Source organism: Salmo trutta, chromosome 5, assembly GCF_901001165.1.
Source record: "Salmo trutta chromosome 5, fSalTru1.1, whole genome shotgun sequence".
Lineage (NCBI taxonomy): Eukaryota > Metazoa > Chordata > Actinopteri > Salmoniformes > Salmonidae > Salmo > Salmo trutta.
In genome coordinates, this window is record NC_042961.1 from 24206809 (window position 1) to 24278277 (window position 71469).

At 42.4% G+C, this 71469-nt stretch overlaps 3 protein-coding genes, 3 long non-coding RNA genes and 1 other non-coding gene across 13 annotated transcripts; 3 read left to right on the forward strand and 4 right to left on the reverse strand.

The window, feature by feature from the left end:
* Nucleotides 1-6898: 6898 nt before the first annotated feature.
* Nucleotides 6899-9085, reverse strand: hcar1-3 (hydroxycarboxylic acid receptor 1-3). Its single transcript, XM_029753075.1, has 2 exons — nt 8951-9085; nt 6899-8360 (listed from the first exon to the last, which is right to left on the reverse strand). The coding sequence occupies exon 2, from the start codon at nt 8259-8261 to the stop codon at nt 7272-7274; it is 990 nt and encodes a 329-aa protein (XP_029608935.1). The 5' UTR covers nt 8262-8360; nt 8951-9085; the 3' UTR covers nt 6899-7271.
* A 4822-nt stretch (nt 9086-13907) lies between these two features.
* Nucleotides 13908-23944, forward strand: LOC115193925 (transmembrane protein 229B). 2 transcript variants are annotated; one of them, XM_029753076.1, is made up of 3 exons: nt 13908-14198; nt 20005-20146; nt 23296-23944. In XM_029753076.1, the coding sequence occupies exons 2-3, from the start codon at nt 20026-20028 to the stop codon at nt 23778-23780; spliced, it is 606 nt and encodes a 201-aa protein (XP_029608936.1). In that variant the 5' UTR covers nt 13908-14198; nt 20005-20025; the 3' UTR covers nt 23781-23944. The 2 variants fall into 2 exon arrangements, with proteins under 2 accessions (XP_029608936.1, XP_029608937.1); XM_029753077.1 differs by lacking the exon at nt 20005-20146 and having other exon boundaries at nt 13916-14198; nt 23296-23943.
* A 2276-nt stretch (nt 23945-26220) lies between these two features.
* haao (3-hydroxyanthranilate 3,4-dioxygenase) lies at nt 26221-30381 on the reverse strand. Of its 5 annotated transcripts, XM_029753079.1 has the most exons (6): nt 30022-30381; nt 27986-28082; nt 27785-27868; nt 27339-27459; nt 27009-27077; nt 26221-26851 (listed from the first exon to the last, which is right to left on the reverse strand). In XM_029753079.1, the coding sequence occupies exons 1-6, from the start codon at nt 30074-30076 to the stop codon at nt 26744-26746; spliced, it is 534 nt and encodes a 177-aa protein (XP_029608939.1). In that variant the 5' UTR covers nt 30077-30381; the 3' UTR covers nt 26221-26743. The 5 variants fall into 5 exon arrangements, 3 of the variants coding, with proteins under 3 accessions (XP_029608939.1, XP_029608938.1, XP_029608940.1); XM_029753078.1 differs by lacking the exon at nt 30022-30381 and having other exon boundaries at nt 27986-28801; XM_029753080.1 differs by lacking the exons at nt 27339-27459; nt 27785-27868.
* A 1334-nt stretch (nt 30382-31715) lies between these two features.
* LOC115193929 (uncharacterized) lies at nt 31716-32893 on the reverse strand. Its single transcript, XR_003878261.1, has 3 exons — nt 32749-32893; nt 31964-32031; nt 31716-31842 (listed from the first exon to the last, which is right to left on the reverse strand). It is a non-coding gene; the product is annotated as an uncharacterized LOC115193929 (long non-coding RNA).
* Nucleotides 32894-34703: 1810 nt separating this feature from the next.
* Nucleotides 34704-34797, forward strand: trnai-uau (transfer RNA isoleucine (anticodon UAU)). The gene is made up of 2 exons: nt 34704-34741; nt 34762-34797. It is a non-coding gene; the product is annotated as a tRNA-Ile (tRNA).
* An 860-nt stretch (nt 34798-35657) lies between these two features.
* Nucleotides 35658-44086, reverse strand: LOC115193928 (uncharacterized). 2 transcript variants are annotated; one of them, XR_003878260.1, is made up of 6 exons: nt 43991-44086; nt 43253-43327; nt 42140-42254; nt 41958-42047; nt 36235-36348; nt 35658-36129 (listed from the first exon to the last, which is right to left on the reverse strand). It is a non-coding gene; the product is annotated as an uncharacterized LOC115193928 (long non-coding RNA). The 2 variants fall into 2 exon arrangements; XR_003878259.1 differs by having other exon boundaries at nt 43253-44064.
* A 6548-nt stretch (nt 44087-50634) lies between these two features.
* On the forward strand, nt 50635-53406 carry LOC115193391 (uncharacterized). Its single transcript, XR_003878150.1, has 3 exons — nt 50635-50719; nt 53099-53192; nt 53370-53406. It is a non-coding gene; the product is annotated as an uncharacterized LOC115193391 (long non-coding RNA).
* The last annotated feature ends 18063 nt before the right edge of the window (nt 53407-71469 follow it).

The window sequence follows — 71469 nt, forward strand, 5'->3', positions numbered from 1 at the left end:
CCAAATACAGGTGTGCCAAGCTTGTAGTGTCATACCCAAGAAGACTTGAGGCTGTAATCGTTGCCAAAGGTGATTCAACAAGGTAATGAATAAAGGGTCTGAATATTTAAGTAAATGTGATTTTTTTTATTTTTTAGTAAATGTGCAAAAACGTCTAAACCTGTTTTTGTTTGGTCATTATGGGGGTATTGTGTGTAGATTGATGAGGGAAATAAGGCTGTAACGTAACAATGTGGAAAAAGTCTATGGGTCTGAATACGTTCCGAGTGCACTGTGTCTGTGCATTTATTTTCTATGAGTGAATTCTGAAACAATTACTGTATGCAGATGTGTGAAACATTGTGATGTAGATTTGTTTTTGCCATTGCTTTTTCTATTTTAAATGTAAGAATATGTTGCAGATGAACTCTAATTGGTGACTATGGAAACAAATGGAAGATGTTTTCAATATCCAACTTTAGAAAAAAGGTACTATCTAGAACCTAAAAGGGTTATTTGGCTGTCCCCATAGGATAACACTTAGAAGAACCCTGTTTGGTTCCAGGTAGAATCCTGTTTGGTTCCAGATAAAACCCTTTTGGGTTCTATGTAGGACCCTTTCCAGAGAGGGTTCTATATTGAAACCAAAAGCCTTCTCCGAGGAACCCAAAAGGGTTACTCTATGGGGACAGCCAAATAACCCTTTTGGAACCCTTTTTTTCTAAGAGTGTAGGTAATAAATTGTTGTCAGGTGGTCATTATCGGGTTATGATGAGGCCTTAACTATGACCAGCAGGCTACATAATATAGCACATAATATAGTGGTCACAATTATGACCACTATATGGTGGTCAATTGTCACTTCCTGACCATAGTAAGATATTATTTTCTATGGTAGAGTAGGTCAGGGCGTGACAGGGGGTGTTTTGCGTTTTTCTATGTTTTCTATTTCTATGTTTAAGTTCTAGGTTTCTTATTCTATGTTGTTGTTTTTTGGGATGAACTCCAATTAGAGACAGCTGGTCCTCGTTGTCTCTAATTGGAGATCATATTTAAGATTTAAGTAGGGTTTTTTCCACCTATGTTTGTGGGCAGTTGCATTCTGTTTAGTCTCTGTACCTGACAGAACTGTGAGCTGATCGGTTTCTGTTTGTTATTTTGTCTTCAGTGTTTTTGAGTTATTAAATTTCATCATGAGCATTCAACACGCTGGGCTTTGGTCCCCTCTCTACAACAGCCGTTACATCAATAAAAATGTTAACTTCCTTTTTCAACCAGTTTGCGACCAGAATAAGATGTCATACTGACGTCTTTTCAACCAGGTTTTGCCCACTGGGATAATCCATATTAATTAATGAGAATGTTATTTTGGTCTCTGCCTCTTCCCTGGGTAAACCGTTTGACCTCCCACTAGCTATATGAACATGTATTATTTGTATGGTTAGGCTGAGCCCCATGCTCTGGTTAAAGTTAACCAGTGGGTGGTGTAGAATCGGCTACTTTTTTATTAACCTCTACTTAACCAGGTAGGCCAGTTGAGAACAAGTTCTCATTTACAACTGCGACCTGGCCAAGATAAAGCAAAGCAGTGCGACAACAACACAGAGTTACACATAAAAAAATATACAGTCAATACAATAGAAAAAATCTATGTACAGTGTGTGCAAATGTAGAAGAGTAGGGGGGTAAGGCAATAAAGGACATAGAGGCTAAATAATTACAATTTAGCATTAACACTGGAGTGATAGATGTGCAGATGATGTGCAAGTAGAGATACGGGGGTGCAAAATAGCAAGAAGATAAACAACAATTTGGGGATGAGGTAGTTGGGTGTGCTATTTACAGATTGGCTGTGTACAGGTACAGTGATCGGTAAGCTGCTCTGATAGCTGATGCTTAAAGTTAGAGAGGGAGATATGTCTCCAACTTCAGTGATTTTTGCAATTCGTTCCAGTCATTGGCAGCTGAGAACTGGAAGGGGATGACCAGTGAAATATACCTGCTGGAGCACGTGCTACGGGTGGGTGTTGCTATGGTGACCAGTGAGCTGAGATAAGGCGGGGCTACACTTATTTCCTCTACCACCTCGCAGTTAGATCATGGTATTGCTGGTGAAAGTTGAGGACTTCTCATTCTGCAGACAAACATATTCATGTTGGTGTGTTAGTAAATACAATGTTAGTAACTACTAACAGGAATCACCTCATACATAACAAACTGCTGACAATGAAATACACATAAAGCTATGAACAATTGTACAATACTTTTCATTTAGGGTGTAGATCAGCTTTAATATTGCAAATAGATTGTGGCTTCTATCAATGTAATTGTCTGCATAACTTCCAATCCCCCATCTATATTATTTTTTATAAAGATACAGTATATACAGTTGAAGTGGGAAGTTTACATACACTTAGGCTGGAGTCATTAAAACTAGTTTTTCAACCACTCCACAAATTTCTTGTTAACAAACTATAATTTTGGCAAGTCGGTTAGGACATCTACTTTGTGCATGACACAAGTAATTTTTACAACAATTGTTGACAGACAGATTATTTCACAATTCACTATATCACAATTCCAGTGGGTCAGAAGTTTACTTACACTAAGTTGACTGTGCCTTATACAGCTTGTAAAAATTCCAGAAAATTATGTAATGGCTTTAGAAGCTTCTGATAGGCTAATTTACATAATTTGAGTCAATTGGAGTACCTGTGGATGTAGTGCTTGTACCTGTGGTGTACCTGTGGATGTATTTGAAGGCCTACCTTCAAACTCAGTGCCTCTTTGCTTGACATCATGGGAAAATCAAAGGAAATAAGCCCAGACCTCAGAGAAACATTGTAGACCTCCACAAGTCTGGTTCATCCTTGGGAGCAATTACCAAATGCCTGAAGGTACCACGTTCATCTGTACAAACAATAGTACGCAAGTATAAACACCATGGGACCACACAGCCATAATACCGCTCAGGAAGGAGACGTGTTCTGTCTTTTAGAGATGAACGTACGTTGGTGCGAAAAGTGCAAATCAATCCCAGAACAACAACAACAGACCTTGTGAAGATGATGGAGGAAACAGGTACAAAAGTATCTATATCCACTGTAAAACGAGTCCTATATCGACATAACCTGAAAGGCTGCTCAGCAAGGAAGAAGCCACTGCTCCAAAACCACCATAAAAAAGCCAGACTACGGTTTGCAACTGCACATGGGGACAAAGATCGTACTGTTTGGAGAAATGTCCTCTGGTCTGATGAAACAAAAATATAACTGTTTGGCCATAATGACCATTGTTATGTTTGGTGGAAAAAGGGGGAGGCTTGCAATCCGAAGAACACCATGCCAACCGTGAAGCACGAGGGTGGCAGTATCATGTTGTGGGGGTGCTTTGCTGCAGGAGGGACTGGTGCACTTCACAAAATAGATGGCATCACATGGAAGGACAATTATGTGGATATATTGAAGCAACATCTCAAGACATCAGTCAGGAAGTTAAAGCTTGGTCACAAATGGGTCTTCCAAATGGACAATGACCCCAAGCATACTTCCAAAATTGTGGCAAAATGGCATAAGTACAATAAAGTAAAGGTATTGGAGTGGCCATCACAAAGCCCTGACCTCCATCCTGTAGAAAATATGTGGGCAGAACTGAAAAAGCGTGTGCAAGCAAGGAGTATTTTCTTCTTTTTTTAACCTTTAACTAGGCAAGTCAGTTAAGAACAAATTCTTATTTACAATGACACCTACCCCGCCCAAACCTGGACGATGCTGGGCCAATTGTTCGCCGCCCTACGGGACTCCCAATCACGGCCGGATGTGATGCAGCCTAGATTTGAACCAGCTACTGCAGTGTGTTAGACCACTGCGCCAGTCGGGAGCCCAAAGTGTATTGTATTTTGACTTTGACATGTTGTGGCTTTCGAGTGCCTTGTTTGCTATTCATACAGATATTTCATTAGGGATTATTAACTCAGCAAAAAAAGAAACGTCCCTTTTTCACGACCCTGTCTTTCAAAGATAATTCGTAAAAATCCAAATAACTTCTCAGATCTTCATTATAAAGGGTGTAAACACTGTTTCCCATGCTTGTTCAATGAACCATAAACAATTAATGAACATGCACCGGTGGAATGGTCGTTAAGACACTAACAGTTTACAGACTGTAGGCAATTAAGGTCACAGTTATGAAAACTTAGGACACTGAAGAGGCCTTTCTACTTACTCTGAAAAACACCAAAAGAAAGATTTCCAGGGTGCCTGCTCATCTGCATGAACATGCCTTAGGCATGCTGAAAAGTGAATGAGGACTGCAGATGTGGCCAGGGCAATAAATTACAATGTCCGTACTGTGAGACGCCTATGACAGCGCTACAGGGAGACAGGACAGACAGCTGATCATCCTCGCAGTGGCAGACCCTGTGTAACTACTCCTGCACAGGATCGGTATATCCGAACATCACACTTGCGGGACAGGTACAGGATGGCAATAACAAATGCCCGAGTTACACCAGGAACGCACAATCCCACCATCAGTGCTCAGACTGTCCGCAATAGGCTGAGAGAGGCTGGACTGAGGGCTTGTAGGCCTGTTGTAAGGCAGGTCCTCACCAGACATCACAGGCAACAACGTCGCCTATGGGCACAAACCCACCGTTGCTGGACCAGACAGGACTGGCAAAAAGTGGTCTTCACTGACGAGTCGCAATTTTGTCTCACCAGGTGTGATGGTCGGATTCGCGTTTATTGTCAAATGAATGAGTATTACACCGAGGCCTGTGCTCTGGAGCGGGATCGATGTGGAGGTGGAGGGTCCGTCATGGTCTGGGGCGGTATTTCACAGCATCATCGGATTGAGCTTGTTGTCATTGCAGGCAATCTCAATGCTGTGCGTTACAGAGAAGACATCCTCCTCCCTAATGTGGTACCCTTCCTGCAGGCTCATCCTGACATGACCCTCCAGCATGGCAATGCCACCAGCCATACTGCTCGTTCTGTGCGTGATTTCCTGCAAGACAGGAATGTCAGTGTTGTGCCATGGCCAGCAAAGAGCCCGGATCTCAATCCCATTGAGCACGTCTGGGACCTGTTGGATCGGAGGGTGAGGGCATGGGCCATTCCCCCACAAATGTCCGAGAACTTGCAGGTGCCTTGGTGGAAGAGTGGGGTAACGTCTCACAGCAAGAACTGGCAAATCTGGTGCAGTCCATGAGTAGAAGATGCACTGCAGTACTTAATGCAGCTGGTGGCCACACCAGATACTGACAGTTGCTTTTGATTTTGACCCCCCCCCCCCCCCCCTTTTGCTCAGGGACACATTATTCAATTTCTGTTGGTCACATGTCTGTGGAACTTGTTCAGTTCATGTCTCAGTTGTTGAATCTTATGTTCATACAAATATTTACACGTTAAGTTTGCTGAAAATAAACGCAGTTGACAGTGAGAGGACGTTTCTTTTTTTGCTGAGTTTACATACATGAATATATAGCAATCAAAGAAAATATTTCAATAATCTCTCAAATGAGTGCTATGCAACCATTCAAACTGAATTAGCTCGGATTTCAAATATAAATACAAAGACTGGTATTTCACTTAGCGTCCCCACCTTTAGCTGCTGTCTAAACTATATTCATTGGGTCCATGACACTTTCCCGGTTGATTTCTGTTAGAATATCATCCAAAATCTGTATACCTGGAATTTGATTTAGCTTTTCCAGAATTAGTAGCCACCCACCTACTCACGTAAAGCACAGGTCATTGGCTATCTAGCTAGCTAGGTTTCAAAATGATCGTTATCATTGGACAAAGATAGTCAATCAAGTGAACACCGCCCGGGTCATCAGCGCGCAATAACGCGTCGTACCTTCCTTGCTAAAATTGGCTTTCCAGTGGATATACTGAATGCAGAATGATATAGCAAAGGCTGGTCACTTTTTAGAGTGTCTGAGGAATAAATACAAGCGTAATTTGACTGGTTGAAACAACATTTAGCGTTCGAGTAGCACAGGTTTTTCTTTGCAAGTTGAACTTGTGGAAATACAAAAATCTTGCATACTAAATGGACGTTTTTAGGATATGAAAAAGGATTTGATCAAACTACACTACATTTTATCTCTGGGTTCCTTAGGATGACAAATCAGAGCAAGATGTCAGAATGTAATTAAATTATTTACCTGCAGATCTGAATGTATCAAACCTGTCGCTGTGATACAAGTGTTTTGTTGTTGTGCACTCAAAACAATAGCATGGTATTTTTGTGATGTAATAGCTACTGTAAATTGGACAATGCAATTACATTAACAAGAATTGAAGCATTATGCCCATATAAGACACTTATGTACCAAATGTTTGTAAAAAAAAAAAATGTTTGTCACATTATGCATATTGAGCAATAACTGTCCCGTTGACGGGACACCGATCCATAGCAACATTATACTTCTGAACTTATTTAGGCTTGCCATATAAAAAAGGGTTGAATACTTATTGACTCAAGACATTCAGCTTTGCATTCTTTATTCATTTGTAAAAAAAAATACAATCGCAGTGACATAAAAAATGTAAATTGCTTTAACACAAAATGTGGAAAAAGTCTAGTGGTGGGAATACTTTCTGAAGGCATTGTATAACATAATAAGCAACTAATTCTAGAACACTGATAAATATTCAAATGTAATCAATTACAAATTGCATGACCCTCCCGTGGACTTGATTTAGAAAATACTAAATCCTCCCCGACTGAAATAGAAAGCTTGTCCCTCCCCCATTCTCCTCCTGGTCCCGTTCTGTACATTTTGAAACATCCCTAAACACTGCATCTGGTAAAAATTGTGTATTTGATAGACATTACTAAATCAAGACAAAAACATAATGTCACTCTACATCATTCAGTTATATTAATAACCATTCAGTAGAATGAAGGCTTTCTTTTTCCTGTCTTTGTTTCACATACATATACACACATACACACACATACACACATACTCAGTCCTTTCAAGTATGTATCCCACATAGCTACAGAATTGGATCGGGTCCCCGAGCTGACAAGGTAAAAATCAGTCGTTCTGCCCCTGAACAAGGCAGTTAACCCACTGTTCCTAGAACGTCATTGAAAATAAGAATTTGTTCTTAACTGACTTGCCTAGTTAAATAAAGGTAAAATAAAAATAGAAAAATTATATGGCTTGTTAATTATAGCTGTAAAATTCCAATGTCTAGTCTCCATTCGATTCACAGCCATGAAATCTGCTCCTGTTCTCCTTTATAGGGCCTTCTAGAAGGTGGGTGCCTCGCTCTTCACCCATCGCTGGTCATGCTTCCCCGTCGACTCAGCCTCATCTCCACCAGGCCCAGCTTATTGATGGCACTCTTGAGGGAGTTTCGGAACATGGAACTGGAAAAACAGTAGATGACCGGGTCCAGGGCACTGTTAAGGTAGGTAAATCCAATGGACAGGCTGAAGAGCTGCGCAGCCTTGTTGTAAGACTCACAGTCGCTGGGTCTGACCTTCTTGATATAGACAGTACTCAGGCCTGTGGCGATGCTGGGAAAGAAACACAGCACAAACACAGCCACGATCAGCCCAACCACCCGGATGGCCCGCTGCACCTTCTGCCCCTTGTCCAGTTGCCGTTGGCGCAAGATGCAGGCAATCCTCGCTGAGCAGAAGAGCAAGAGCAGCAGGGGCAGGAAGAACTCCCCGACGAACACCGTGTTGTGTATCTTGATTGCCAGGGGAGTCACATTGTAGGCGCTGAAGCTGCGACACAGGGACTTGTTGCCATGCTGCTCGAGGAGGTCGGTGGTCAGCAGGGGGAGCCGCAGGGAGATCACTACCGCCCAGATGCCCCCCGCCACCCATCCTGCCTGGGTAGATGTCATGTGGTTGACACGGTGGTGTGGGTGGACCACCTTGAAGTAGCGGTCGAAGGCCACGGTAGTCATGAAGGCGATGCTGGCCGAGCGGTTGACAGCGAGCATGAAGAGGTTGCTCCGGCACCAGGCTTCGCCAAACACCCAGTGTTCCCCACGGAACAGGTTGTCAATGCGGAAGGGCAGGGAGATGAGCAGTAGGAAGTCAGCCAGGACCAAGTTAAAGAGGAACAGGGTGTTGGCCCTCCAAGTCTTCAGACGGCAGGTGAAGATCCACAGGGCCATTACGTTGCCTGGCAAGCCCACTAGGAGCTCTATAATCAGGACAGGAGGCAGTATTTTGGCCACCAGATCCTGAGGGGCCAGGCAGTGGAAGGGCTGGTTACTGTGCACTACTGTTGCTTCTTCAACCATAGTTAGATTGAGTATGTTTTTGCTTCCAGGAAACCTCAGATGTTGGTGTTTTTCACACAGTCTGCCTCTTCCTCTTTTCAGAGCATCTCAGGGGGATATCTGCACAAACAAGGCAAATGTGAGAAAATAACATCAAATTTGCCAGGGTAATGCATTCAAGACAGACGAAGAGCTGTTTTCTACAAATAGTCTGTTCATATGCCTACCTCTTTGTAAAAAAGTTAATAAAAAGGAAGCTTATTGGAGGTTCCTCTATTACAGGGCTTGGGTAAGAGCTCAGCAAAACCGAAGTGTGTTCCTTCGACCTCATGGATTGGTTGTTGCTCTGACATGCACTGTCAACAGTGGGACCTTATATAGACAGGCGTGTGCCTTTCTAAATCATGTCCAATCAATTTACCACAGGTGGACTCCAATCTAGTTGGATGCACCTGAGCTCAATTTCAAGTCTCATAGCAATACTTATGAATACTTCTGTAAAATTTGGGAATAAACTGTAATAAAACAATATATTTTCTATGCTCAAAATTGACTCCTCCTTCAGTGCATGTTCAGTGAAAATGCTTGCTATGTTCGCTTGTAAGTTAGCCTTACACAATTGATGAGAAACGTGAAACAAATATGAAAAACATTTCAAAACAACATACACACACATATATAAGATACCTTTTCACATATTCACTACTCACCAGTTGAGCGTTTGGGGTCATTGACTGCGTTTGGGGTTGAAGAGCAGTTTAGAATCCCGTAGGTGACTTTGAATGTCCTCAACAGATTTGATCTCCTCTCCTGTGTGTTTGCACTGTTCAGGCTTTTCTGTTGGTTTTTAGAGGAGTGTCTTGAGACTGTCACTTTAAGACTGACTTCCTCTGAGGGCTGGCCAGACCCAACATGACATCACTAAGTGTGATCTCTGAGCTAATTCAGGGAGATTGCAATCACAACCAAACTCTAATTTGAATGTCCTCTGGTTCAGCCACATCTGCATATACAGTGCCTTCAGAAATTATTCACACCCCTTGACTTATTCCACATTTAGTTGTTTTACAGCCTGAATTCAAAATGGATTCAATCAATTTGTTTTCTCACCCATCTACACACAATACCCCATAATGGCAAAGGGAAAACATCTTTGTCAAAATGTTTGCTAATATACAAAAAAACAAATAGAAATACCTTATTTACATAATTATTCACAATCTTTTGCTATGACACTCCAAATTGAGCTCAGGTGCATCCATTTTCCTTTGATCATCCTTGAGATGTCACTCCAACTTGATTGGAGTCCACCTGTGGCCAATTAAATTGTTTGGACATGATTTAGAAAGAAACACACCTGTCTATATAAGTCCCACAGTTGACATTACATGTCAGAGCCGAAACTATACCATGAAGTCCAAGGAACTGTCCGTAGATCTCAGAGAAAGAATTGTGATGAGGCATATGTCTGGGGAAGGGTATAAAACCATTTCTAGAGTGTTGAAAGATTCAAAAAGCACAGAGGTCTCCATCATTGGAAAATTAAAAAAAATATGGAACTACCCAGACTCTGCCTAGAGCTTACCATCCTATCAAATTGAACAACCGGGCAAGAAGGACCTTGGTCAAGGAGGTGACCAAGAACCCAATTACCACTCTGACAGATCTACAGAGTTTCTTGGCTGAGATGGGAGATCCTGCCAGAAGGACAGCAGTCTCCACAGCCCCTCACCAATCTGGGCTTTATGGGAGAGTGGCCAGACGGAAGCCATTCCTGAGAAAAAGGCACATGACAGCATGCCTGGAGTTTGCAAAAAGGCACGTGAAAGACAGAGCATAAGGTAAATGAGTCTGTGGTCTGAGACAACAATTGAACTCTTTGGCCTGAAAGCAAAGCATTATGTCTGTAGAAAACCAGGCATCACCTGTCTAATACCATCCCTACCGTAAAGCATGGTGTTTGCAGCATCATGCTATGGGGATGCTTTTCAGCGGCAGGGACTGGGAGACTGGTAAGGATAGTGGGAACAATGAATACAGACAAATAAAGGCAAATCATTTGTGAGAACCTGCATCAGAGTGCAAATGACCTTAGACTGGGGTGAAGATTTATGTTCCAACACGACAATGACCCCAAGCATACAGCCAAATCAACGCTAGAATGGCTTCAGTACAAGAATGTGAAAGTCCTTGAGTGGCCCAGCCAAAGCCCAGACTTGAATCCCATTGAAAGTCTGTGCAAACACTTGAAGATTGCTGTTAACCACCGCTCCCCATCTAACTTAACAGCGCTTGAGAAAATCTGCAAGGAAGAATGGGAGAAAATCCCCGAATCCAGATGTGCAAAGCTGATACTGACACACCCAAGACAACTCAAAGCTGTAATCGGCACCAAAGGTGCTTCTACAAAGTATTGACTTAGCACCTATTTTTCTAAGTGTGTATCTAGAACCTAATATTCGGATTTCCCCATAGGCGCTGCTGCTCCTTCTTCACCACGCTGTCTGTGTGGGTGGACCATTTCAGTTTCTTTAAGTTCCTCGCGTACACATCACGGACAAACTGAAACGGTCCACCCACACAGACAGCGTGGTGAAGAAGGCGCAGCAGCGCCTCTTCTACCTCAGGAAGCTGAAGAATTTCGGCTTGTCACCAAAAACACTCACAAACTTTTACAGATGCACAATTGAGAGCATCCTGTCGGGCTGTATCACCGCCTGGTACGGCAGCTGCTCCGCCCACAACCGGAAGGCTCTCTAGAGGGTAGTGAGGTCTGCACAACGCATCACCAGGTGCAAACTACCTGCCCTCCAGGATACCTACACCACCCGATGTCACAGGAAGGCCAAAAAGATCAAGGACAACAACCACCCAAGCCACTGCCTGTTCACCCCGCTATCATCCAGAAGGTGAGGTCAGTACAGGTGCATCAAAGCTGGGACCGAGAGACTGAAAAACAGCTTCTATCTCAAGGCCATCAGACTGTTAAACAGCCATCACTAACATTGAGTGGCTGCTGCCAACATACTGACTCAACTCAAGCCACTTTAATAATGGGAAAATTGATGTAATCAATTTATCACTTGCCACTTTATATTATTTATATTAGATAATGTTTACATAACCTACATTTTTCATCTCATATGTATATACTGTACGCCATACCATCTACTGCATCTTGCCATCTTGATGTAATTAGATTTATCACTAGCCACTTTAAACAATGCCACTTTATATAATGTTTTCATAACCTACATTACTCATCTCATATGTATATACTGTACTCTATACCATCTGCTGCATCTTGCCATCCTGATGTAATGTATCACTAGCCACCTTAAACAATGCTGCTTTATATGTTTTCATACCCTACAATACTCATCTCATATGTATATACTGTACTCTATACCATCTACTGCATCTTGCCTATGCCGTTCGGCCATCACTCATTTATATATTTTTATGTACATATTCGTATTCATTCCTTTACACTTGTGTGTATAAGGTAGTTATTGTGGAATTGGTAGATTACTTGTTAGATATTACTGCATGGTCGGAACTAGAAGCACAAGCATTTCGCTACACTTGCATTAACACCTGCTAACCATGTGTATGTGACAAATAAATTTGATTTGATTTGGGGTATGAATACTTTCTGAAGGCACTGTACTTCTATATGACTGGGGGACTTTGCTTTATCTGAGGTATCATTGTGGATATTTTAACATGCAACTGCTTGTTCACAGCGATAGGGGATGTTGGTCAAAATACCAGTGAGTCAAGAAATAGATGTAATATGAGGAATAAGAGAAGGTGAAATGTGCTGTCCTCATAAGGAGAAAACCAGGCATACAACTGGGGGAAGACCTTTTCCTGAAGCATACAGTTCCACTATTACCCATGAGTCATGACATATGAGCAACATATACTGTATCAACCCAGAAGCTCCTTTTCAACCTAATTCCCCCTGGATCCCGCTATACTGTAGTCTATGAATCAGTCCATGGATTGCAGCTGGCTGAGAACAGTGATGAAGCTCATAGCAGCGATAGGGAACTACTTCAATTTTTCAAGAATGAGTTTGGGTGTCTTAAAGGGGCATTCTGGGATTGCTACATCTGTTTTAAGACTTGTAAAGGAATGATATATAGCCATAGATTCTTGAAGGAAAAAAAAGAAAAATTGTCTGATCTATGAATAATGTTTATAGCATTAATGTCATAATATAACCATATACATCAAGGTAAAAATCCCCTAGTATGTGACAACAGACGGTGTTACTCTGAACAAAGTTCAGTACTCTGATCAAAGTCCATAGGAAATGATTTAGAAATGTTCAGATGACAGCATTATCTGTCAGCGATGTCGCAAGTCCTCTGTTGTGTCATTTTGAGGTTGCCAGTCTCACTAACTCTATTTCGCAGAACATAGAAGTAGCACATGTTGTGAAAAATAAATAGGGACACACGACCACACCCACCGACATTCACACTCTCAAAACAACTTTCCTGCATGCACAAATACTCTGCAATAAATGAGTGTATCTGTGTTGATAGGCAAATGTTAACCCTATGGTGGTGCCACTTTTACGGCCTCTATTTGTTTTGTGTGCGGTGTAATAAAGTAGGAAAATAAGAGACCAGAGTCCAGCTTACACACACACACACACACACACGCGCGCACGCACGCAGCAGCAGGCAGCAAACACTGTGGTAGGCCTAGGAGGGAGTGGGAGTCAATTACCACTAAGTCATTCCCCTCTGTCTGTCTGTAAATGACTGTAAAAGTAGTTGAATCGCAATGTTTTGAGAGCCTTTTGAGGGGAAGCGATGTAGCTTGTGAAAAGGAGCTGTGCTAGATAACCTATGACATTTCTGGCACAGAACTGAAAGATATTATGCAAGCTGTCTCAAAAGCGTTCTTCCACTAGCTTTTAAAAATTCACAAATGTAAATTGTTAGATATTGGACAGATCAGCTTTGTACCAATATCTTGGTCACTGTGTAAACAGGGTACAGTGTACTACACTCTTAGAAAAAAGGGTTCCAAAAGGGTTCTTCAGCCGTCCCCATAGGAGAACCCTTTTGGGTTCCAGGTAGAAAGAACCCTTTTGGGTTCCAGGTAGAACCCTCGGTGGAAAAGGGTTCTACATGGAACCCAAAAGGGTTCTTCAAAGGCTTATCCTATGGGGACAGCCAACAAACACTTTTAGGTTCTAGAAGATAGCACCTTTTTTTGCTAAGAGTGTAGGCCCTACTTGCATGTTAGACATCCCACATTAACACATACCCACAATTCTCCCATCCCATGTAAAGGTACACATCACACATTAAACCAGCCTGGGAGGCAGACAATGGTGATCCTCTCTGTAACTCCAGAGGACCTAGATGTAATGTCAGGGCTAGCCCATCCTTATCAGTCTCCCATAAGGTCATGTCCCTCACTCCCTTCGCCTGTCCTCAACTGATAAGCCTCACGCAGCCTGCTCTGAAACAGTAGAGAAAGGACCCCCAAAGCCTTAGTAAAGTTTACTTTGGTGATAGTGACACGCAGGCACGCACGCACACACACACACACACACACACACACACACACACACACACACACACACACACACACACACACACACACACACACACACACACACACACACACACACACACACACACTGTTTGTCACTGATGGCCCAGATGAGTGGTAAACCTGGTTGGCTCTCCTCCCCACCGCCTCCGCACTCCACCCTGACCTTAGACTGGAGAAGAGATGTCGCTCTGTACCTCTGATAGCATCGACTGGCTTAATGTTTAGCCTAGGGTCTTAACACACACACACACACATAGACACAAAGAGGCAGACCGGGAAGCAGTATAAACGGCAAAGTAACCACAGAGACACACGGCTCAGGGATGGAGTCGGGAACACTACACGTAAGGAGGGTACTAGGCGGTAAAACTTTGGGTGAGTATTTGAGTCATTTTTTGGGGAGTTGGATTTATAGGATTGCATTTTTATCACAATTAATTTCAAATAACAACCATGACTATCAGCTAATCAATTTGTTACAGTGAACCTACAGCCATAAATGTTTCTATGCTGAAATAAAACTTGTTCAGTTCTTTCCTAAGTTGAGTCGTTTACAGTAACTGCCTGATCCATAACAATTACAGATAAAGTCAATTGTTTGTCTGTTAAATGAAGAACAATAGGCTCTATAGACCATAACAATGCTGACATAGTATAAGCACATTTCTTAAACTTTGCATGGAATATCATAGAGACTTTTAATAGGAAAGCATGTAGTGAAATCGTCTGTTTCCCCCGTGAGTCAATAGAAGACAAAGGTTATTGACTTGCACCCCCCCTCCCCAACGTCAAAAATATTTTAACATGACACTCCCCTTGTACTGTAAAAAATCTAAAAAATGCAAACAAGGTAAAGACAGTTTCAAGTTGGATATTACACGGATATTCGCGCTTTCAAACCACTTGAGCCACAGACTCCAAATAATTGTCATGATGTTGGAAAAATTGCACACAACATTGCACAGGTCTTATTTTCACGATTTGGACATTAATTCATTTTCCAAAGCTAATAAACATGTGGAAATGTGAGCAGCATTTTGAATTCCTAGTTGAATTATTTAGGGAGCGAAAAACAAAGTACAATTTCAATAGCTCCTTGGTCATGTGACCTACTGACTTCAAACAAGGTTCAGAATGTCCACTGACTACCCTTCTATATTGCACACCCTTTAGTTTGTTTATTTTCAGCTCACAAGATTTCACATGAATTGTTTTATTTTTTAAATTTCAATAGCTCCTTGGTCATGTGACCTACTGACTTCAAACAAGGTGCAGAATGTCCACTCAGTGGGCCCACACATTGCACACCCTTTAGTTTGTCCATTTTCATCTCACATGATTTTACATGAATTTTGAAACGTTCAAATTTCAATAGCTCCTTGGTCATTTGACCTACTTACTTCAAACAAGGTGCAGAATGTACACTGACTACCCTTCTATATTGCACACTCTTGTTTGTGTACTGTACAATCATGCGGTGTAACGTACATTTTTCATAGTTTTAGATTGCAATAGCTCCTTGATCATGTCAATTACACCTAAGAAGCATGCAGTGGATATACACCCATATTGCATAACCTCTAGTCATGTATCTTCTATATTGTTGTACATTAATATTAGTTTGACAATTAGGGGGTTCCGTGTACCGTAGAGTTGGCGTGAGTGACTCGAGGCGTACTCGCAGACGGCCCAGGCTGTGGAGGTCAACTTCCTCTTGTTGGGTTTACCTTTTGGTCTACAATCATGAGAGAATTGTGTTGTGTTTACCCTTTTCTTTAATATTCATCTAGAATAATTGGTAGTTCTAAGTATTTATTTTCCCAGTTTTTTATTTTTCCACAGTATTTAACAGCGGTACACAATAGGAGAGAGACAGATAATATCTTCTTTCATTGTTAATATCAACCATAAAGGAAAATGGCAAAGTATGAAAGTCATGTTATTAATTGTCCAAAGCAGGGATGGAAAGTGAGCTGGTGAGTTAGGCTGCAGTGGCTGGTCATTACATATACTGAACATGTAACCACAGTAATGGTGGCCAGTAAATCAATGAATAAAAAATGTATATTGACAAATTAAACAGAATTTGTAGACCTTTAATCTTTTCCAACATGTCAACAGACACTTTACTTCAAATAAGTACGAAACATTTCAGTGTTAACTTTCTCTTTATCCCTGGTTGATGTACATTTCAGAGCCTCTCCAGTGTGGATGGGGTATAGCATACATTTTCAACAACAAAGACTGCACTTCCAGTTTGTGTTCTTCACTCTGAACTCTTGTCTTCATTCCTAGGCACAGCACATGGAACCACCGTTGGCATGCAACACAACACGTTATCAGTAATATCAATTATCAATGCCGTATGACGAATGACGAATTAGCCATCCATTGTGTTATAGGTTCTTTATCAGTGGCACACATGAAGCAGTTGTTGAACTCTGAAATCATAGGCACGACTTGAACATATGGCTGTCCCACACAACAACATAAAAATATACATAACATAAAACAATATTTACATTTACTTTGAATTAAATGTCATTACATAGCAGACATATTTTGTATATCCTCAGCCATTTCTTTTCACAGTTGCTCCGTGTGTTTTTGTGAAGGTTCTATATCAATTTGGGAGGGGATGTTGGGGAACTTTTGTGCAACTTCCTTGGCCATCTACACCAAAAAAATAAAATAGAGTTTTTGACCTAATTGCCACATAACAGCTAACCAACCATTCATTATTGAAAATATAACTATCAAACCCGCATTACAAAGACCCCACAGCTGAAGGTGTCCTGCTGCATGGTGTGAGTTATTTCCCCTCCTTTCCACTTTATGTCCAACCAGTCGTCTTTTCCATGGCAGGATCTTCTCATTTTGAAGTATTCTCTTTTTTATTTAAATATAATGGAATTCTGATTAGTTATAGGCAAATTAATACACATGTATGCTGTTTTCCTTATCACTGTAATTTAGTAGAGGTATATTCCTTTATGCCCCATTCTACACACAGCCTAAATTACAGGCACTGAACCATTTACAGGACAATAATAAAAGTAGCATATAGGATCCAACCCTATCACAGAGTGAATAAATGTAGAGCGTTTGTAGACTTTAAGAAAAAAATATTAAGGGACAGTTTCATCAGTACGTGCTTAAAGAAAGTCATATCACAAAGATCACAGATGACAGTGCCCACCAAATCTATGACAATAGAGAATGAATTGTTGCACCAAAGTGTGTTAAAGTGTGTTTGTCAAAATAATATCTGAAAATGTCAGTTGTTGAACATAATACTTCTATTTGCAATAGCAGTTTATGATATATGCAGTTGAGGAATATTCCATGTACCAACACTACATGTAGGACGGACATAAGACATTCCCACTTACAGTTTACACATACATAGAGGCATTTTTCAGCTATGATTTTCCCACTCAGAATCCAGAATGGATATGACAATGGGGCTAGCACAGGACGTAATACACCCTTACAACAATCTACTTTTGATCTTCTTGACTTCTTATCTGGTAAACCGCTACTGTGCGTCAAGAAAAGAGCTCCAATTAGGGGTTAGTGTACTCCAGTAAAAAAGGACTGGTTTAGATGAAAAACTATTGGCCTATATTCCCATTCATAGGGGCATGAGAGACTAGTCAGTGGTAGATCTGAGTTGGCACTTTATTGGCCCAAACATCCACAGACCCACAAGGTTCAGGTTACTCATGGACTGTAATTAGTAAAAAAAAAAGTTTTGCATTGATGCAGTGTGTCTTCTACCTGTCCAAGAATAGGATCCAAAGCGATAGAAAATATTTGTTCCCATAAATACAACGGAGGATGTCTCTCCTCATACCTCTGGCACTTTAGTCAGATTGTCAGACTGTGTAAAAACTTTATGATGGGGCCAGCAACAGAGTTCCCATTGACTAAGCACCACAGAGCCAATCAGGAGAGAATACACAGGTCAAGGGTGCCAATCGAAAGTCAAGGGGTGTGTCTGTGCCTTTTGGTTTACTCTCTCTTTACAGAGAATCCCTGTGGTTCAAGTCAAGAGCTACCCTTCCCCTTTCAGTCTGCTCTGCGCATGTCTGAAAGTGACAGAGCCAGCAGCCAAGAGAGTTTTTCACAGTGTCATGAAAAATGAGGGCCATAAATATTCAAGTGTACGTCATCAGAAACATTCAGCTCCAATTCCAGTTAACTACATAATGATATTACATGTCCTTATACTTGGTTAGGTGCACATCTAATTTTTTTCAATGTTCATCCCTCATACTGTATGAAGTTTTTTACACAATATGTTTAGAATTGTGATTAAAAAAATGCTTAGTCATGTTATGACTAGTATTTATTACCTCACCCACAAGCATTTGTGGGGCTGCAGAGTTTTAAACTGAATGATGGAGAAGGAAAGAGGACTTTTTGTCTGTAGACCTCACAACAGCAACCACCACCTCGCAATTGTTTCTTCGCCACAGAGCTGTGACCCGCAATATGCAAATGAAACACATTTAGAAGAGTTATTGTCCTCTTAAACATGAACTGAAAACAAACTATCACAATCCTTGAACATTTGAAGAAGAAAAAAAAACACATTGTCACTTTGTGATTGTTTGTCATCTTTCTTGCCCTCTAGAGTCTCTGCCTCACCTTCTGTCCCTCTGTCTCTGGAGTAAGGATCTAGATGGTGTTGACTGAATTTCTGGCCATCATCAATATTTCCCTTTCCATTGCCATCTTTATTTGCCAGTTTCACGACACGCTCCGTTTCTAATGTGTTGTTAACTATATCATTTTGTTGCTGCTGTATGTTTTCTGTAATGACATTAAAAGTTGAATTAATCCCTACGTCGATACCTTTAAGTCCCTCAGAAACACAAAAAGCTAGCGAAATGTAAGTTGATCACTTCACAGGAAAATAACTGTAGTTTCAACGTGTAGTGGTGTGAATGTTATACATTTTGGTGTTACACAAAAAACATAGGAATTTATTTTCCCAGTTAGAAATAGTAGGCCATGCATGAAATAACTATTTTCATCAGAAAAAGGAACCTTCAAATGCATTATAGCATTTTGTAAGTTGTCTGCAGGTTGCTTGTTGTGAATGCACTCCAATATCAAGTCATTATCAGGTTATGTAAACTGCGTATGCATATGAAACATTGTTTTTCATGAGGCCTACCTGTGCGCCTTCCTTTAAGCACCTCTGTTCGAACACCTCTCCTGTCCTTGATCCATACCACATACAGCCATTTGAGGATCTTCTCAGTGTCCATGTGAAAGATAGTTATTGCGAGGCTGGAACATTTGTTAACTTCCCCAAAAAATGTTGAACACCCATGTAAAATGAACGCCTGCAAAGCTTACAGATTTAAATCTAATAGCATGAGATGAAAGTAGACAAACTAAAGGGTGTGCAATGTGTAGGCCCACTGAGTGGACATTCTGAACCTTGTTTGAAGTCAGTAGGTCACATGACCAAGGAGCTATTGAAATGTACATTTTGAAAAATTAATGTAAAATCTTGTGAGATGAAAATGGACAAACTTAAGGGTGTGCAATGTGTAGGCCCACTGAGTGGACATTCTGAACCTTGTTTGAAGTCATTAGGTCACATGACCAAGGAGCTATTGAAATTGTACATTTTGAAAAATTCATGTAAAATCATGTGAGATGAAAATGGACAAACTAAAGGGTGTGCAATATAGTAGGGTAGTCAGTGGACATTCTGAACCTTGTTTGAAGTCAGTAGGTCACATGACCAAGGAGCTATTGAAATTCAAAAATGTAAATAAATCATTTTAAATAGTGTGAGATGTAAATCAAAGAGAAAACAATGTGTCTGCAATGTGTGTCTATGCCATCGGGTTAGCTACAACCAGTTTTGAAAGCTTTAGGTGTAATGGTTAAAGAGCTATTGAAATTTGAAAAATGCGATTTGTCACTATGTTGACGGTCACTATGTTGACGGTCCCTAACTGCTGTTGGTGGTCGTAAGGAAAACTACAGGTAAATATCCATTGAATATCCAACCTGAAATTGTCTTTACCTTGGTAAAAATGCACACCCTCCCCCTTATACTTATAGAATTAACCCAAAACAATGTTTACGACCACAAATAACGATAACTGTAGCGACCCTGTGTTTTTAAACGTGGATATCGTCTTTCCCACTTCAGCATGCTTTTGTGGCACAGCCGATGCCATGCAGGGCTACGGGCCAGAAGGTTGAGGGTTCGCAGACCACCACCGACAAGTTAACTCTCCCTACCTGTTTCATTACGCTACGATCAGAGCCGGCTGCAGACAATGATCAGCTTGGTAGGAATCCGGTTTTCAAAATGTTGATGCAATATTTATAATTATATCAAATATATGCAATTCATTTTCCACCAACAGGTTTCTGTGCCAATGCACCACAGAACCAATAAGCCAAGCATATCGACTTTGGGCGCTTCAACATCATGGTTTGCGTTTTCAACACCACAATCAAATAGACTTGTCAATCTCGACAAACAGAATATAAGGTCTACATCCCTTCCTACTTTGTAGGCCTACCCAGTATCGAAGGCTTGGCTTGACAATCTCTGAATGTCATTACACTTTTTGGTGTTTTGTAACAGATGTCTCTTTCCATTCATCAAATAGCAGCTGCACAGTTTGGATGCTGGAATTATATTTTGGACGAATGTGCTCAGGTAGCCCACAGGAGACTGTTGAATTAGCCTAATCAGATTAAAACATTGTGACTGTTTGTGTTTATGCCACACATGAAAGGTAATACATTTAAAAAGTGAAATTACAAATACAGGCTATATTAAAGCGTACGTTTGCAGAGAGGAAGCAGAGCAATTTAAGCTTTCCTTTTTTAGCTGGGCCTGCTGGGAGCATACAGTACTAGTCAAAAGTTTGGACACACCTACTCATTAAAGGGTTTTTCTTTATTTTTTACTCTTTTCTACATTGCAGAATAATAGTGAAAACTATGAAATAACACATCAAAACTATGAAATAACACATATGTAACCAAAAAAGTGTTAAATAAATGTAAATATATTTTATATTTGAGATTCTTCAAAGTAGCCACCCTTTGCCTTGATGACAACTTTGCACACTCTTGGCATTCTCTCAACCAGCTTCACCTGGAACGCTTTTCCAACAGTCTTGAAGGAGATTCCACATATGCTGAGCAATTGTTGGCTGCTTTTCCTTCACTCTGCGGTCCAACTCATCCCAAACCATCTGAATTGAGTTGAGGTCAGGTGACTGTGGAGGCCAGGTCATCTGATGCAGCACTCCATCACTCTCCTTCTTGGTCAAATAGCCTTTACACAGCCTGGAGGTGTGTTGGGTCATTGTTCTGTTGAAAAACAAATGATAGTCCTACTGAGCGCAAACCAGATGAGATGGCGTATTGCTGCAGAATGCTGTGGTAGCCATGCTGGTTAAGTGTGCCTTGAATTCTAAATAAATCACAGACAATGTCACCAGCAAAGCACCCCCACACCATAACACCTCCTCCTCCATGCTTCACGTGTGAACCACACATGCGAAGATCATCCGTTCACCTACTCTGCGTCTCACAATGACACGGCGGTTGGAACCAAAAATTGCAAATTTGGACTGATCAGACCAAAGGACAGATTTCCACCATTTCTTGTGTTTCTTGGCCCAATCAAGTCTCTTCTTCTTTTGGTGCTCTTTAGTAGTGGTTTCTTTGCAACAATTCGACCATCAAGGCCTGATTCACACAGTCTCCTCTGAACAGTTGATTTTAAGATGTGTCTGTTACTTTAACTCTGTGAAGCATTTATTTGGGCTGCAAATTCTGATGCTGGTAACTTTCATGAACTTATCCTCTGCAGCAGAGGTAATTGGGTCTTCCTTTCCAGTGGAGGTCCTCATGAGAGCCAGTTTCATCATAGCGCTTGTTTTCTGCGACTGCATTTTAAGAAACTTTCCAAGTTCTTGAAATTTTCCGGATTGACTGACCTTCATGTCTTAAAGTAATGATGGACTGTCATTTCTCTTTGCTTATTTGAGCTGTTCTTGACATAATATGGACTTGGTCTTTTACCAAATAGAGCTATCTTCTGTATACCACCCCTACCATGTCACAACACAACTGATTGGCTCAAATGCATTAAGAAGGAAAGAAATTCCACTAATTCACTTTTAATAAGGCACACCTGTTAATTGAAATGCATTCCAGGTCTCATGAAGCTGGTTGAAAGAATGCCAAGAGTGTGCAAAGCTGTCATCAAGGCAAAGGGTGGCTGGCTACCTTGAAGAATCTCAAATCTATTTTGATTTGTTTTACGTTTTTTTTTACTACATGATTCCATGTGTTATTTCATAGTTTTCGCTATTCATAGTCTTCGCTATTATTAGACAGACTTGTAGACTATATTGACCTGTGGTGTAGTTAGCTCCCGGAAAAACATAGTGCATAAGGGAAGTAACAAAACATTTTGACATAGGGGAGGCGTATGAAAGCCGATGAGAAAATTTGTCTAAGATGGACTCAATGATATAGTAAAACCTGCAAAAGGACGAATGCAAACCAGGGAAGAAAAATTCTCTTAAACATTCACACTCATCATAGCATCTTCAGTGGTGGTTTTCTTCTTCTTTAGCTGACTGTACCAAGTGAGAAAGTTCATCAAAATAGCTTCCCTTATCTCAGTAGCCCACCACATGGCTGGGTTTGCAGGATCATTCATGGGTGGAGCTACAAATACAGTAATAAGCATATATGTATTATGTATCACTATATCATTTTAGTGGTATAATATTTGTATTCTTAAAACCATTTAGTAAAGAGCAAACTTTACTGGGTGTAAGGGTCACACTGGGTGTAAGGGTCACACTGGGTGTAAGGGTCACACTGGGTGTAAGGGTCACACTGGGTGTAAGGGTTACACTGGGTGTAAGGGTCACACTGGGTGTAAGGGTCACACTGGGTGTAAGGGTCACACTGGGTGTAAGGGTCACACTAGGTGTAAGGGTCATACTGGGTGTAAGGGTTACACACAAGTTGATGCTGTAACTAGTGGAAATGATTGTCTTTCTCGATCTGACAACTGAGTTTTGTGCATTTGCCTGGTGAACCTGCTGTCAAAATGACATTTCTAATATTGCATAACTAAATAGTTATCATACTGTAGGTATCACAGAGCTGTAACTGAACATGGAAACATACAGAGTGAACCATCTCAAACCATTCCATTCCAGTAGAGTTGTCTCCTGATATGCACTGGCATGGGTCTATGGCTATGTGCATTAAACCAGAGCATGCAGATATGTGGAGCAAGTATTTTGTGAGACTGAATAACTGCTCTGTGTTGCATAATACTGTAACTTTATGTGTGACGCTGTGCACTCATCACTCGTCATCGACTGTACTGTCTGGACAGGTGAGAAATACTTTATGGCGTGCGACAAGTCTTGATCTTCTCTTCCTGTGACAGAGGCTGGTGATGACGAGGAGGCCCCACCAGAGCCACCAGAGCGGGTGACCCATCGTCCCCTGTCCCCTCTGGCCCGCCTCTATGTCTACGCCCTGCACGGCTGCCTGTGTGAGGTGGGCTTCACCGCTGTATGGGACTGGTGGGAGACCAAGGACAGGAGGCTGGCAGGACACACCAGTCTTTGGGCCCTCCCCATGTACGCCTTGGCCATCTTCCTCATAGAGGGCCTGCGTGGCAGGCTGTTAGCCCAACGCTGCCCCCTGCTCCTGCGCATGCTGGTCTATACCCTGTTCATCTACCTGTGGGAGTTTAGCTGGGGCGTGGTGCTGAGGTTTCTAGGAGCCTGTCCATGGGACTACTCTGGGTTTAGCTATAACCTGGCAGGGCTGGTGACTCTGGAGTACGCCCTGCCCTGGGCCCTGGCCTCACTAATAGCAGAGCAGCATGTCATCAGAAAAACTCTGAGAGTACGACTGACTAACTGATGACTCTTTATAGAGGATTACCAAGTCATACAGTCTCACCTACGTCCTATTATATACACAGCATACTTAAGCAATAAGGCCCGAGGGGGTGTGGTATATGGCCGTTCTTAGAAAATAAGGGAAAGCCGCACACTCTAAGAGCTCAGATGCAAAAATGTAATAACCAACGTTTCGACAGCAAAGCTGTCTTCATCAGGGTATCATCACAAACACTGTGAGATGAGTCATTTATATAGTGTCAAGAGACACACAGGTGTTTGTAATCATGGCCAAGTGTGGCCTAATATCATTGGTTAACTCAAATATTTAAAAAAATGGCATACAAAGAACATACAAAAAGACAAACAAATGGATAGCATACGATCATAGCATTTGTAGTCTAAAATGTATCTAACAAACAATTACAATGGCAAAATCACAATAATCACAAGAATGGCTTCAGATCAAAGTCTTATGTTGAGACCGAAGGGAGCAAGGGTCTTTAAATTAAAGATCCAGGCTGCCTCTCGTTTTAACAATAAATTATCAAGGTCACCCCCTCTCCTCGGGAGGGTGACATGTTCGATGCCAATATAACGCAGAGACGAAATCGAATGGTTTGCTTCCAAAAAGTGGGCCGCAACTGGGTAAGTCAAGTTTTTGCACCTAATGGTGCTACGATGCTCTGAGATACGTACTTTTAATTCACGCTTTGTTTTACCCACATAATTTTTACCACAAGGACAAGTTATAAGATAAATAACTGCCTTAGTGGAACACGTAATAACACCTTTAATTGGGATAGATTTCCCTGTTTGGGGGTGTTTGAAGGATCTACATTTATAAGTGCCATTGCATTGAGCACAGCCATTACACTTGTAATTTCCATCCAGTATGGGCGCAAATAGACGTTGTTCAGGAATATCTTGGGGTGGTAAATCAGAGTGTACCAATTGGTCTCTGAGATTTCTGCCCCGCGAGAATACGACCAGGGGAAGGTCAGAAAACACATTACCGAGACTATCATCATATTTCAGAATGTGCCAATGTTTGTGAACGATTCCTTTAATTTCTTCAGAGCACTTTGAATAGCGGGTAGTGAGAACGCAAGAATGCGTCTTTTTGCGAGACTGACCTTGAAAAAGGTCATGTCTCGTTTTGTTTTGAATTTTCTCAATGGCAATATTAATCTGATCATTGTTGTACCCCCTCTCCTTGAACTTATCCTGCGTCTCAGCCATATTTCTGTCGAAATCTGATTGTTTTATACAAATTCTTTTGATTGGACAGAATTGGCTGTAGGGCAACTATTTTTCAAGGGAAGTGGGTGACAACTATCAGCCCTCAACAAACTGTTACGATCAGTAGGTTTCCTGTAAAGATCAGAAGATCAAAAAAACTGATTTGACGTATATCCGATTGCATAGTAAATCTCAAATGTTCAGAACAGGATATATGGCCGTTCTTAAGCACAGCCCTTAGCCGTGGTATGCATATTGGCCATATATCACAAACCCCCGAGGTGCCTTATTGCTATTATAAACTGGTTAACAATGTAATTAGAGCATTAAAAATAAATGTTTTGTCATACCCGTGGTACACAGTCTGATATACCACAGCTGTCAGCCAATCAGCATTCAGGACCTGAACCACCCAGTTTATAAATAGAAACACACCACCATGTCATTGACAGTGTCTTCACAAACCCTTAATTCCATCGTTTTAAGTAAGCATGGTAATAAACTGTCAACACGGTAATACCGGCAAGCATTCTTACTGAGAGATCACTAGTCGGTTGCCATGGCAGCGAATAACAAGTGCACTATCAAGCGTCAAATGAGGCAAGCTGGAACATGACAGAATGTATCAGTCATCTGCTCTGTGGGCAGTACACTGTGCTGGGAAGAGAATCTACTGTAGGGCCACTGTCACAAACCCACACACCACATTCAGTTGAACAACCGAAGTACTGTTCAAACATCCTAAGGATCAAAGGCTTCGTATTAACAAAAAGGTTTTTAATTAGTAGGTCCATCGAATATCTAGACGAACGTTTAGTGAATTGCTGATTTCTATTTTGTTCTGCTATCTTACATACATCAGGTTTGGACTACAGAGAAATTAAAGGAGTTATTCTGAACTCTGGGTTTAACTTGGTTAAATGTATGTTGTTAAATGAATCTAATGCAGCATTGCATCAATGGAAGATAAAAGTTATGCTTCAGTGGGTTGTTTACATGAAGGGAAGTATTACGTGTGAACTTCCTCATTCAACCATCCTGACTGCTGGGAAGTGCTAACGAAACCATTTGGTGTGTTAACAAATAAGAGATCACATACCATATTTGCATTTATTTATGAACACTTGTACAAATTGTACAAATGTACAATTCAGTTTGAATACATATCAACAATGATTTAGGTGTTCATGAAATGGTTTAATTCCGAAAGCATGAAAATATATTGTTGCGTTAATCATGTTTATTTGTCAAGATGGTCTATTACAGTTATTTTGACTTCCTGTTTTACTCAATGCCTACCCAAATCTTATCTTTGAGTGCATTACAGAGTGTTAATCTTTAACATAATTTATGACTCAGGGTTACAATCATGCTCTCTGTAGCAAAAGAACATGCAATCTCTTTCGCTGACCCTTCTTTTTCCTTGTGCGTCACAGCAGAGAGTGGGCTCGTCAGAGGTCATGCGCATTTCCTCCCTGGGTTTTGAGTGACAAAACAGGGACATTCTCCCCTCCACTGGTACCGGCCGCATCGGAATCATACAAACAGATATTCAAACAGATTCCTCTAGCAACACCACAAAATAATAGCATCTACTGTATGAGTGACAGCCTCTTTCTTCTTGTGTTACTTGAATTCAACATTCTTTCTCTAAAGCCATTATTTATTGGGGCAATTCACAAACGTGCACATATCCACTCTATCTTCCGTTTCCTTTTCTTATTGCCACAGTCATCATCCCCCTCACTGGCTATGTCCCGGAATGAGTAGACTGTCTCCTGTGGACTGAGGGAACTCTTGGCCATCCAGAGTCACATGGGGGGGGGGGGGGGGGGGGGGGGGGAATCCCTCCTGAGAGAGGAAGAGAGGGTGAGAGAGAAAGTGCAAATAGACAGATGGGAGCAGAGTGAGTGAAATGAAGAGAGAAATACCGCACATTTAAATAAATAGTGAAGGCATGATGACGTGACAGAAGTGCAAATTCTCGAATAGATTAGTGATACTGTACCTGCTGCCATAACCAGACATCAGTTACTCGTTTACAAACCTCTGACTGCCCGAGCCCATACAGCATGGTCTGTCAAAGAGTAGTACAAGTAACATCAGCACCACCATCATCATCATCTTTACACTCACTAGTCTGGTAAACCAGACTTATAGCTCACTTCCCTCCTACTACACTAGTGAGCAACTTACTGTAACTTTCAATATTAGCAAGTCATGAGTTTAAATCAGTGGGGAGCTCAGTCTAGACTGGTTGTTGGTCGCTTTGAAAGGTTTCCATGAACGTAAAAGGTCAACAAATAGCTAAGTCATCATTGGGATATTCCAGGGTCACCTCCGTCTCAAACTGGGCCCCCGAACATGTAGATGGGGTGTCAGCTGGACCAGGGAGGGACGCTGTTTTTCCACTCAGTCTCTGAAGTGGAAGGCTGTCTGAGGCTGTCTGAAGTCCTCCTCTAGACAGACAGAAAATGATAGCACATGGGCCAACAGGGTTCTCGTGTAGTGGGATACACTTGCACAGCAAAATATCCACAAACCAGATGTAAAACCACACAAAAATAAAAGTAGTGTGCAACACCTATTGAAGCCCACCTTTCCCTTTGTCACTTTGTTAGAGGGGGAGTCACCTGGGTTTAACTTGCCTGATCTGTGCTGCTCTGACGCAAAAAAAAAACTGCGAACCACATCATCCGCTGAGTATTCCCTGCTGAGCGCTAATGTTCACAAAAAAAAGTGTTCTGTTTAATGCCGGACTAAAATCAATGACATGCGTCTCACTTTTGAATCACTGGCACCAGCTGGGTCCTCAGGTTTTCACAGTAAACCCCTCTCAAAATGTCTGTGGTGTCATCCACACAGTACCTGAAACCACGAAGAGGCATGATTTACTACACTCTCTCTCTCTCTCTCTCTATCTCTCTCGTAGGGGGTCAAGGGGATGTGAGGTGTGATGTGTGTAAGAAGAAGACATGCTGGAACCTTAAACAGTCTGTCTTTGAATGAAGCCTCCTTCTCTCCAACACCAGCCCCACAGTCTCTGGGGGGAGTGGGGGATCCGAGCTGGGAGCAGAAATGTCTGAGGACCAGATATGGACACAGGAGAACATGGGGTGTGTGTGACACAAATGCAAACCTAAAAAAATCTGCATAGTTTTTATGGCACGATCACTTATGTTAAACAGTAGGCTTGGCAAGAGAAGCTTGAAATAAATGTTGTTTCTCTCAAACGGTGCCTTGTGGATATGCACAAGCTCCTGAGTGGTGCAGCGGTCTAATGCACTGCATCTCAGTGCAAGAGGTGTCACTAAACTCCCTGGTTTGAATCCTGGCTGTATCACATCCGGCTGTGATTGGGAGTCCCACACAATTGGCCCAGCGTTTTCTAGATTTGGCCGGAGTAGGCTGTCATTGTAAATAAGAATCTGTTCTTAACTGACTTGCCAAGTTACATTTATGTTTATAATTCTCTACCACCTTCAGACATATGTCCCCTTTCGCCTAGTAGAGCTGCACAAAACAATACAGGAAGAGGACATGACAGTGAAAGGCAATGACAACAGACTAGAAAAAACACAGATACATCATATGGAGGATATCTTCGGCTTCGCATCACATTCAAGTGCTCACTAAGCTATGAATGTGATTATGCTGACCTCCAGTGGCTAGATGATGGTCTTGAAAATGCAAGTACAATCCTCTCTGCTTTGTAAATACACTGAGTAGACAAAACATTAAGAACACCTGCTCTTTCCATAACATAGACTGACCAGGTGAATCCAGGTGAAAGCTATGATCCCTTATTGATGTTACCTGTTAAATCCACTTCAAATCAGAGTAGATGAAGGGGAGGAGACGGGTTATAGAAGGATTTTTAAGCATTGAAACAGTTGAGACATGGATTGTGTATGTGTGCCATTCAGAGGGTGAATGGACTAGACAAAAGATTTAAGTGCCTTTGAACGGGTTATGGTAGAAGGTGCCAGGCGCATCGGTTTGAGTGTGTCAAGAACTGCAACGCTGCTGGGTTTTTCACACTCAACAGTTTCACGTGTGTATCAAGAATGGTTCAGCACCCAAAGGACATCCAGCCAACTTGACACAACTATGAGAAGAATTGGGGTCAACAGCCAGCATCCCTGTGGAATGCTTTTGACACCTTGTAGTCCATACCCCAATGAATTGAGGCTATTCTAAGTCAATATTAGGAAGATGTTCCTAATGTTTTGTACACTCATTGTATAAAGTCTTTACATAGCACAAATAAGTCTTATAAGTCTTATATCGCATACATAATATCTCTTTGTCGTTTGAATGCCCATTGTCTGCAAGTGCTTGAGATATCATTCCTGTGCAATGTCCCTATCTGAAAGTAAGCAACTGATGCAAGGACATTACCACGCTAGTTAGTTAGCAATCAGTCAGCCACAGTAGTATCTTTCCAGACCCACGTGCCTAACCTTCTTACATCAACTCAAGTCAGAAGTTTAGCCAATGGGCACACAAAAATCAAGAACATCCCTCAATCCTTTGCCACAGTATTTGGTCAATGTCATAGGTGAATGCTGGCCTTTTCTCTTACCTCCTCCCTTTCCTCTACATGCTAATCATTTCTGGTGTTGGGACCTCCAACAAACATGACGTTCAGCTGACAAAAATGCCCAGCGGAGAAAGGAAATATGAAAGCATTCACTTTGCTCACATTCATTACCTTTGTCAATCTTTGCCAGTGTAGCATGAATCATTACTATTTGACTACTAAAGATAGTCAGGGGGGGTAAACAGTACTTTTTTGTACAGCTCAACATGATAACAGCATGGTCCCATTTTAAAATAACAACAGATGCTTTATATACATCTTATAGATGATTTGTGAAGCAGCTATGCTGTGCTTATGAACACTTTATATGAAGACTTTAGAAGTTATAGTTTGTTTAATCTAGTGACACCACAGCGTGCAACTAAAACTGAAACTATAACTATGTCCATAAACGAAACTAGCCCAGGCTGCTACTCACATGAGTTTGTTGCACACCGGTGGTAGAAAGGCCTTTTCCATTCTCTGCAATCCATTTGTCTACGTTCACAAGAAGTGGTTTCCCACTCATTATTGCAAAGTGATGTGAAAATTGTAACTGAAAAAAATAACTCTTTGTGTATTGAATCACTTAGTTCTGTGTGTTTTCTGGGGGGGTTTCAGAGAGACTGAGAGTCCAAAATACAGAAGTGGGATAACGAGGGGAGGAGTCCGGTGTGAAAGGTGAAAGGTTGCTTACATTCCCACAATAAGAAAACTAGTGACAGCGGTGTGGGCGGTCATATAAAACCAAAGCGGAAACACTTGTCAGTAAAGTGATGGAGTAAAGTGATGAGGGGACGAGGGGTGCACATGTTAATGAGTAGGAGGGAAGCAGGAATCACATTCAAATTAGCACTGCAGTCTCTGCAGTCTGATAGAAGGTACATGAATAAGCAATGTATATTATAAAAGGTACAGTTAAATGAGTTGCATGTTTTTTTATGTTTTAATAAACATTTTAAATAGACTGTACTCTATGTTTGAACCAATAGCCTACTGTTTTATTGGCTGAGTTCATCACCTTAAAATCCCCTTCTTTTACCACTTACCACTTATCGCAACATCAGCAAGACAAAGGAGCTGATCGTGGACTACAGTAAACAGAGGGCCGAGCACACCCCCATTCACATTGACGGGGCTGTAGTGGACCGGGTCGAGAGTTCCTCTGTGTCTACATCGCTAAGGAATTAGCATGGTCCACACACACCAAAACAGTTGTGAAAAAGGCACGACAACGCCTCTTCCCCCTCAGGAGGCTGAAAAGATTTGTCATGGGCCCTCAGATACTCAAAAAGGTCTACAGCTGCACCATTGAGAGCATCTTGACTGGCTGCATCCCCACTTGGTATGGCAACTGCTTGGCATCCAACCGCACGACGCTACAGAGGATAGTGTGTACGGTCCAGTACATCACTGGAGCCAAGGTCCCTGCCATCCAGGACTGGTATACCAGGCGGTGTCAGAGGAAGGCCCTTATAATTGTCAAAGACTCACGCCACCCATAGACTGTTCTCTCTGCTACTTTACGACAAGCAGTACTGATGCACCAAGTCTGGAACTCTGAACGGCATCTTCCCCCAAGCCATAAGACTGCTAAATAGTTAAGCAAATAGCTACCAGGACTATCTGCATTGACCCCCTTTTGCACTAACTCTTTTGACTCATCACATACGCTGCTGCTACTTCTCATTATCTATCCTGTTGCCTAGTCGCTTTACCCTTACCTATCTGTACATATCTACCTCAATTACCTTGTATCCCTGCACATCGACTCTGTACTGGTACCCTGTGTATATAGCCAAGTTATCTTTACTCATTGTGTATTTATTTGTGTTATGTTTCAATTTTTCTCTCTGCATTGTTGTGAATGGCCCTTAAGTAAGCATTACACTGTTAGTATACACCTGTTGTTTTTGAAGCATGTGACAAATACAATTTGATTTGATTTTGATTTGATCTAAAAGGTGCATAGGACTTACTACTATCAGCTCTTACTGTCTGGGTCTAGATTGACGACACACAACCAGGGTGATGACATCAGAGGTCAGGGCTCTGTAAGATGAATAGGGCAACCCCCACAGCCCACCTCCACTGTTAACTAAGAAATAAACAATATACTTGATTATTTCTCTCTTTTACTTTCTCATACACTAGCTAATTCCTGTATTCTAAAGAAAACTGACTCACTGGCTGTGTCCACGAATGATCAGACTCTCCTGTAGACAGAGGGAATCTTGGCTAAAGTCATAGAAGACCTCTCCTGAGGGAGGAGGAAAGGGTGAGAGGTAGAAAGAGAGAGAAAAATGTGAGCAAAGTAGCATTAACGGCTAAGTAGCTGAAAAATGGTGATCGGGTCATTCATGCGCGGGGAAGACACATACCAGTTGCATATCCACAAATCAGTTTCTCTTCTCATCCCCCCAGTCTCTCGTGGCCAATAGAGAAGGGTCTGTCATGGGAAGAGCAGGGCAATATGACATCATCGTCATCATCATCTTCACACTCTCTAATCAAGCCCCAGGTGGACTAAAGAGCAGTTTCTCACATTTTCCTTTCCCATCAATTTGTTAAGGATCGGCCCCTTTCCCTCTTAAGGATCGGCCCCCTTTTTAAAATTTTGGCCTAAAATGACATACCCAAATCTAACTGCCTGTAGCTCAGGCCCTGAAGCAAGGATATGCATTTTCTTGGTACCATTTGAAAGGAAACACTTTGAAGTTTGTGGAAATGTGAAAGGAATGTAGGAGAATATAACACATTAGATCTGGTAAAAGATAATACAAAGAAAAAAACAACCGTTTTTTGTATTTTTTTGTACCATCATCTTTGAAATGCAAGAGAAAGGCCATAATGTATTATTCCAGCCCAGGTGCAATTTATATATTGGCCACTAGATGACAGCATTGTATGTGCAAAGTTTTAGACTGATCCAATGAACCATTGCATTTCTATTCAAAATGTTGTCTCAAGATTGCCCAAATGTGCCTAATATGTTTATTAATAACTTTTCATGTTCAAAACTGTGCACTGCCCTCAAACAATAGCATGGGATTCTTTCACTGTAATAGCTACTGTAAATTGGACAGTGCAGTTAGAAAAACAAGAATTTTATCTTTCTGCCAATATCAGATATGTCTATGTTCTGGGAAATGTTCTTGTTACTTACAACCTCATGCTAATCGCATTAGCCTACGTTAGCTCAACCGTCCCACCGATCCTGAAGAAGTTAATGAGCTCCATCTCTCCACACTACATCCCCTCTCTGTCGATATCCTGGAGCTTGGCAGGAGCCACAGTCTGCTGGGAGCTCAGTCTAGACATGCATTTGTGAAATCAGATTAGTTTTAGCTTAACTGCCTCCTTGGAGAGGAAGGTCATGTGACAGATTTATCTCCCAAGCATATGTTAAAGATGGCTGTTACATATGTTACGTTTCCATTCCTCCCTCCCTCTCTCCCTCCATCTATTCATCCATGATTCTTCCATTCAATCCATCCAGATACAAGACAGATGATTGCTAAAGTTAGTGGATAGATGATAATGATCTGAATTCATGTTGTCAAGTACGGTTGTTGACATGTTGAATTGTGATCCTCCAATACACTAGCCCTACCATACATGTCTAGACTAGCAGTATTTTTCATTCAGTTTACAATGTTAACATAACCATACTACAATAAAACAATGAACTCTTTGCGAAAATAGATTATTATACACAGGCAAAACTGCATCATGTTATAGAGGGTAGCCTGAAGAGAAAGAACATGTTTAGTCAACATAGAAGTAGTTTTGGGGTGGGGGTGCTGCAGGAAAAAAAAGTTAAACTAAATGTATTTGAGTGTTTACCAGCATGTGTAACTTCAGTCTGATAATTATCTGTGCAAACCAGTTAATCTGTTAATACTTGTGGAATATAAAAATACTGGCTTGATATTTATTTTCCAGTTTCTTGAAATACTTTGCAAATACAACTTATTTCTATGTGAAAACTGAAGTAGTCTACTCAGTCATTTTACAATTTAGTAGACACCCTTATCCAAAGCAACTTACAGTAGTGAGTGCAAGCATTGCATACTGGTCCCCCATGGGAATTGAACCCCCAACCCAAGAGTTGAAGTCATCATTCTCTACTACCAACTGATCCACATCATCACATCACAAACCAGTTGATGTGTCAATGTACTCAATCAATTACTGTATTGTGCATTGTCTTTATGGTGATCAAAAGTCCACAGGTACAAATCTAAATGACCAGCCTATGTACAATACAGTAATGTACATTTACATTAAGTGGTTTGTAAGGATGGCAAATTAATACTGCACAAAAAGTGCTTGTTTTATTTGATCAAGAGAAATATTTAATTTGATATGGATCTTTTGGGTCTTTGTCCTTAACTTTGCACATTTTGATGTATATATTTAATGAAAGGGTTTTGTTCTTTCTGGATTCAAGTAGAATGACGATCACAGAGAAAGGGACAGGGCAACAACTCTTACAATTCCAACTGTTGAATCCTGCAAGATACTGTTTTATACACCTACCTTTTTTTGCCAAACCAGCAATGCTGACATTGTTCCTTAATTTAAGGTTAGGGCTAGAATTCATGTTAGCAGGGTTACGGTTAGGAACATAAACTGTAGAACTATGTGGGGTTTAGCCATAACTTTGTGGCTGTGGTAACTAGTAACGACCATGTAGCGGCCAGGATTTCACAGAAAGCATTAGCAACTTGTTATGAAATGAATATTCATACTACAACCACACAGTATAATATGACTTTCCAGATTAACTGTCAAATACACACGGCCAATATAGGAAAATACAATTTAGTCACAATAGACTCGACAACGGACAGCTCTCTATCCATCCAGTGAGCAATTCAGGCGAACTAACGTTAGCAAGCTAGTTAGCTATGTTCAAACAACGCAAACGACTGATTCGGCAAATCAGTAATTTATTAAAGCTTAGTCGGGTCTTGATCGGTTTCTATGGGTGTTGCTGTATAGTTCTGGTTGTGTTGTAACACATAAAAGACAATATAATTACCGATTTAAAAAAAAGAGACGATAGCATCCGGTTTAGACTGCTCATAATCTCTATTGCTGAGCCGTAATAGTGGAGCTCCAGTGGCGCAATCGGTTAGCGCGCGGTACTTATATGACAGTACATTGTAGAGCTATGCCGAGGTTGTGAGTTCGAGCCTCACCTGGAGCAGTATTTTTACTGCTGCAGAAGAGTGATAGGTATTAGCCGTTGAACTTGAGATAACATTGAATACGTGAACCAGCCGCTCAGTACCTACCTAAACTGTCAGTGACTGACAAAGATGATATCAGGTAGGGACTTTTTTCGCTAACATATTTTCTAGCCTAAACCTAGTAGATATAAAAATGTAGGTAGAGTAGCCTAGATATTACTTGTTAGATATTGCTGCACTGTGGGATCTAGAAGCACAAGCATTTCGCTACACTTGCAATAACATCAGCTAACCACGTATATGTTACCAATACAATTTGATTCGATTTAATCACGATTTGTCATGTCTTAGCTATATGCTATTTCTTAGCTACATGTTATCATTAACATATATTCCTGCTGTTTTATGTTGCGCTGATCAAGGCACGTACACAGGGGTATTTGGGTGAGTGATGATCACATTCACATCCATGCGTGCTTCGAAATGAAGACATAAAACAAAATAGCTATTGTCCACACTCCCATCGCGGGGGCCAGTCGTGTATAGCCGTAACGGACATTTTGGTGACCTTATTTGACTTTTTCTGCTGCTTTTGAGACACGGTTCGATCCCCCCTTGGGACACTACTTGATTGAGTAAATAAAACAATCAATCACAATACAGTAACTATTGGTCACTCTACTATGTATTATTATTCTAATATGTATTCATTATAGAATTGTGTCAGTTATTAATGATAAACCTTTAAACTGCACTCTTCCTCTCCTCCCTATTTTTCAGCTCCAGATGACAACCTACACAAGGGTTGCAGGTCTGCCAACTTCCTTCTGGTCACACATTGTATTCAGAGAAATATCCAATAAACCAAAGACATTGCTTTAACTGATTGTAGTTTATTGCAGATATTTTACTCAAATAAAATGTAGCATACATAAAATAAACAAGTTATTACAATGTATTTACACTGGGTCTAATGTGTGCGTGTGATAGGGAGACATGTATATCAACTCAGAAAAAAAAGCACACAGAATTTCCTCAAACTGTAAACATTAAGCCATAGTCTTTTACAATATTATCAATCACACTTTGATTTGATAGATATTTAGAGTAATTATGTAGATATTGAGAATGGATATGAAAGAGTAGATATCTCCAATCCTAAAATAAAATGGACCAAACATTAAATAAACAAGTAATTCCAACTTATTTACATTGTGGATAATATGTGTGAGTGCATGTTGTTTTATTTTCCCTTGTCAGCCACCCATCTCTGCTTTGTCAGTCTTGATAGGCCCAGTGTATGCACTTCTAGGTGAGGCTGTCGGGCAGTGGTGGAGTGCATGGCAGATCTGAAAGAGAGATGCACAAAGTGACAGTAAGTATATAGCTCAACAACATGTCTGCGTGTACATCTGTTGGTGTGACTGAGCATATACAATCGAATTCTGAATGACCTGTATCCATCTGGGTATCGTACAAAAAGGTTTCTCCCTTCACGGCCAGTGTAGTAGGAACTGGTGCAGCAGAGGACTGCTGTGACTGCAGCTGAACTGCTTGGGGTGGCAGATCTAAAAGAGAGAGGCACAATTTTCTTAACTGACAATACAGTGCCTTGCAAAAGTATTCATCCCCCTTGGCGTTTTTTCTATTGTGTTGCATTACAACCTGTAATTTAAATGGATTTTATTTGGATTTCATGTGATGGACATAAACAAAATAGTCCAAATTGGTAAAGTGAAATGAAAAAAATAACCTGTTTAAAAAAAACGAAAGAAAAACGGAAAAGTGGCGCATGCTTTTTTTTCACCCCCTAAATAAGATCTGGTGCAACCAATCACCTTCAGAAGTCATATAATTAGTTAAATAAAGTCCACCTGTGTGCAATCTAAGTGTCACATGATTTCAGTATATATGCACCTGTTCCGAAAGGCCCCAGAGTCTGCAACACCACTAAGCAAGGGGCACCATGAAGACCAAGGAGCTCTCCAAACAGGTCAGGGACAAAGTAGTGGAGAAGTACAGATCAGGGTTGGGTTATAAATAAATATCCTAAACTTTGAACATCCCACTGAGCACCATTAAATCCATGATATATATTTTTTTAAGAATATGGCACCAAAACAAACCTGCCAAGAGAGGGCCGCCCACCAAAACTCACGGACCAGGCAAGAAGGGCATTAATCAGAGAGGCAACAAAGAGACCAAAGATAACCCCCGAAGGAGCTGCAAAGCTCCACAGCGGAGATTGGAGTATCTGTCCATAGGACCACTTTAAGCCGTACACTCCACAGAGCTAGGCTTTATGGAAGAGTGGCCAGAAAAAAAAACATTGCTTAAAGAAAAAAATAAGCAAACACGTTTGGTGTTCGCCAAAAGGCATGTGGGAGACTCCCCAAACATATGGAAGAAGGTACTCTAGTCAGATGAGACTAAAATGTAGCTTTTTGGCAATCAAGGAAAATGCTGTCTGGCGCAAACCCAACAACTCTCATCACCCCGAGAACCTGGGGATGTTTTTCATCGGCATGGACTGAGAAACTGGTCAGAATTGAAGGATGGCGCTTAATACAGAGAAATTCTTGAGGGGAACCTGTTTCAGTCTTCCAGAGATTTGAGACTGGGACGGAGGTTCACCTTCCAGCAGGACTATGACCCTAAGCATACTGCTAAAGCAACACTCAAGTGGTTTAAGGGGAAACATTTAAATGTCTTGGAATGTCTAAGTCAAAGCCCAGACCTCAATCCAAGTGAGAATCTGTGGTATGACTTAAAGATTGCTGTACACCAGCGGAACCCATCCAACTTGATGGAGCTGGAGCAGTTTTGCCTTGAAGAATGGGCAAAAATCCTAGTGGCTAGATGTGCCAAGAGACATATCCCAAGAGAATTGCAGTTGTAGTTGCTGCAAAAGGTGGCTCTACAAAGTATTCACTTTGCGGGGGTGATTAGTTATGCACGCTCAAGTTTTGGTATTTTTGTGTTATTTCTTGTTTGTTTCACAATAACAAATATTTAGCATGTTGTGTAAATGATTTTTTAAAATGTTATTTCACCTTTATTTAACCAGGTAGGCAAGTTGAGAACAAGTTCTCATTTACAATTGCGACCTGGTCAAGATAAAGCAAAGCAGTTCGACACATACAACAACACAGAGTTACACATGGAGTAAAACAAACATACAGTCAATAATACAGTAGAAAAATAAGTCTATATACAATGTGAGCAAATGAGGTGAAATAAGGGAGGTAAAGGCAAAAAAAGACCATGGTGGCGAAGTAAATACAATATAGCAAGTAAAACACTGGAATGGTAGATTTGCAGTGGAAGAAAGTGCAAAGTAGAAATAGAAATAATGGGGTGCAAAGGAGCAAAATAAATAAATACAGTAGGGGAAGAGGTAGTTGTTTGGGCTATGTACAGGTGCAGTAATCTGTGAGCCGCTCTGACAGCTGGTGCTTAAAGCTAGTGAGGGAGATAAGTGTTTCCAGTTTCAGAGATTTTTGTAGTTCGTTCCAGTCATTGGAAGCAGAGAACTGGAAGGAGAGGTGGCCGAAGGAGGAATTGGCTTTGGGGGTGACCAGAGAGATATACCTGCTGGAGCGCGTGCTACAGGTGGGTGCTGCTATGGTGACCAGCGAGCTGAGATAAGGGGAGACTTCACCTAGCAGGGTCTTGTAGATGACCTGGAGCCAGTGGGTTTGGCGACGAGTATGAAGCGAGGGCCAGCCAATGAGAGCGTACAGGTCGCAGTGGTGGGTAGTATATGGGGCTTTGGTGACAAAAACGGATGGCATTGTGATAGACTGCATCCAATTTATTGAGTAGGGTATTGGAGGCTATTTTGTAAATGACATCGCCGAAGTCGAGGATAGGTAGGATGGTCAGTTTTACAAGGGTATGTTTGGCAGCATGAGTGAAGGATGCTTTGTTGCGAAATAGGAAGCCAATTCTAGATTTAACTTTGGATTGGAGATGTTTGATGTGAGTCTGGAAGGAGAGTTTACAGTCTAACCAGACACCTAGGTATTTGTAGTTATCCACATATTCTAAGTCAGAACTGTCCAGAGTAGTGATGCTGGACGAGTGGGCAGGTGCAGGCAGTGATCAGTTGAAGATCATGCATTTAGTTTTACTTGTATTTAAGAGCAGTTGGAGGCCACAGAAGGAGAGTTGTATGGCATTGAAGCTCATCTGGAGGGTTGTTAACACAGCGTCCAAAGAAGGGCCAGAAGTATACAGAATGGTGTCGTCTGCGTAGAGGTGGATCAGAGACTCACCAGCAGCAAGAGCGACATCATTGATGTATACAGAGAAGAGAGTCGGCCCAGGAATTGAACCCTGTGGCACCCCCATAGAGACTGCCAGAGGTCTGGACAACATGCCCTCTGATTTGAAATACTGAACTCTATCAGAGAAGTAGTTGGTGAACCAGGCGAGGCAATCATTTGAGAAACCAAGGCTATTGAGTGCCAATGAGGATGTGGTAATTGACAGAGTCAAAAGCCTTGGCCAGGTCAATGAATACGGCTGCACAGTATTGTTTCTTATCGACGGCGGTTAAGATATCGTTTAGGACCTTGAGCGTGGCTGAGGTGCACCCATGACCAGCTCTGAAACCAGATTGCATAGCGGAGAAGGTGCGGTGGGATTCGAAATGATCGGTAATCTGTTTGTTGACTTGGCTTTCGAAGACCTTAGAAAGGCAGGGTAGGATAGATATAGGTCTGTAGCAGTTTGGGTCAAGAGTGTCTCCCCCTTTGAAGAGGGGGATGGTCGCAGCTGCTTTCCAATCTTTGGGAATCTCAGATGACACGAAAGAGAGGTTGAACAGGCTAGTAATAGGGGTTGCAACAATTACGGCAGATCATTTTAGAAAGGGTCCAGATTGTCTAGCCCGGCTGATTTGTAGGGGTCCAGATTTTGCAGCTCTTTCAGAACATCAGCTGACTGGATTTGGGAGAAGGAGAAATGGGGAAGGCTTGGGCGAGTTGCTGTGGGGGGTGCAGTGCTGTTGACCGGGCTAGGGGTAGCCAGGTGGAAAGCATGGCCAGCCGTAGAAAAATGCTTATTGAAATCCTCAATTATAGTAGATTTATCAGTGGTGACAGTTTCCTATCCTCAGTGCAGTGGGCAGCTGGGAGGAGGTGCTCTTATTCTCCATGGACTTTACAGTGTCCCAGAACTTTTTTGAGTTTGTGTTGCAGGAAGCAAATTTCTGCTTGAAAAAGCTAGCCTTGGCTTTTCTAACTGCCTGTGTATATTGGTTTCTAACTTCCCTGAAAAATTGCATAACACGGGGGCTGTTCAATGCTAATGCAGAACGCCACAGAATCTTTTTGTGTTGGTTAAGGGCAGTCAGGTCTGGAGAGAACCAAGGGCTATATCTGTTCCTGGTTCTAAATTTCTTGAACGGGGCATGCTTATTTAAGATGGTGAGGAAGGCATTTAAAAAAAAATAACCAGGCATCCTCTACTGACGGGATGAGGTCAATATCCTTCCAGGATACCTGGGCCAGGTCGATTAGAAAGGCCTGCTCACTGAAGTGTTTCAGGGAGCGTTTGACAGTGATGAGTGGAGGTCGTTTGACCGCTGACCCATTACGGATGCAGGCAATGAGGCAGTGATCGCTGAGATCTTGGTTGAAAACAGCAGAGGTGTATTTAGACGGCAAGTTGGTTAGGATGATATCTATGAGGGTGCCCGTGTTTACGGCTTTGGGGTGGTACCTGGTAGGTTCATTGATAATTTGTGTGAGATTGAGGGCATCAAGCTTAGATTGTAGGATGGCTGGGTTGTTAAGCATGTCCCAGTTTAGGTCACTTAGCAGCATGAGCTCTGATGATAGATGGGGGCAATCAGTTCACATATGGTGTCCAGAGCACAGCTGGGGGCAGAGGGTGGTCTATAGCAGGCAGTAACGGTGAGAGACTTGTTTTTAGAGAGGTGGATTTTTAAAAGTAGAAGTTCAAACCTGGATAGTAGGACAGAACTCTGCAGGCTATCTCTGGAGTAGATTGCAACACCGCCCCCTTTGGCCATTCTATCTTGTCTGAAAATGTTGTAGTTAGGGATGGAGATTTCAGAGCTTTTGGTGGTCTTCCTAAGCCAGGATTCAGACACGGCTAGGACATCCGGGTTGGCAGAGTGTGCTAAATCAGTGAATAAAACAAACTTAGGGAGGAGGCTTCTAATGTTAACATGCATGAAACCAAGGCTATTACGGTTACAGAAGTCATCAAAAGAGAGCGCCTGGGGAATAGGAGTGGAGCTAGGCACTGCAGGGCCTGCCTTCACCTCTACATTGCCAGAGGAACAGAGGAGGAGTAGGATAAGGGTACGGCTAAAAGCTTTGAGAATTGGTCGTCTAGGACGTCCGGAAAAGAGACTAAAAGGAGCAGGTTTCTGGGGGCGATAAAATAGCTTCAAGGTATAATGTACAGACAAAGGTATGGTAGGATGTGAATACAGTGGAGGTAAACCTAGACATTGAGTGATGATGAGAGAGATATTGATCAAAAATGATCAACCCCCGCCCAAAATCTATTTTAATTCCAGGTTGTAAGGCAACAAAACAGGAAAAATGCCAAGGGGGGTGAATACTTTCGCAAGCCACTGTAATCATACAACTAAACAGACTGAATGAGTGTAAGGCCTAGATTCAATCAGATCAAGTGTTAACCGGCAATAGCTGACACCCACATAGCTGATGTTTTGGTGGTGTCTGAGGTGTAACTGTGTTGGATCTGTCAAATCAGTGAGCAGCTGATCTTAATCACTGTCACAAAACCACACCCGCCCTACTCATGTTACAAGTTCAGAACGAGAAAGTGTAGGTTATATAGAAATAATGACGCTCAAATTCAAAATCATTAAACTAAATAATGAGGATTTCTATCAGCCTAAGCGCGATGTAGATTACATCTCAAATTGCAATGTTCTAACTTGTAAACAGGGCTGCATGAGATTTCCATTAATGCGACTCCGTGCAGCCAATGGCAATGTCTGCTTTAGGTATAATGCCAGGAGCCGCTTGTGAATTTGACAGCTCTAACACAGTTCCACCTCAGACACCGCCAAAACAACCGCTATGTGGATGTCGGCTAAAGCGGATCTGAATGAATAGAGCCCCAAGTGAGGGACAGTGTGCATGTGTGTATACATGTATGTGATAATTACCTGTATCACCTGTCGTGGCCGGTGTAGCAGGTGCAGGGGCAGACGACTGCAGCTGTGAGGACTGTGGTTGAGCTAATAGATCTTTTAGATCTAAAAGAGAGAGGAACAATTTTTTAAGTTATAATTATACAACAAAACAGAGTGAGTGAATGTATATACGTGTGTTTGATAATTACACGGACCACATCACACTGCTTCAGGTCTACAAGCCTCTGGAAGTTCCAGCCAGCCACTCCAGGCCTGGAACAGCTTGGTGGAAAGACGGTTACCTGTCACCCACCGAGCAGGTTGGCAGATCTGAAAAATAGGCACAATATAATTTTAATGACAAAGCCTTGACTACACACTAACCTCAACAGAACAGACTATGGGAGGCGCACAGTAGTACACAGAGCCATGACTACATGGAACTCTATTCCACATCAAGTAACTCATGGAAGCAGCAAAATTAGATAAAAAAAAAAACAGGTAGAACAAAAAAAACACCTTATGGAACAGCGGGGACTGTGAAGAGACACATGCATACACACAATAACATACTGTACACAAGGATTTTGTGTTGTTGATATGTGGTAGTAGAGTAGTGGCCTGAGGGCACACACTTAATGTGTTGTGAATGTATTGTAATGTTTTTAAAATTGTATAACTGCTGGACCCAAAGAAGAGCTCTAGGACCATGCCTCAGGACTACCTGGCCTGACGACTCCTGGCTGTCCCTGTCTCCAGTCCACCAAGTCGTGCTGCTCATCCAGTCTCTGCTGTTTCTGTCTGCAGCTATGGAACCCTGACCTGCTCAAGGCTCATCCGAGGTACTAACTTGTCCCAGACCCGCTGTTTGATCCTGTCTCTCTCTACCGGACCTACTGTCTCAACATCTAAATGCTCCGCTATGAAGAGCCAACTGGCATTTACTCCTGAGGTGCTGAATTATTGCACCCTCTATAACCCTCTATTATTTGACACTGCTGGTCATAATCTGGCTAAATAGCTGTACTCTTTTATAATCTCCACCAGCACAGCCAGAAGAGGACTGGCCACCCTTCAGAGCCTTCTTCCAAGGTTCCTGCCTTTCTGGGGAGTTTTTCCTAGCCACTGCGCTTCTACGTCTGCATTGCTTGCTCTTTGGGGTTATAGGCTGGGTATCTGTATAAGCACGTTGTGACAATTGCTGATGTAAAATGGGTTTTATAAAATACATTTGATAGATTGCTTGTGTATGCTTCTATTCATGTCAGTAACTCTAAATCTAAATGTCACATTGAGTTGTCTTATATTTCCTCAATAGGAAGTTGTACCTTAAGCACTTTTAAACACTTTTTCCTGGTCTTTCCTGCTCGGGACAGGGGGCTTCAGGTTTGGGAATGGAGGGCCTAGAGAATTGGAATATTAACAATAATTAGTGTCCACATGTATGAATGAACTTCAATATGGGTTCGCTGTGTATCTCATCTGATTGAAAATTGCTGATTATATACTGTATATGTCTATTTTCTTTAGAAAACATGCCACCAAACCACACAATTCTATCCAGTGAGAGTGCACACAACCATTAGCTTATTTTACCAAGTCAAAAAGAACATAACGACGCTAGCCTACTACACCCCATATCGACCAACTAGTTGTAACAAGGCTATATTATACTGTAACGTTACTGTAGCCAACTGTACATTACATTATTATCCACCTAGCTAGATAGTGATAGCTTAGCTAGCTCCAAAGAAACAACCAATGAATGACATCAGGCTTTTTAACAAAATATTGATCTATCTAGCTTGTATGGTTGCATGTAAAACAACTTTACAGATGATTACAAAGTTTGAAAGCAAAGTTGACTTATCAGTATGCTGCTCTCTCGGGAACTAGAGTGAGGCATCCAGATATGAGATTAGCTAGCGCCGTTAGCATTAGCTAGCATCGCCAGCATGTTAGATATGAAAGTATCTATCCAGCAACAATCTCGAGGTCAAAAACGCAATGAACTATGTGAAGCCATGCTGACTTCGTAAGATAAATAATTAACAGGCTGAAAGTACATTTCTGTGAGTAACTTTAGCTTGCCAGCTCAGTGACCGGTGATGCACCTATTCCTGTTTACAGAATGTGCGTACCTCCCCCTCCCACGTCCTGCGTGGAGAAGCGTCACTGAGTCAACGTGTGGCCAGAATTATATTACATCCGGGTTGGTTTACAAACCCCATTGACAATGCATGGGAAACTGTTTAGGGCCGTTTAGCCGCGCGGGGGGCAGGGGCGGGTACCAGTTATCTTATAGCACACCTCAATGTGTAGGCCTAGCAATTTTCTAGTTATTCTGTTTTTGTGACATTATTTTGTGGGAGGACTTTTCTAAGGCCTAATATAAATTGCAAATATATTACTCGTTTTTAGCTGTAAATGTAAAAAGTGTGTTTCTAACTCACACAGTATTTCATCAACTGAGCTGAAGTAGTTCCCTCATTATATATAGGAGGCAGCATGACTGAATTTCTACACAAATCCATTGAGCTGTAATAAGACTTGCAGTTTAACTTCACTAGAGGGGATGGTATTTGATAATTAACTGCATTTGAACTTGGACAAGGTGAGAGTGACTGTTGTTGAGGTAATTTACCAGTATTACATTAGAATGGTGTATTTAGTATACTTCTCTGGCCAGCTTGTAATGACCTGTATCAAGTTCCACTCGGGGGCGCTGTTGTCCATGCTATGAGTGGGGTGTACCATCTCTAGTTAAGTACATCAATGAGGCTTGGTGGCTGGTAGTGACTGGCAACGCCTCTCTTTAGTTGAATGATTTAGACACATTTGATTGATGCATCATTCGCAACCTTTCTGTTGACATGAATACAGTTTCTTTTAAATGTCAGAATGTTGTCCTATACCGATTTGTCTGTGTGCGCATGTTTGAGAATGCTCCCTGAACTTTATCAGAACGTTCTCCTATACTGATTCAATGTTGAAAACATCCTACAGTATACATTACACTATAGAAAACATGGTAAAATGTAAATGTTGCTGGGAAGAACGTGTAAAACAAATAGACATGTTAAAAAGTTGATAAGATATCTCTTTAGGAATAGGCTATAAGCTGTTATTTAGGTAGCACCTAATTCATTTAGACAACCATGTGTGAGTGGAAGGATCCATTATGAAGACAAGTAACACATGATAGAGGAGAGAGATTTTACGGTAGAGAAAACTGAGCGCTGAGCAGAGAGAGCTTTGGCAGCTGGCCTCCCCCTCCACTCCCCTCCCCTCTCCCCCTCCTCCTCTTCCCGACCCCAATACACACACTCAGGATTTGACATCATCTCAAATTAAATGACTCCAAGTTTCATTTAATTGACTCTTAGACGGAAAGAACACAGCTGATTTAAAAAACATTCGGTGTCGAGGGATTTAACCTTTGTCCATTTAGTGCACTCCCAGGAACACTTGAACGCTAAATGAAATTAGCATGAGATCAATGGAAACAAGGTCACAGCAGGCGATGAACGTGTCCATCTTGTACTGCAAAAATTAAAAGTCTTCTCCCAACCAGTACCCTCAAGACTCTCACAAGCTCTGTAGCTGTATGGAGGAGTTTTTCAATTTAACATCAGGCCCGAGGACCCCAGAAAAAAAATAGCATATTTTTTCACTGCTTATATTTAGCATCCCATTTAAGTATTTTACTTTCAGGAAAACCAGGCCTACAAGTACTACACAAAACAATTTGACATAAACACTTGCATTCATGAGTTTATTGACAAATGTCAACAACAAAAAAATAAGGTTCGCCAAGCAAAAACCTGATAAGAATTAATTTAGGAGAACAGAAATGGTTTGCTCGGTAGGAAATTAATATCCAACTAGTCAGTGACAACTGTGTGTAGTTTGGAGTTTGTGACAGCAACTATGTGAGCTTATTACAGTATTATAGACACTATGTCCTGGGATTTCCTATGACCTATGTAGAAGATCGCTTTATCTTTTAACTACTCTGAGCATCATAGAGCAAGACAGATCACATTTACATGTTTGTGAGCGCCTCAGTTTTTCATAGTTCGGTCATAATATAGCACAAACCGTTTGGGACTTTACAGACGTTTTTGTGAGAAGACACACTCATCCCAAATTGAATGACTAAGAACTATATAATTGACTGCCCTTGTCTCACAAAAACCACTCCAGCTTAGCCCCAGTTGATCACACAGACTAACGGCTGGTATCTATGGATGCAAAATAAATAGACAAATTCAATGGTACAACCCCAAAGTCTGTAGCGCAAATGTTTAAAAGGGGTTAGAAGTCCAAAACACGCCGGCGATACGGTGGGACTCAAGGAGTTTAAAATATTAGCCTAAACAATATATGCTGACAAAAGCACATATCACAGCATACTACAGGTGACAAATGAATCTACACTTTTTTTGGGGGGGGCGAATGACTGTGAGATGGTCTAAAATATAATTTCCACCACCAGAATTGAGCCCAATAACTTTTTGGTCCATGTTATCAGGGAGGTGTGCTAATCAACAATAAACATTACCACCTGCTGTAGCCCAACTGATGAGGAATATTGGCTATAAATAAATAGGCTGAGGGTTGCCCATCTGCATTTAGCTAGATCAAACTCTAAGCATTATCTTGTTGCTAGTTAGCAACATACTGAAGGCTTGAATGTCCCCCCCAAAACAAAAAGTTCTACTGGCACTTAGCCAAGGATCATGTACTGTGAATATAATGTAGGTCTCCATGTTACACCTGACCCGTGTGACATTTAGTAACACGCTACGTGCGCATAAACCATGCTGCTGCTAAAAACTCAGGTTCTAAAATGGTTCCCAAATTTGGGGGATTTGTGAAATAAGTGTACACTAGAAAGTTCTGTGATCCTCTTCTTTTAACAGTGGCCATCAAAACTGCTTTCAAATGTGTTTTTCCGCGACTGCATTAAGAATGTTGTAGGCTGCAATGCATGCATGTTTCTCTTCCTGTGCGGCACTCGAAATTAATATCATTTTCTCACATACAGTAGAATGTGATAATCTGACCAATTGAATAGGTAAACGATTCTACTATGGGGTTGTCTGATTTTGCTGTTGCTTACTTGTGTTGTTGGGTGAATAAAACAAACAACAATTTTTCATGAGATAATTCAAATTTTGTATAACCAAAGGAAATGGGTCTCAGCTCCATCTGGCTCTCATTTGGATCATAGGTGCCAGGACCCGGACCCAGCGGGACCCGGCCCAATTTAACACCTGGTTATCGAGGTAATTTCCTTAGTAGGTGACGTTAGAGTTCAGCATGTGGGAGAAGTCGGAGCTCAGGGATGATAGACAAGTTTCCTACTAGTAGGCTAGTTACCAGTTGGGGGGTGTTGAAATTGATTTTTTCAGTCATATGTAGTTTTGTTTGATAATCACTTGATTATGAATGCAGGGTAACCCCATTAAGACACGTTCTTGTACTGTACTCTGGGAGTCGTAGGCCGATCTGCTGCTCTCTACCCATATAGGCCTTCTCCTAAGTCACACACTCACACACACACACACACACTCCATTTGTGGAGACAGTGTATTGTATGAAAGCTTGTCGGTTTAGCATAGACAGGTTTTGATGGAGACATGCCAAACACACCATCATCACCACAACACACTTGCTTGTCTATCCAAACATTTCCAGGAATGTTTTTTCTTTTTTTCTTCTAAGATTTTTCTTTTTTCTCTCCTCACTCCACGCTCAACTCAAATGTGCCCTTGGGGTAAATTAGGCCTGAGTTTCTTCTCTGACATATTTGGTGTGGATTGTGTTGGCTAAATGATGAACAGGACTGTAGTGAAACACTGGATGTGTTTGTGTTGTTCATGTAGTTGCTTGTGTGCACATCTTTTGTGACACAGGTATGTGTTCCAGTGAAATGGCACGCATGGTTTTCCCTTTCCAGTTGTATCATGTTGGAACAGTACTTGTTGGATGATGTTCTGTCGCATTGATTTCACAAGGTCGCCCATATATCAAAGCTAAATTCCTCTCAAAATCTCCTTCCTCAGTCTGACGACAAAATGGGGCATGATGTAGGCCTAGCAGCGCATGTACGGGTTTGGTTCGTCATCATATCGGTATAGAATTTTATTTTACGAAGTTAATCTCTTTGAGATTAAAAATCTATTTTTTTAAGAGCGACCTGGCCAAAATAGCAGCACATAATGTTTTATACAAAGACACATTTACAACATCAAAGAGAAAGCACAGTTGGAAAACAGACATTTACCACTTGATCAGGCATGATGCTTTGGAGAAGTGTGGTGCATCTAGGGGGTCAAACAGAAGCTCTATCTTTTTCGGTGAAAAAAGACCTGTGAAAGGGTGAGATAGTGGTGAGACTTGGGAATGAACAGCAGGTGAAGGGCTTTTGAGCGTGGTGGTGGGGCCTGTTCCTTTATCTCCTCCTTTATCTGCCCTGGGGTGACCAAACTGTCATTCATTGGAAAATAAATCACTTTCTCGGCTCTGACTCATCTTTAACCCTAACAACACTGAGAATACTATAGTGAAGTAACATAGTCATGGGCAGGGCTCTAAAGTGCGGCCATTTTTTATCACATATGCTCATTGTTATTTTGCTGTGTGACTTGGAATTTGAATTTGGGAGCACCAGTGCATGTAGTAAAATAATCTGCCAGAATAACTAGGCTTCGCTGTAGGGGAGAGTGGGGTAAATTGAGACATTTGTTTACTTTCAGAAATACAGTATTCTTTCTAACAAAGTTACCTACATGCAGTACCTTCAGAAAGTATTCGTACCCCTTGACTTATTCCACATTTTGTGTTACAGCTTAAATTCAAAATGGATGAAATTCATTTTTTTCTCTCACCCATCTACACACAATACCCCATAATGACAGTGTTTCTAGAAGTTCTTGCAAACTTATTGAAAATGAAAAACAGATATTAAATTTACATGAGTATTTAATACTTTGTAGAACTACCTTTGGCGGCGATTACAGCTTTGAGTCATATGTCTGTATCAGCTTTGCACATCTGGATTCGGGGATTTTCTCCTATTCTTCCTTGGAGATTTTCTCAAGCTCTGTTAAGTTAGATGGTAGCGGTGGTGAACAACAATCTTCAAGTTTTTCCACAGATGTTCAATGGGATTAAAGTTTGGGCTTCGGCTGGGCCACTCAAGGAATTTCACATTCTTGTTCTAAAGCCATTCCAGCATTGCTTTGGCTGTATGCTTGGGTTCATTGTCCTGTTGGAACGTAAATCTTCGCCCCAGTCTAAGGTCGTTTGCATTCAGTTCTCATCAAGGATTTTCCTGTATTTGGCTCCATGTCTCCATTTATTGTCCCCTCTATCCTTACCAGTCTCCCAGTCACTGCCACTGAAAAGCATCTCCATAGCATGATGCTGCCACCACAATGCTTCACAGTAGGGATGGTGTTAGACGAATGGTGAGCTGTGCCAGATTTTCTCCAGACATAGCGCTTTGCACTCAGGCCAAAGAGTAAAATATTTGCCTCATCAGACCATAGAATCTTTTGCCTTATGATCTCAGGGTCTTTCACGTGCCTTTTTTGCAAACTCCAGGCATGCTGTCATGAGCTTTTTTTTCTCAGGAATGGCTTCCGTCTTGCCACTCTCCAACAAAGTCCAGATTGGTGAAATGCTGTAGAGACTGTTGTCCTTCTGGCAGGTTCTCACATCTCAGCCAAGGAACTATGTAATCCTGTCAGAGTGGTCATTGGGCTCTTGGTTACCTCCCTGACCAAGATCCTTCTTGCCCAGTTGCTCAGTTTGGTCGGACAGCCAGCTCTGATCTGGGTAGTTCCATATTTTGAGACCACTGTGCTCTTGGAAACTTTCAATACTCTAGAAATTATTTTATACCCTTCCCCAGATATATGCCTCATCGCAATTCTATCTTGGAGATCTATGGACAGTTCCTTGTACTTCATGGTATAGTTTCTGCTCTGACACGTTCTGTCAACTGTGGGACCTTAAATAGTCAGGCGTGCTTCTTTTTAAATCATGTCCAAACAATTGAATAGGTCACAGGTGGACTCCAATCAAGTTGTAGTGACATCTCAAGGATGATCAAAAGGAAATTGGATGCACCTGAGCTGAATTTGGAGTGTCATAGCAAAGGGGTGTTAATACTTATGTAAATTAGATATTTATGCATTTCATTGTCAATACATCTGCAAAAATCTGTGAAAACACATTTTCACTTTGTCGTTATAGCGTATCGTGTGTAGATGAGTGAGAAAAAGGCTACATTTGTGTAGCAATTGTGCACGGGTGTTCGCCCTGTGCACGCCTAAATACAAGCTTTGAACAACTGCTTTTTGGGGGTCACAGGTCAAAAAGTTTGACAACCACTGAGCTAGCAAACATTGCTGATGTGCTGTACATCTATAGGATCAGCCGTGTTACATCATTAACTAGTTAAAGAGCTTCTCCAGTACTTTTATATACTTTTTAGACAGTAGTTCTGAAAGGAGGGCTCATGAGCCAAAAGTGGTCACTGAAAATTGCATACTACGTCACATATGTGCAGATATGTGCACCACATCATTGCTTTCTCTCTCGCTCTGCTGAGTGTGAATCTTGCTAGCTGTCACTCAAATGGTGAGGGGCTGAAGCTCATTGGCTCAAACTCGAATTGCTAGGGGGCTGGCCCACGTGGGGGAAAATGTAGGTAAAATGGCGCAGCACAGCTTCCAGAGAAAACAGTCACTTTCAAACTGGGGATTTCATGGCGAATTGAGGTAAAACAGTAATTCTGCTCATAGATTATGCATGTATGAACAACACATTAACACATCCAGTCCAAAAATGCTTACTAGTTGCCAAAGTTCTGTAGCATGTCTCTACAAACCTGGTAACTTTACTAGTATCCTAACATTTTGAGGCACAGAAAGAATGGAAAAGGGATAGCTTCTTCAGGAGATCAATGATCATAGCAATGAATGAATGACAGATTTGCACATCATCGTCCTTAAAGAGACAGTGTACAATTTTCAATGTAATGCATCTCAATGGACGGGTTAGCTGACAACTTCACGAAAACTATGCGCACTCTTCAATGGGGCAGAAGTCCATGTGTTGTTGTGATTCTAGATGGCCAGATAGCTAGCAACAATGTCAAGAAGCTGCCATGTTGGGAATTGTAGATGGCTCATTTCAACTATACTGAACAAAAATAGAAACGCAGCATGCAACAAATTTCAACAATTTTACGGAGTTACAGTTCATATAAGGAAATCAGTGAATTGAAATAAATTCATTAGGCCCTAATCTATGGATTTCACATGACTGGGCAGGGGCGCAGCCATGGGCGGGCCTGGGAGGACATAGGCCCACCCACTGGGGAGCCAATCAGAATGAGTTTTTCCCCACAAATGGCTTTATTACAGACAGAAATACTTCTCAATTTCATCAGCTGTCCGGGTGGCTGGTCTCCGACAATCCCGCAGGTGAAGAAGCTGGATGTGGAGGTGCTGGGCTGGCATGGCTACACGTGGTCTGCGGTTCATTGTCCCAAGCACAAGGTGCACCTGTGTAATGTTCATGCTGTTTAATCAGCTTCTTGATATGCCACACCTGTCAGGTGGATGGATTATCTTGGCAAAGGAGAAATGCTCACTAACAGGGATGTAAACAAATTTGTGCACAACATTTGAGAGAAATAAGCATTTGTGCGTATGGAACATTTCTGGGATATTTTATTTCAGAAGAAAAGTTTGTGGTCATACGCACATCCTTAAAAACATAGGGGCTGGGCTAATAAAGAATACTTGTATAGACAAGAAGGCCCGCACACTGTTTAAAGCTCCCAATTCACTGCTTTATTGGGAACGTTTCAATATTTTATTTCAGCTCATGAAACACTGGACCAACACCTTGCATGTTGCGTTTATATTTTTGTTTAGTATAGTTTTATCCTGTTTTTGATGCCATGTCTTGTTTTGAGGTGTTTTGACTAATGTCACGTCTATGCTAATATGGCAAAATTTTGCTAGCTAGCTTACCAACAACTATCACAATTCTATTTGAGAGACAAAATGTGCTCATTGTGCAAATGTATTTATGTTTTCAATAAACACCAGAAACAAACTATAATTTATATTTTGTCAACAATCTAAGTCAACCCTGTCTGTTTTGCCCCATAGTTGCACACACACACACACACGTCGGTTTTGTTGCTAAACAGCCAACCTGTCTATTGGAAACCTAATATTCCACAAATTACTTTGTAATTTCAATGACAGGTGTTTGTATCAACATTTTAGCTTTTATAATAAACAAATGTCTTTACAGGGTTACATATTAGTTTCTAGGGCACAACAAGTAGGCCCAATAAAGGCTGTATCTCAATCAATTAAAACATATTTTCTAGTGCTCCTAAAGTTTATGTGGTGCTCCTAACCTTTTTAGGAACATTTTAATTTAGAGCCCTGGTCACGGGGAAGTCTGTATGCTGTATGACGGAACAGTCAATATGAGTAGCAATGTAGTGAAGCTTTGCACAAAGAGGAAATCCTATAAGGATTTAGTTGTAGATAACGTTGCTGGAAAACCTTTAGTTGTAGTTGTTAAGTTTAGTTGTCACGATCACTCCTTTATTCAAAGAACAGATGGTTAAAATATGAATTTCCCAATTTGATCTGAGCCCACACTGGATTCAAAACAGCTATTTTCACCATGCATAGTATTTTTTTCTAAGAGTAGTGAACTAGCTGTATAAAATGGATGTGGGAAATACATCCACTCTAGAAAACAGAACCATTATCACATGTTTTACAGTCAAATGAAAAACAAAACCCTTCGCCATACAACAATGTCTGTCAGTTTCCCTAATTGTCGAGAGAAGATGTCCCGCAACTCCGTGGGACATAATCCAGGCATTTCAATGTTTTGAAAGGCCTCCTGCAACTGTACTCCAAAAATCTTTAGATCTCTGTCCCTTCGTGATTAACGACAGAACTATGTGTCATGAGCTATAATTCACGTGTCTTTGGTTAGCGCTGAGTGCTAGCCGTCTGGGAGCAGTGACAGCTCATATAGCCCTGCTGTTATGTATAGTGGCCCGTGGGGCTGTACTCATTATGTGTCAAGGTATAATTATTATGATTTCTTTCCCACAGGTTGGTGATGAGGCTTCTGTCAGAGCACCAAGGGGAAGTTGTCACACCCAGATCTGTTTCACCTGTCTTTGTGATTGTCTCCACCTCCTTCCAGGTGTCGCCCATCTTCACCATTATCCCCTGTGTATTTATACCTGTGTTCTCTGTTTGTCTGTTGCCAGTTAATTTTGTTTCTTCAAGCCTACCAGCGTTTTTGTTCTCAGCGCCTGCTTTTCCCAGTCTCTCTTTTCTCGCCCTCATGGTTTTGACCCTTGCCTGTCTTGACTCATAGCCCGCCTTCCTGACCACTCTGCCTCCCCCTGAGCCTGCCTGCCGTCTGGTACCGTTGCCCCACCTCTGGTTTACTGACCCCTGCCCACCTTGACCTGTCTATTGCCTGCCCCTGTTGGAATATTAAAACATTGTCAATTCGACGTGTCTGCATCTGGGTCTTACCTTGATTCCTGATAGAAATAATACATTTGGAATCAAGTTGTAACCAAAAAAGTGTTACTCAAATCAAAATATTTTTTATATTTGAGATTCTTCAAAGTAGCCACCCTTTGCCTTGATGACAGCTTTGCACACTCTTGGCATTCTCTCAACCAGCTTCATGAGGTAGTCACCTGGAATGCATTTCTATTAACAGGTGTGCCTTGTTGAAAGTTAATTTGTGGAATTTCTTTCCTTCTTAATGCATTTGAACCAATCAGTTGTGTTGTGACATGGTAGGGGTGGTATACAGAAGATAGCCCTATTTGGTAAAAGACCAAGTCCATATTATGTCAAGAACAGCTCAAATAAGCAAAGAGAAACGACAGTCCATCATTACTTCAAGACATGAAGGTCAGTCAATACGGAAAATTTCAAGAACTTAAAAAGTTTCTTCAAGCGCACTTGCAAAAACCATCAAGCGCTATGATGAAACTGTCTCTCATGAGGACCGCCACAGGAAGACCCAGAGTTACCTCTGCTACAGAGGATAAGTTCATTAGAGTTAACTGCACCTCAGAATAAAGCCCAAATAAATGCTTCACAGAGTTCAAGTAAAATACACATCTCAACATCAACTGTTCAGAGGAGACTGCGTGAATCAGGCCTTCATGGTTGAATTGCTGCAAAGAAACCACTACTAAAGGACACCAATAATAAGAAGAGACTTGCTTGGGCCAAGAAACACGAGCAATGGACATTTGACCGGTGGAAATCTGTCCTGTGGTCTGATGAGTCCAAATTTGAGATTTTTGGATCCAACCGCCATGTCATTGTGAGACAGAGTAGGTAAATGGATGATCTCTGCATGTGTGGTTCCCACCTGAAGCATGGAGGAGGTGGTGTGATGGTGTGGGGGTGCTTTGCTTAGAATTCAAGGCACACTTAACAAGCATGGCTACCACAGCATTCTGCAGCGATACGCTGCAGAGGGACTATAATTTGTTTTTCAACAGGACAATGACCCCAAATACACCTCCAGGTGGTGTTAGGGCTATTTGACCAAGAAGGAGAGTGATGGAGTGCTGCATCAGTTGACCTGGCCTTCACAATCACCCAACCTCAACCAAATTGAGATGGTTAGGGATGAGTTGGATGGCAGAGTGAAGGAAAAGCAGCCAACAAGTGCTCAGCATATGTGGGAACTCCTTCAATACTGTTGGAAAAGCATTCCTCATGAATCAAATCAAAGTTTGTCACGTGCGCCGAATACAACAGGTGTTGACCTTACAGTGAAATGCTTACTTACAGGCTCTAACCAATAGTGCGAAAAAAAGGTATGTGTGTGTGTGTAGGTCAGTAAAGAAATAGAACAACAGTAAAAAGGCATTTGAAAATAAGAGTAGCAAGGACATATACAGACACCAGTTAGTCAGGCTTATTGAGGTAGTATGTACATGTAGGTATGGTTAAAGTGACTATGCATATATGATGAACAGAGAGTAGCAGTAGCGTAAAAAGAGGGGTTGGCGGGTGGTGGGACACAAAGCAGATAGCCCGGTTAGCCAACGTGCGGGAGCACTGGTTGGTCGGGCCAATTGAGGTAGTATGTACATGAATGTATAGTTAAAGTGACTATGCATATAAGATTAACAGAGAGTAGCAGCAGCGTAAAAGAGGGGTTGGGGTGGGGCACACAATGCAAATAGTCTGGGTAACCATTTGGTTACCTGTTCAGGAGTCTTATGGCTTGGGGATAAAAACTGTTGAGAATACTTTTTGTCCTAGACTTGGCACTCCGGTACCGCTTGCCATGCGGTAGTAGAGAGAACAGTCTATGACTGGGGTGGCTAGGGTCTTCCTCTAACACCGCCTGTTGTAGAGGTCCTGGATGGCAGGCAGCTTGGCGCCAGTGATGTACTGGGCCGTACGCACTATCCTCTGAAGTGCCTTGCGGTCGGAGGCCGAGCAATTGCCGCACCAGGCAGTGATGCAACCGATCAGGATGCTCTCGATGTTGCAGCTGTAGAACCTTTTGAGGATCTCAGGACCCATGCCAAATCTTTTTAGTTTCCTGAGGGGGAATAGGCCTTGTCGTGCCCTCTTCACGACTGTCTTGGTGTGTTTGGACCATTCTAGTTTGTTGTTGATGTGGACACCAAGGAATTTGAAGCTCTCAACCTGCTCCACTACAGCCCCGTCGATGAGAATGGGGACGTGCTCGGTGCTCCTTTTCCTGTAGTCCACAATCATCTCCTTAGTCTTGGGGGATAGGTTGTTATTCTGGCACCACCCGGCCAGGTCTCTGACCTCCTCCCTATAGGCTGTCTCGTCGTTGTCGGTGATCAGGCCTACCACTGTTGTGTCATCTGCAAACTGATGGTGTTGGAGTCGTGCCTGGCCATGCAGTCATGGGTGAACAGGGAGTATAGGAGGGGACTGAGCACGCACCCCTGGGGAGCTCCAGTGTTGAGGATCAGCGTGGCAGATGTTTTGCTACATACCCTCATCACCTGGGAGCGGCCCGTCAGGAAGTCCAGGATCCAGTTGCAGAGGGAGGTGTTTAGTCCCAGGTTCCTTAGCTTAGTGATGAGCTTTGAAGGTACTATGGTGTTGAACGCTGAGCTGTAGTCAATGAATAGCATTCTCACATAGGTGTTCCTTTTGTCCAGGTGGGAAAGGGCAGTGTGGAGTGCAATAGAGATTGCATCATTTGTGGATCTGTTAGGGCGGTATGCAAATTGGAGTGGGTCTAGGGTTTCTGGGATAAATGTGTCGATGGCTATGGACGTGAGTGCTAAGGGTCTGTAGGCATTTAGGCAGGTTGCCTTTGTGTTCTTGGGCACAGGGACTATGGTGGTCTGCTTGAAGCATGTTGGATGTACAGACTCAATCAGGGACATGTTGAAAATGTCAGTGAAGACACCTGCCAGCTGGTCAGCACATGCCCGGAGCACACGTCCTGGTAATCCGTCTGGCCCCACAGCCTTGTGTATGTTGACCTGTTTAAAGGTCTTACTCACGTTGGCTACGGAGAGCGTGATCACACAGTCGTCCGGAACAGCTGATGCTCTCATGCATGCCTCAGTGTTGCTTGCCTCAAAGCGAGCATAGAAGTGATTTAGCTCGTCTGGTAGGCTCGTGTCACTGGGCAGCTCGCGGCTGTGCTTCCCTTTGTAGTCTGTAATAGTTTGCAAGCACTGCCACATCCGACGAGCATCGGAGCCGGTGTAGTATGATTCAATCTTAGCCCTGTATTGACGCTTTGCCTGTTTTATGGTTCATCGCAGGGCATAGCGGGATTTCTTGTAAGCTTCCGGGTTAGAGTCCTTCACCTTGAAAGCGGCAGCTCTACCCTTTAGCTCAGTGCGAATGTTGCCTGTAATCCATGGCTTCTGGTTGGGGTATGTACGTATAGTCACTGTGGGGACGACGTCCTCAATGCACTTATTGATAAAGCCAGTGACTGTGAATATGTGGTGTATTCCTCAATGTCATCGGAAGAATCCCGGAACATGTTCCAGTCTGTGATAGCAAAACAGTCCTGTAGTTTAGCATCTGCTTCATCTGACCATTTTTTTATAGACCGAGTCACTGGTGCTTCCTGCTTTAATTTTTGCTTGTAAGCAGGAATCAGGAGGATAGAGTTGTGGTCGGATTTACCAAATGGAGGGCGAGGGAGAGCTTTGTACGCGTCTTGGTGTGGAGTACAGGTGATCTAGAATTTTTTTCCCTCTGGTTGCACATTTAACATGTTGATAGAGATTTGGTAGAACTCATTTAAGTTTTCCTGCTTTAAAGTCTCCGGCCACTAGGAGCGCCGCCTCTGGGTGAGTGGTTTCCTGTTTGCTTATTTCCTTATACAGCTGACTGAGTGCGGTCTTAGTGCCAGCATCTGTTTGTGGTGGTAAATAAAGAGCCACGAAAAGTATAGCTGAGAACTCTCTAGGCAAGTAGTGTGGCCTGCAATTTATCACAATATACTCTACTTCAGGCGAGCAAAATCTAGAGACTTCCTTAAATTTCGTGCACCAGCTGTTGTTTACAAATATGCACAGACCCCCCCCCCCCCCCCCGTCTTACCGGAGTGTGCTGTTCTATCTGCGTCGCTTCCTTTTGCAAATAATTGGGATGTCTGCCCTGTGGGCTGTTTGGAGAATATCGTGTGAGTAATGTTTGTTGTTGTTGTTGAAAAAATCTTTGTCTAATTCGAGCTGAGTCATCACTGTCCTGATATCCAGAAGCTCTTTTCTGCCGTAAGATACGGTTGCAGAAACATTATGTACAAAATAATTTACAAATATCGCGAAACAAACCACATAACAGCACAATTGGTTAGGAGACTGTAAAACGGCGGCCACCTCCTCCGGCGCCATCTTGTACATGCTGGTTGAGAGAATGCAAAGAGTGTGCACAGCTGTCATCAAGGCAAAGGGTGGCTACTTTGAAGAATCTCAAAAAGCTATTTTTTGGTTACTACATGATTCCATGTGTTATTTCATAGTTTTGATGTATTCACTATTATTCTACAATGTAGAAAATAGTAAAAATGTCACGGTAGTCGAAGAGATTAGACCAAGGCGCAGCGGGTTGCGTGCTCATCATGATTTATTTATAAGTGAACACGAAAACAATAAACAAGGAACGACAGTTTTGCAGGCTAAACAAACAGCAGTGCAAAGACAACTACCCACAAAGGGACAGGTGAAAAACAAGCTCCTTAAGTATGACTCTCAATCAGAAACAACAATGTACAGCTGTTCCTGATTGAGAGCCACACCAGGCCAACAAAGAAATACACAACATAGACAACCTAGAATACAAAAACAAGAACATAAACCAAAACGAGAACAAGAACATAAACCACGTCCTGACCAAACTAAAATAACAAATAACCCCTTATACTGGTCAGGACGTGACAAAAAAAATTAAGAAAAATGCTTGAATGAGTTGGTATCTCCAAACTTTTGACTGGTACTGTATATGTTTATTTTCTTTTGAAAATCTGCCACTAAACCACACAATTAAAAAAAAATTAAAATCAAGGGAGACCTGGCAAACAGGTTAGAGCACTCAAGTAAAAGGCAAATCCATAACATCAGCTATGGTATGGATAAAGACAATGCGACACCACCACAGCTGCATGAATGTGTTGTCTCTCTATAATGTTGGCTAATTCAACAATTTCCAGACCCAACGAATAACAGAACAGTCTGAAGGATGCTGTTGCTGTATTGTAGCCTACTCTACTGTATTGTAGCCTCTACATTTAGTAATGTTGTACTGTAGCCTACTGTACCCCATATCAACCAACTTGCCGTTTGAAAGCAAAGTTGACTTACCGGTCTGCTGTTCTTGGGAACTACTAGATGGAGGCATCCACATGAGGTTAGCTAGCTAGCGCCTTGGCTTAGGAAGCTAACAGCGCTAACGTTAGCATGTTAGCTATCAAACTATCCTTCAAAAATGTTGAGGTCAAAAACAAAAGAAACTATGTTAAGCCATGCTGATATAGTAAGATAAGTCCAATCGGTCTGAAATAATTAACAGGCTGAACGTACATTTGTGACTCACTAGGTAACTTCAACTTGCTAGCAAAGTGACTGCTGCTGGTGGAAGAAATATCACGTCTTAATTTGAATAGTTTTTTGGCAGTTAATATCCCCTCTTACTGTTTACAGTGTTATAGACAGAGTTGCAAAGAAAAAGCCATATCTCAGACTGGCCAATACAAAGAAAAGATTAAGATGGGCAAAAGAACACAGACACTGGACAGAGGAACTCTGCTAAGAAGGCCAGCATCCCAGAGTCGCCTCTTCACTGTTGACATTGAGACTGGGGTTTTGTGGGTACTATTTAATGAAGCTGCCAGTTGAGGACTTGTGAGGCATCTGTTTCTCTAGACACTTTAAGGTACTTGTCCTCTTGCTCAGTTGAGCACCGGGGCCTCCCACTCCTCTTTCTATTCTGGTTAGAGACAGTTTGCGCTGTTCTGTGAATGGGAGTAGTACACAGCGTTGTACGAGATCTTCAGTTTCTTGGCAATTTCTCACATGGAATAGCCTTCATTTCTCAGAACTATAATAGACTGACGAGTTTCAGAAGAAAGTGCTTTGTTTCTGGCCATTTTGAGCTTGCAATCAAAATCACAAATGCTGTTGCTCCAGATACTCAATTAGTCTAAAGACTGCCAGTTGTATTGCTTCTTTAATCAGTACAACAGTTTTCAGCTGTGCTAACATAATTGCAAAAGGGTTTTCTAATGATCAATTAGCCTTTTAAAATTATAAACTTGGATTAGCCAACACAACGTGCAATTGGAACACAGGAGTGATGGTTGCTGATAATGGGCCTCTGTACGCCTATGTATATATTCCATAAAAAATCAGCCGTTTCCAGCTGCAATAGTAATTTATAACATTAACAATGTCTGCACTGTATTTCTGATCAATTTGATGATATTTTAATGGACAAAAAAATGTGTTTTTCTTTCAAAACCATGGACATTTCTAATTGACTCCAACTTGTGAACGGTAGTGTGTATATATACATTTTTATGAATTATGAACTATATTAATATTCACATTTCACATTCCATGGAATATTAACATTCCACCCGTGAGGTCACTAGATGGCGATTTGGCCATTTGATTGCAGGAAAGGGCTACAACAAAATAATAATATTACCATCAAGTATCATCATCAATAATTCTCACAGCTTGCTAAAGCATTGTGAACTGCGCTGGCAAAGAGTTCTGAGTAGCGTAGTTTGGCTACGAGCATCACGAGTTTGCGCCCAGTGCTGAGCAATTGTTTTTTTGTTTTTTTTGTGCACTACAAAGAAGGCATATATTGATGTTCTCCGGACCTTTTCTAAGGTCCAAAATCAAAGTCTATTTCTAGTGATTAGTCTGAGCTAGATACCTACAATTTTGCTGCGAAACTTCAAGTTCGCTCCACTGTAACCCTCCAATTGCAGCTCTATACATAACTCTCTGCGGCAGTGCTGTTGCTATGCTTACTACTGGCTTTAAGGGGCCCAAATTTCCAGGCCATTTATCAATAAAAGATTGTTTTGGAATGCTGTCTGGCCAGTGAGTTTGAACTAGACTGCAGACCACATCCTCTGGCCGCGGCTGCCCATCCAGATACATGTCATGAATAATGGGTTGCTCATTGGAAGTAGCTGCTTGTGATTTATGTGCGTGCAGGGTCTCTGGCAGAGGATGTGTGTGTCCTGATGCAAGTCCAGGATCCCCCAGAGCATTTTTTCTCCTGCTTTCCCAGAGTCTGTCGCTGCCAGCGCCCCTAGACGGACCTGAGATCATCTGAGCGAGGCCCCTGTTAAATCGTGTTAATACCTGGATGGCAGGGTGACAGTCGGAGCTACCTCACACACACACAAAGGCACACATACACACACACACACACACACACACACATAGACATAAAGTATACTCATACCACACACACGCACACAGATGAGCTTGTATAAACACACATACACTCACAGACATTTGCTCATGCACACACACAAACACACACACATAAACAACACACACATACACACACTTGAGTTTGATTTTCAACATCTGTTTTGACCACATCTGATAGACAGACTCCCCTCTGGTCAGTATGAGTTGTGGGCTTGTGGCTGTATTCTTTGTGTTTGGTGTTTGTAACTTTGTTACTATGACAAACTTCATCAACATCATTATGACTTGTGCAGGTGTATTTCGTAAATGTATCAAATGGTTAAAGGGATAGTGCGATATTTTGGCAATTAAGCCATGCATACCATTTTTATGTCTCTGCGTGCAGTTTGAAGGAAGTTGAAGGTAGCGCTATTGGAAGTTACCAGAACAGCTCGCACTATCCCTTTGATATGGTATCAATTTATCATAATGTATCCACTGTATGTCCACAATGAAGTGAACCAGATTGAGATGGTCTCATAGAATAGGCTACAGTGGTTGATGGCCCTGGCGATGAATCGGAGAATATACAGTATCCAGTGTCTGTGTGTGTGTGTTGGGGGGGGGGGGGGGGGGGTCGTAGAAAGCAAACAGACTGGTACGGGTAGAAGGTAGGCAGATCTTTCGGCGTCCAGGTTGTCGCTCCCCATGGGCACATCAAGGCCGGTATGGCGGCTGGGCCAGGAGCTGCTGACATCGCCGCCAGATTCAAAGAGATCCTCCAGTAAGATCCTGGCAGAGCAGGGCCGGCCTAGCACAGGGAACAACGCTTCCCATTCAGAGCTGGGCCTGGGAAAACACAGGGTTAAAGCCCTGCACGGACTTCCCCTGCTCTCTGGGCTCTCAGGCAAGTGGACTTACAGGTGCTGCACACACATCTTCTCCTCTCCTTTCCCTCCTCTTCTCCTCCTGTTGGATTCCTTCAGAGTTGGCAGGACTGGTGGCTAAGTGCTGTTGCTTTTTCAATTGACTGCGTCCTGTAATAGCCAGAGCGTTGCTGTAACATTGTTATTCCATTGGCTGGTCTAGTGGAACTCTGCTGCGCCCGACTAGACCTGTCCCCCCCCCCCCGTGGTGTGATGTTCTGTGTTATTAGCGTGAACTCGCAATTTTTTAAAGTTTCAATTTGCTAGTAAGAAAAGTCCGTAGGCCTATAACCTTCTGCTAGAATGAACAATATGCATCTTCTAGTGATTGGACACAAAGTGATCGATGACAGGGAAACAGTGCTGGTTTGTCAATCTGCTGTCTGTCCCACCTCTCGGTACCTGTGTTACTTTTGTGTGCTCTGATTGGCTACAATCATAATGTAAGTGGTAACTTACATTATGGATTACCTTTGCTGTTCTTCGTCAGAATGCACTCCCAGGACTTCTACTTCAACAACAAATGTTGTTTTGGTTCCAAATAATCCATAGTTATATTCAAATAGCTCCGTTTTGTTCGTGCGTTCAGGTCACTATCCGAAGGGCGAGCGCATTTCGTGACAAAAAATTTCAAAATATTCCATTACCGTACTTAGAAGCATGTCAAACGCTGTTTAAAATCAATTGTTATGCTATTTTTCTCGTAAAATAGTGATAATATTCCAACCGGGCGACGTTGTATTCATTCAAAGGCTGAAAGAAAGAAATTGAGAATTCTCATGAACGCGCATCTCCAGTGTCACTGTCCCCAGGCTGACCACTCACAAATTCTCCTGCTGTTCTTCGCCCAGAGAGAGCAGACACCCCATTACACTTTCTGGTGGCTTTAGAGAGCCAATGGGAGCCTTAGAAAGTGTCACGTTACAGTACAGATGCTGTATTTTTGATAGAGATGCAACAGAAGGACAACAAATTGTCAGACAGGGCACTTCCTGTATGGAATCTTCTCAGGTTTTGGCTTGCCATATGAGTTCTGTTATACTCACAGACACCATTCACACAGTTTTAGAAACTTTAGAGTGTTTTCTATCCAAATCTACTAATTATATGCATATTCTAGTTTCTGGGCAAAACATGCCTGTGTGCATTAATTAATCACACACACACAGACACAAATAAGCACTTGCACACACTGTACCCAGGCACATGTGCAAGGAGAGCCAAAAGCTTTCTAAGCTGTCAGGTTGTCATGGATATGCTTTCATGATAATTAAGTGTACCAAGGCCTTGCTCTCCTGGTACAGAATGTGTCGTCAAATTGAACCTTTATTCAAATCCATGGTCACCCACCATGGATTTGAATAAAGGTTCAATTTAAGCGCTCTACATGAAAGATGAGAGTTAAGATGAGAGCAATAGAGCAGGTACCTGTTTAGCTGGGCTGAAATAGGAGATGTGTCCCGCTATGGAGGGAAACTAACTGTCTAACTGTGTCATGCGAGGCATGCACATCACTCAGTGATGCATGAGAGCTGTTCCACTGTGATCAGCTCCCCTCCTTTGACCTTGGCCCTCTGTCTCTCTCTCCCTCTGTGTTCTCAGCGATCACGGACGGAGATTACCCTGGCTTTAATGGAATGAATCAAACCCCTTCTCACCACCACACACACAGTCCTTGCCTCTACCCTCTGGGCATCAGAGTGGGCCCCACCAACATATCCCTCAGACCTGTTAGACCAACAAGCTCCCAGGCCCATTGTGCTCTGCTACAGGCCAGAGGTTGGCTGTTGGTTTGGTCCCGCCGCTTGGTTAGGACAACGTTTGGACAGCGTTTGATCCGACTTAATCCCAGAGAGCGAGAGCCATGCTGGAGTGCTGTGTCCCCAGGCAGGAGTTCTGGCCCCTGTAACATGGCCCTACACCTGCACAGCCTCCATCACACAATTCCATTCAGTTCAACAGGACTTTAGTCTAGACCAGGTTTTCCCAAACTGGGGAACACTCAATGCCGTTGGGGGTACGCCAAATAAAAAGGTGATTCACAATTTTTTTTTACAAAAAAACAAACATATTTTTGATTTCTTTAATCACATTTTCAAACAGTCCATTTATATTTTCCAACGGGGCTATACATTTGGGTAAGTTTTTTTTCACGCCTGAGTAGCCTCATTTCACTGCCAAAAATAAAATTCAACCATCTAGTGTTCAGCGAAATAACAACACAATGTGAAATACAGGTAGCCTAGTCAAATAATTAACATCCAATCACATTAACCGTTACTCTCTTGTGGGAATTCCACTAATGGTCTGTGTGTAGCCAAACGTAGCTGCTGCTCATTCCGTTTGCTCGAAAATTGATAAATGGTTAAAAAATGTAAGGCCTGCATCCAGAGACACATACCAGCTCTACCAGCAGTACTACACCTGGACCTGTCGACGACACAAGTTGTTCTGCTTCCACGAGCACATCCAATGCTAGCATCAGTAATTCTACATTTGTTGTTAGCCCAGCTAGCATGGACACTGACAGTTGTGAATCTGATGCAGCCGAAGAGCTACTGCCCCCTTACCCGGGAAAGCAACAACAACAGACAGGGATGTTGGACCATCGAAGAGGCACAAATATGATGAGAACTACATTGATTTGGGGTTCACTTATATTGGGAGTAGTGCCTTTCCTCAGCCACAGTGTGTTGTATGTGCAAAAGTACTTTCTCACAACTCGATGAAACCTTCAGTCTTGCGCAGACATTTAGAAACAAAACATGCCAGTTTGAAAAAAATGCCACAGGAGATTTTTTGAGCGAGAATTAAGACGACTTTCAAGTATGTATAAAAGCAAGTATGTATAAAAGCAACAGATAGCATTAATAAGAAGGGTCTAGAAGAGTCTTATATGGTGAACTACCGAGTGGCTTGGACAGGCAAGCCCCATACTTACATTTACATTTACATTTACGTCATTTAGCAGACCTCTTATCCAGAGCGACTTACAAATTGGTGCATTCACCTTATGATATCCAGTGGAACAACCACTTTACAATAGTACATCTATATCTTTTTTTGGGGGGAGGGTGGGGGGGTTAGAAGGATTACTTAATCCTATCCCAGGTATTCCTTAAAGAGGTGGGGTTTCAGGTGTCTCCGGAAGGTGGTGATTGACTCCGCTGTCCTGGCGTCGTGAGGGAGCTTGTTCCACCATTGGGGTGCCAGAGCAGCGAACAGTTTTGACTGGGCTGAGCGGGATCTGTGCTTCCGCAGAGGTAGGGAGGCGAGCAGGCCAGAGGTGGATGAACGCAGTGCCCTTCTTTGGGTGTAGGGACTGATCAGAGCCTGAAGGTACGGAGGTGCCGTTCCCCTCACAGCTCCGTAGGCAAGTACCATGGTCTTGTAGCAGATGCGAGCTTCAACTGGAAGCCAGTGGAGTGTGCGGAGGAGCAGGGTGACGTGAGATAACTTGGGAAGGTTGAACACCAGACGGGCTGCGGCGTTCTGGATGAGTTGTAGGTGTTTGATGGCACAGGCAGGGAGCCCCGCCAACAGCGAGTTGCAGTAATCCAGACGGGAGATGACAAGTGCCTGGATTAGGACCTGCGCCGCTTCCTGTGTGAGGCAGGGTCGTACTCTGCGAATGTTGTAGAGCATGAACCTACAGGATCGGGTCACTGCCTTGATGTTAGCGGAGAACAACAGGGTGTTGTCCAGGGTCACACCAAGGCTCTTAGCACTCTGGGATGAGGACACAATGGAGTTGTCAACCGTGATGGCGAGATCATGGAATGGGCAGTCCTTCCCCGGGAGGAAGAGCAGCTCCGTCTTGCCGAGGTTCAGCTTGAGGTGGTGATCCATCATGCACACTGATATGTCTGCCAGACATGCAGAGATGCGATTCGCCACCTGGTTATCAGAAGGGGGAAAGGAGAAGATTAATTGTGTGTCGTCTGCGTAGCAATGATAGGAGAGACCATGTGAGGATATGACAGAGCCAAGTGACTTGGTGTATAGCGAGAATAGGAGAGGGCCTAGAACTGAGCCCTGGGGGACACCAGTGGTGAGAGCACGTGGTGCGGAGACGGATTCTCGCCATGCCACCTGGTAGGAGCGACCTGTCAGGTAGGACACAATCCAAGAGTGAGCCGCGCCGGAGATGCCCAACTTGGAGAGGGTGGAGAGGAGGATCTGATGGTTCACAGTATCAAAGGCAGCAGACAGGTCTAGAAGGATGAGAGCAGAGGAGAGAGAGTTAGCTTTAGCAGTGCGGAGAGCCTCCGTGACACAGAGAAGAGCAGTCTCAGTTGAATGACCAGTCTTGAAACCTGACTGATTTGGATCAAGAAGGTCATTCTGAGAGAGATAGCAAGAGAGCTGGCCAAGGACGGCACGCTCAAGAGTTTTGGAGAGGAAAGAAAGAAGGGATACTGGTCTGTAGTTGTAAAAAAGAGAAAGAGGTCAAAGCATAGGGTAGGGCAATGTGAGCAGGACCAGCTGTGTCGTTTGACTTAACAAACGAGGATCGGATGTCGTCAACCGTCTTTTCAAAATGGTTGACAAAGTTGTCCGCAGAGAGGGGGGGGGAGGATTCAGGAGGGAGGAGAAGGTGGCAAAGAGCTTCCTAGTGTTAGAGGCAGATGCTTGGAATTTAGAGTGGTAGAAAGTGGCTTTAGTAGCAGAAACAGAGGAAGAAAATGTGGAGATGAGGGAGTGAAAAGATGCCAGGTCCGCAGGGAGGCTAGTTTTCCTCCATTTCCGCTCGGCTGCCCGGAGCCCTGTTCTGTGAGCTCACAATGAGTCATCAAGCCACGGAGCAGGAGGGGAGGACCGAGCCGGCCGGGAGGATAGGGGACATAGAGAGTCAAAGGATGCAGAAAGGGAGGAGAGGAGGGTTGAGGAGGCAGAATCAGGAGATTGGTTGGAGAAGGATGAGCAGAGGGAAGAGATGATAGGATGGAAGAGGAGAGAGTAGCAGGAGAGAGGTTGCGACGGCGCAATACCATCTGAGTAGGGGCAGAGTGAGTAGTGTTGGAGGAGAGCGAGAGGGAAAAGGATACAAGGTAGTGGTCGGAGACTTGGAGGGGAGTTGCAGTGAGATTGGTAGAAGAACAGCATCTAGTAAAGATGAGGTCAAGGGTATTGCCTGCCTTGTGAGTAGGGGGGACGGTGAGAGGGTGAGGCCAAAAGAGGAGAGGAGTGGAAAGAAGGAGGCAGAGAGAAATGAGTCAAAGGTAGACGTAGGGAGGTTAAAGTCACCCAGAATTGTGAGGGGTGAGCCATCCTCAGGAAAGGAACTTATCAAGGCGTCAAGCTCATTGATGAACTCTCCAAGGGAACCTGGAGGGCGATAAATGATAAGGATGTTAAGCTTCAATGGGCTAGTGATTGTGACAGCATGGAATTCAAAGGAGGAGATAGACAGATGGGTCAGGGGAGAAAGAGAGAATGTCCACTTGGGAGATATGAGGATTCCAGTCCCGCCACCCCGCTGACCAGATGCTCTCGGGGTATGCGAGAACACGTGGTCAGACGAGGAGAGAGTAGTAGGAGTAGCAGTGTTTTCTGTGGTAATCCATGTTTCCGTCAGCGCCAAGAAGTCGAGGGACTGGAGGGTAGCATAGGCTGAGATGAACTCTGCCTTGTTGGCCGCAGACCGGCAGTTCCAGAGGCTGCCGGAGACCTGGAACTCCACGTGGGTCGTGCGCGCTGGGACCACCAGGTTAGAGTGGCAGCGGCCATGCGGTGTGAAGCGTTTGTGTGGCCTGTGCAGAGAGGAGAGAACAGGGACAGACAGACACATAGTTGACAGGCCATACTATTGCAGAGGACTTAATTATTCCTGCTGCTCCGGATATGGCTGGGACAATGCTAGGGGAAAAGGACAAAAAACTATACAGACAATGGCTTCATCAAACAACACTGTTTCACGACACATCAGTGACATGGCAGGAGATGTTTTGAAACAATTACTGCTTCGCATACAAGCCAGTTAATTCTATGTGTTACAGCTGGAAGAGTCCGCTACGTTTATGGGGGGTCAATTAAGGAAGACATCCTCTTCTGTAAACCACTGGAAACACAGACAACAGGAGAGGATATTTATAAAGTACTGGACAGTTTTATGACATCAAATGGACTTTGGTGGTCAAGATGTGTTGGTATCTGTACTGATGGCGCAAAAACTATGACAGGGAGACATAGTGGAGTGGTAACGTGTGTGCAAGCAGTTGCTCCTGACGCCACATGGGTACACTTCAGCATCCACCGAGAGGCTGTTGCTGCCAAAGGAATGCCTGACAGCTTGAAAGACGTTTTGGACACTACAGTGAAAATGGTTAACTTTGTTAAAACAAGGCCCCTGAAATCTTGTGTATTTTCCGCACTATGCAATGTAACACTTTTACAACATACAGAAGTGCGCTGGTCATCAAGGGGCAAAGTATTGACATGTTTTTTTTAATTGAGAGACGAGCTTAAAGTTTTCTTTACAGATCATAATTTTCACTTGTCTGACCGCTTGCATGATGACGAGTTTCTCGTAATCACCCTATCTCGGTGATGTTATTTCTCACCTGAATGATCTGAGTCTAGGATTACAGGAACTCTCCGCAACTATATTCAGTGTGCGGGACAAAATTGAGGCTACAATTAAGAAGTTGGAGCTCTTGCATTAACAAGGACAACACACAGGTCTTTCCATCGTTGTATGATTTTTTGTGTGCAAATTAACTCAAGCTTATGGACAATGTCAAATGTGATATGGCAAAGTACCTATTAGAGATCGGTGCGCAATTGCACAGGTACTTTCCCGAAACGGATGACACAAACACCTGGATTCGTTATCCCACCATGCCCTGCCTCCAGTCCATTTACCGATATCTGAACAAGAGAGCCTCATCGAAATTGCAGCAAGCGGTTCTGTGAAAATTGAATCTAATCAGAAGCCACTGCCAGATTTCTCAATTGGGCTGCACTCAGAGTATCCTGCCTTGGAAAAACACACTGTTATGACACTGATGCCCTTTGCAGCCATTATGTGAGAGTGGATTCTCGGCCCACTTTAAGCACACCCTTCTCATTAACCTGTGGTGAGTTATTTACAATTTTCAATTAACAAATAAGGTTTTATATGTAAGATGGTTAAATAAAGAGCAAAATTATTGATTATTATTTTATTATTTTTTGTGCCCTGGTCCTATAGGAGCTCTGTCACTTCCCACGCTCCGGGTTGTGACAAAAACTCACACTCATTCTTATGTTTAATAAATGTATCGTATCTGTGTGTGGCAGGCTCACAATAATGGCAAAAAACAAAATTTGCGAGTGCGCTGACCCTGGTGCTAGAGGGGGTACGCAGCTGGAGGTTGAGTGCTTGAGGGGGTACGGGACTATAACAAGTTTGGGAACCACTGGTCTAAACCATGTTCCCGTTTTGTCTATAATCTGCCAAAGTCTAATTCCTATGACCAGGATATGTTATAACCAGGGCCCAGAGTTTATTCTAGGTCACATGTTCAAGAAAACTCCTGTGTACTTCTGAGTGATTGTTCTGCTACATTAGTATTAATTTATCATTTCAGTGTGTTTGTCTCCCCCTGCTGGCAGTTTTCAATAAGCAGTATTCTACTTTTTCTGACCTTGACGTTACCTGTCATGTGACCATAGTAAACAGGAAGTTTTCAGGCGTATGCCCTTGATAGCATTGTTGGTACTTAACACATTTAACTTCTTACCTGATGTTGTTTTTTGGTTATTTTGGTGAGAATGATGGCGTGATTTAAAGATGCTAGTTTACTTTGGCTCTATAGGTTTACATGTTAGCTACACATTCTTACTTGTTTCCTCATGTCAGACCATGCTCGCTTTGTATGAATCCATTTGGGCTCCTTTGGTTGTATTAGTCTATCTAACTGCCGTTCTGTTAGATCTGTTATGCTGTACTGTTTTATGTTACTCCAGAACAAGCCAATTGTGAACAAGGCAATTTGTGATTATTGTCTTCTTGTCTCAGTTTCACCCTTTCAAGTCAATAAACCTGAGGACAAATTGACATCCTGTGTCCAGAGTCTTAATGTTGAGAAGGTGTTTAGCAGCCTGTCAAGTTACACTTATATATAAGGAGGACAGAACAGTGATTCTTATATAGTCCATCTCTTATGTTGGAACTTGCTGGCATGGTTGAGCATGACTCCCCTCAGCTTCAGGCTAGGCCCAGAGACACAGTACAAGCCAGAGGTGGAGTCTGGGTGTTCACAGAGAGGGCCTGCATGGTGTACCGCTCTGGGCAGTTGGTGGAATGGATGGAGTACTCCGTGTGTCATGATATGAGGAGAACTACTGATTTATGTTGTGCTACACTGTGTTGCACACTCCCTCACAATAGTTTTTTTTATTATTGTAAATACTCTGGAAATCCTGGCTAGATTACTGTAATTGTAAGGTATATGAATAGATGATTAATAGAGTTGCAGCAACTTTCCCCTTACTCATATTATTCAAATTACCTATTGATTGAGTTGTGCATTTTCTGATGTGGTGCGTCTCTATCTCACACCCCTCTCTCCCGCCTGTCTCACCTGACCTGTACATTTATCTTCACTCCTGTTCCAACATGTATACCGTCTATAATCAAGATATTCAACTCATTCTCTTCTCACCCTAACCTCAGGTCCTATACACACCGTTGAAAAGAGGTCTAAGGAAACAGTTAAGATGACTTTGGTCCTGGTAATGCACGCTATCCTGTGAATTCTGTTTAACAGACAAAAGAGACCCAGAACACTCTGAACGGTTTTGATTTATGAGAGCAGAACCACATTCGATATTCATTTCCGCAGCTGTGGCCAGCTAAAAAAACAGCCTGCAAATAGGCCGGTACCGACAATGGAACAGTGTAACTCTGTGTGTGAGTCACTCCTATTTTAGGAATGTTTTGGCCTTTTTCTGTAAATTTACAGCAGATGTTCTTGATTTGACAGATGTATATATCTATAATTATTAAAAACACCTTTTGGTGACTCAGTATTTCGAGGCTTGTCTTGTGTAATCGAAGCTGTGGTTTTAAAAAGGGGTGGGATTCAGGAATTTATTGAAAGCCAGCAAACAGCCCCGCAGTCAGTTTCCAGACCTCCTGCTCACTAGACCTGGCGATAGAGAGAGATCAGGAGGGAGGGAGGTCTAGAAGTATGGAGGGAGAGATGGAGAGATGGAACAGAAGTGATGATACCCAGTCAGATGGAGAGAGATGGAGAGATTTGGTTGCCCTGAGACTGGAGGAAAGCCTTGCATGATTGCTCACTGTCTTTCCCACGTTTTTGTGCTATACTGTGTGCGTTTGTGCATGTGTGTGTGTGTGTGTGAGACAGAGAGAGAATTTGTGTGTGAGAGAGTATGTGTGTGTGTGTGTGTGTGTGCCATCACACACACACATCATGTATCAAGAACCCATCATGGACAGACAACCCACTCTATTGACTTTTAATCGGCACAAAGACATCTCATATAGCCTACCCCATAAGTCCACATAGCTTCATCTGGAAGCTTTGATCCTAGTGTGCATCTCTGTGATGTCGTGTGATGTGTTTGTCATCCTGTACAGTTATTAAGCTGCATGATGTAAAGTTTTTTC

What these genes read in the sequence shown, in the direction of transcription:
- hcar1-3 (XM_029753075.1), bottom strand. Translation starts at nt 8,261, where the DNA reads ATGGTTGAAGAAGCAACAGTAGTGCACAGTAACCAGCCCTTCCACTGC.
- LOC115193925 (XM_029753076.1), top strand. Translation starts at nt 20,026, where the DNA reads ATGCCATGCAGGGCTACGGGCCAGAAGGTTGAGGGTTCGCAGACCACC. An exon ending in TGCAGACAATGATCAGCTTG is followed by an intron (nt 20,147 to 23,295) that starts GTAGGAATCCGG and finishes TTCCTGTGACAG; the next exon opens with AGGCTGGTGATGACGAGGAG.
- haao (XM_029753078.1), bottom strand. Translation starts at nt 28,155, where the DNA reads ATGCAGATTTTTTTAGGTTTGCATTTGTGTCACACACACCCCATGTTC. An exon ending in TCAAAGACAGACTGTTTAAG is followed by an intron (nt 27,869 to 27,985) that starts GTTCCAGCATGT and finishes TCGTGGTTTCAG; the next exon opens with GTACTGTGTGGATGACACCA. An exon ending in CTGGTGCCAGTGATTCAAAA is followed by an intron (nt 27,460 to 27,784) that starts GTGAGACGCATG and finishes CTGTCTGTCTAG; the next exon opens with AGGAGGACTTCAGACAGCCT.